We start from the raw sequence: 63233 nt of genomic DNA, 5'->3' as shown, positions 1-63233 counted from the left end.
AAATTTTCACTAATTAGAAGATATTTTATTGTAATCTTTACAATTATATAGTTTGACTATAGTTTCATAATAGTTAAATAATCTCAATTAAGGGGGGTGATCAGTTTTTAACTCATCATTTAATTGCTAACTATAAATAATTTAAGGCCATAGGATTTTAGAAAACGTGTGGTCTATAATTTGTCACGTGTAATTTTCGTTTTTATTAATAAAATAAAAAAAGATAAAAAAAAAAACAACTCCAAATTAGGGTTTTAGATGAAAATGTCAATATAGTGTTTCGAAAATATCAACACAATGCTTTGAGAATGTCAACACAATGCTTTAAGAATGTTGTTACATTGCTTATATTGACATTCTACATGTATTATATTGACATATTTTATATAATATGTTGACATTTCTGCTGTACGAAAAAATTAAAAAATTTCAATTTTTTTTTTCAAATTTTGACGTCGGAACATATGCATGTAGGATATCGTTGGAATCCTTATGAAATTATCTTTAATTTGATATATGTTATATGAATTTAAAGTTTTGGGATTTCTTTTAAAAATTAGTTATAAATAAACATGTAGTTAATTGACATTAATACCCCTATTGATATTTTTTGGAATTAATCCTATGGTCTTATTGACATTTTTCGTTGATCGTATTGACATTTAGGGATTGATGATCTAAGCCCTTAATTTGAATATCTAATGGCTATTATTTAGTTGTAGTTAACAATTAAGTTATGAGTTAGCAACATAACACTCCCCTCTCAATTAATATCTCTATCATCTTATACAATCACTATCTAGTAGTATAAGTTTTTCTATATTTACAATTTTCACTAATCGACGATACGTCGTCGTCGTCGTCATTATTATTATTATTATTATTATTATTATTATTATTATTATTATTATTATTATTATTATTATTATTATTATTTTATATACTCATAAGAAAATTTTGTATTTCTTATTGAATTTGACCTCAAGTACTCACATTATTATTAAAGATAAGCTAGAGATAGAAAAATGCAATCACCGTAAGCATTTTTATAAAAAAGTTTAACTATTCATAAGAGATATAATGATAATTATTATTATACTCATAAAGTCACTTTATTTTCTGTACGTCTCTTTATTAATTTGACCTGAGGTATTCATATTTATAAAAGTAAATTAGAGATAAAATGATACATCGTATCGTTTTTATAAAAAAGTATAACAAATCAGAAGATATATTATTATTTTACTCATAAAGTCACTCGTATAAGATTCGAACTCAAGTACTAACGTTTATTAAGGTAAATTAGAGATAAAGAGATGCGATCGTATTCATTTTTATTAAAAAGATTGACTACATTTCAATTATTCTTATAATAATCAAAGGTTCTAATTAATTTGTTCCTATCAAATTATCAAATAACTAACTGGCAGTATAAACTTTTATGTACTTACAATTTTTTCCATGACTATTGTTATTATACTCATAAAGTCACTTTATTTTTTGTGCATTTATAGAGGTATATTAAAGATAAGAAGACGCATTCACCGTAATCTTTACAATTAAAAAGTATGACTACATTTTCATAATAGTTAAATATTTTTAATTAATATCACTATCAACTTATAAAATCAATATGGTAGTATAAATATTTTTGTACTCACAACTTTCTCTATTTAGAAGATATTATTATTATTATTATTATTATTATTATTATTATTATTATTATTATTATTATTATTATTATTATTATTATTATTATTATTATTATTATTATTATTATTAAAGTCATTCTATATATTTTCTACACGTTTCTTAGTGAATTTGATATAAAGGTAAACTAGATATAAATATGCATTCACTGGAATCGTTTTTATAAAAATGTTTAACTAATCAGAAGATATATTATTATGATTATTATTGTTGTTGTTATTGTTATATATCATAAAGTCACTCTATTTTTTTAGTAGTGACATTTATAAAAGTATATTAGAGATATAAAGATGCAGGGGAGTGATCAATTGCTAACTTATCATTTAATTGCTAACTATAATTAATTTAAGGCCATAAGATTTTAGAAAACGTATGGTCTATAATTTGCCATGTTTAATTTTCGTTTTTATTAATAAAATAAAAAAAGATAAAAAAAAAAACTTTAAATTAGGGTTTTGGATGAAAATGTCAATATAGTGTTTCGAAAATATCAACACAATGCTTTGAGAATGTCAACACGATGCTTTAAGAATGTTAACCCATTGCTTATAGTGACATTCTACATGTATTATATTGACATATTTTAAATAGTATGTTGACATTTCTGCTGTACGAAAAAATAAAAACTTTTCAATTTTTTTTTCAAATTTTGACGTCGGAACATATGCATGTAGGATATCGTTGGAATCCTTATGAAATTATCTTTAATTTGATATATGTTATATGAATTTAAAGTTTTGGGATTTCTTTTAAAAGTTAGTTATAACTAAACATGTAGTTAGTTGACATTAATACCCCTATTAATATTTTTTGGAATTAATCCTGTGGCCTTATTGACGTTTTTCGTTGATCGTATTGATATTTAGGGATTAATGATTTAAGCCATTAATTTGAATATCTAATAGCTATTATTTAGTTGTAATTAGCAATTAAGTTATGAGTTAACAATATAACACTCCCCTAAAGATGCATTCATCGCAATTATTTTTATTAGAAACTTTGACTTCAATTCATAATCAAATGTTTTAATTAATTTCTTCCAATTACGATTAAAAAGTTTGACTACATTTCCATAATAGTTAATTGTTCTTGATTTTTCTCAATCAAATTATAAAATCAAGTAGTATAAATTTCTCTATACTCACACTTTTCTCTAATTAAAAGATATATTATTATTATTATTATTATTATTATTATTATTATTATTATAAAGTCACTCTATGTTATGTACGTTTCTTTTTAATTCAAAATAGTTCAATGTTCTTAATTAATATCCATATCAACTTATAAAACCATTATCTGATAGTATAAATTGTTTTCACTCACAATTTTTTTATAATCGGAAGATATATTATTATTATTATTGTTATTATTATTATTATTATTAGTCTTTCTTAGTGAAGTTGATCTTAAGTACTCACATTTTTTTAGTAAGAGAGGAGAAGATGTAAGAGATAGAAGTATAAAAAATGGACAAAGTGTGAGTTCATTTTTTAGATAAAACTACTTTTTTAGACACTAAAATAATAAAATATGACTATTTTTTATGGACGGAAGCGAATAAATAATTTCTTGTCGTTCTAACATTCTTTAATTCATGTGGGAGAAAAGTATGAAAAGCAATTATAATATTTAGCCCCTTAAAGTAAATATAAATAGCTAAGAACATGATACAAGAGTTGGGTGTGTTATTATTTAAATAAAATGTAGTAGTAAAATACGATATGGGATTAACTCATGCATGAATAACGTTATGAAAGAATGATCAAGTTTAAGGTATAAGGTCGGGATGTTCTGACGTTCTAAAATTCATGTGGGAGAAAATAGGGTAAAGTAATTAATCTCTTAAAGCAAAACGTCTTCTATTTAAAATTCTTCGAAATATATTACTCAGTGATTGTGCAGGATTCTAATAAATGGGAAAATAAAAGACCTATTTTAAGCAGAAAAGGTGGAAATCACAACTTGGAAGTGTTCAAATTACAATGGCTAACTAACATCGCACGTAGGATTTTTGGAGTTTAGTGCATGAAAACCACCTGTTTATTCCTTAATTAACTAATTTAAGCAACCTCAAAACTTACAGCCACGTATGTAGTGAAGTAGCCTTCATGCCTGGCACGTGGACTCATAATCTACTGCTTGGTTAAATTAGTGCCACGTTTCCACTAGTAATCCTTAAATTTTCGAAAACCACGTTTCCATTAATAATTACTAACATCAATATAAAATACTACAACTGCACTTAGTAATATTGCAGCAGCGATTTTATCAGACTTATTTTTCTTTATTGGGCAAAAAGTTGAAAAACCGTTGAAAGTAATGATCTTGGATCCATAATTCCTTTTGGAGTATGAATTGATACGGTAGCGGTCAGCATTCAACAATGCTTATGAATTGATTTATAATAATTTTGCATTATTTTTACGATTATTTTATACTAATATACTATACAAGTAGTATCTACAAAATATTTTTATAAATATTACTATGATGTTAATTACCACTTGCGAAACTATTTGGACACTACCAATATATTCTGAACTAGTAAGAACAAAAGCCCGAACTCTAGATTTTGTATTAACCGTGCCTCAGGCAAATTTTTTATTTACAATGGGTCACTCAGTCCTTTAAAGGTCTTATAAGAGGGGGAATATCCATACTTCTATAAATGAACTAGGATTAGTCCTTTAAAGGTCTTATAAGAGGGGGAATATCCATACTTCTATAAATGAACTAGGATTATCACTAAATCGATGTTGATAATATTTAAAAGTTTTTGACACATCCCATCATATGTGGGCTGAAATAACACATTTAAGACACCCATCACGTGGATAGACAAAAGAAGAGATAAAAAAATAAATTCCATCGTTGACTTGGGCCCCTACCCCTATCTGAGAGTGCTATGTTATTATTATTGGGCCACTCTGTTTTCGAAAAGTTTACATGGCTTATCAGGATGTCACAACGTATTTAATGGGAACTTTAGTAGTACTATTTCCTAACTACAGAAAATATTTTTTGTTCAATATACCACGACAATCTCGTGAGAGCTATGCCAATTTTCCGAAGCCGATAATTGACCGCGACACAATTGATAGTACAAAATAACTAATTTTATTTAAGAGGTGATCAATTAAACTTCAGACACCATTTTCAACTACGATAATTGTTGGTCTAGTGCAAGCAAATACCACCGATAGCGATTACGCTAGTTAATTTTTTTGTTACTTTTACTAAGTTTAAGCTTGGACAATTAGGTTTATAGGGAGGTCTTGATGACTGTAACATGTGGAATACACAACTACTAGTTTATAAAGATGCAAATAAATTGACTTATTGAAAGTGATTAACAATTAGCTAATCTGCTGATAGCTAGGCCCTTCCTTATATGTTGTACAAATAATTGTAGAGTGCATGCATAAAGTGGTGGCTTATCTACTCTGTTTCATACTCAATTCTCACCTCGGTTGTGAGAACAACTGGTGTGGTGTAGACAAACTAAATGAGCTCTCTCTCCTTACAGGCTAATCTTTTGGACTGAGTTCTCCTGTTTGGTCTGTATCATACTCGCTTGATATGAAAATGAAACATTTAAGTTAACCGATTAAGATTTAGGCAGTATGAATGTTGTCTAGCTAAGTAGTTTTAGCTAGTAGTAAGAAGTGCTATACTGGTTGTGAGTTATGTGCTGTTTTGTGATGACAATTCAATAACACTAATAAAAAAATAGATTGAAACAACACAAAAAAAATTATGTGATTCAGAGCAAATACTTCTACTATGATGTGGTCAAAACAGATAATCTATTTAACCTTAAGATTTTCTACTTGAGGGACTGTCAAATGATTGACTGGTTGTGGTCAAAACTAAACCTTATTTCAAACGACCAACACTTGATGCTTACTTGTTTCCAGAAAATCATTACAATCGCTAAAACTTCAGATATTTTACACAACTTGGCCATGTGGAAGACCTTCATGTAATCGGGTCGAGATAGCTATGTCGGACATGGCTATGTATGATGTTGCTAATTTTTGAGCTGCACACGCTACTTCTCTATTAGCATTTTTTTGTGCGATTGTGATTGTTGAATCCTTGAAGCTATGTTCTTCTAGTTTCAAACAGGTGGACAGAAAAGAGACTTTGCACCTTAACATAAGGACTTATTATGCCTATTACTATGTACAACTTATGGTTCAACATCAGCAGGATTTGGTATCAATCAAATAATACCCATTTGTTCAGGAATTCTACCAACACCAACTTAGGTGGCATGCTCTAATACCAATCTTAATTAGCTAATCCTTGAGCACATGTGTTGGAATGTTCAGAACAGTTAGGGGCTAAAAAAAAGAACAGTTAGGGGCCATACTTTGGGGTTTACATTCAATCTACCAGTTGAAGTTAATTAGAAGAAACTAATATACTATAGACTCCATCTTATGTTGTTTAGGGGAGTACATTTCAAAACCTCACACACTTACCACTTGATCTCTCATTAAAGTATGAGCGAACATGAATAGTGATCTGGCCAAATACTCCACTGCTATCACAATTACTAGGATTTTCTTCTATTGATATTGTACTAGATTCAAAATCTACCATTCCCTTTCCCCCTTACCAAGTAAAAAACGGTAAGAAATTAAAAATAAAGAGTAGATCAAATTCTATACATTTAACCATGTTTTTCAAGTTGGAAAAAAAACAAACTGATATCGTTTGTTTGGTCACAAGTCCACCCATTGTACAACGTAAATGGTTCAAGTCAAGTCATTTAGGGCTAATCACGCAACAGCTGATGCTTGCCTTTCCCAACTTATTCGTTCAACATATACACAGTTGACCAAGCTAGACGCAGAACAAGTGCAGGATAAACTTCATGGACAAGACTGTTACTATAATAAAGTCAAGGAACATCAGTAATAAGTAATCCTTTCAAGTTTCAATTCTTAAACTATTACCATAAGTCAAGGTAGGTCAAAACATGCATAGTAGCAGTAAATATTCAAGTAATGAAGTATAATTCCTTATATTGAGGCTCAACTTTCCTTTGAAATTTAGCAATGATTCCTGTGCTAGACCTCTATCATACAAAGGAAGAATAGATGAGGAAAAAGAGGGGTATCACTGAATAGGAATGGCATGTCACCCAGAATAAAATTCTGATAAGGTCCATAACAAATAAAACAATTTCCATCCTTGCGATATCCTAACAAAAGTGAAGTGATCTATCTATACATTAGAGGGGTCTGAGCTTTAACTGCAACAGCAAATTACAAATTGCAGAGGCACAAGTATGGCCGAATCTAAAAGGTAGTGGAAAGCTAGCCTTGCTATGTATCCTCTGCAAAAAGTGTCATTTATTATCTTTATCATATGTTCACGAAGAGGATCCTCTTCAAATTGATGGATCAAGTTTATGCAAATAAGACGAAAGACAACAAACTATAACTAAAATCAGCCAGATTCTGATCATGGTCGATCAGATTAAAATTCAATGATCCATTTTTCAATGCATTCAGAATCCACTGCCAAGACCAAATAAACAAAGGAGCAACCAAAAGTCACACATATCCAAGTCCCGACCACAGCTCTAAACGAACTCAAAGAACGACAAACAATGAACAACAAGATAAGTCCTTTTACACAAGAGTAACTACACACCTATATATATATATATATATATATTAAATTTCACCTAATTATGGTTTTCCCAAGAATTAAAACTATTGTCTCCAAATACACGAACTTTCAATTATTTCTCTCTTTTACAGTGACAGCCAATTTCCGGCTAATTGAAGTCATTAAAATATCTAAAGTGGCATAGACGCCCACCCCAGCATTAATCCGTGGAAAGTGACAATCATGTGAAAATGAGAACCATTCAAAGTTGGTGCATTTTGGAGGCAGAATTTTCAGTTCATGTGCAAGAAACCAGGTGGAAGTTTGTGATAAGATTACAGTATATATAAACTAGTACTATAAAGCAACAAGTAACAATAACAAGAAGCTTCTTTTCCTGAAGTGAACAAATGGCATGAACTAATGTAATAGAGCCTAGTAAGTAAGTGAAGTCCACATTCTTGGAATAACTAGCAATGTATAATGTTCATATAATTTATTCAAATGACCTTATTCTTGATATCCTTGTATAGTGAAAGCAAATAATTTTGTAAAAGAGACCTGCTCATCTCAATCTCTATATCAGTATACATATATAAAAAAGAAAACATTGCTATCAAGTATACCTACTTTCTAACCTTCCGAGATTTCCTAGGCCCCGGCACCTCCATTCGACCGAGGGAGCATCCACACCTCGCTCGGAACACCAGCACTGCCCTGCCATTAGGCGGCGCCATCTTCTTCAGCTCCGCCTCAAGCTCCCGGTGATGATCTCGAGGCAATTCAAACAGCCCCTTCTTGTATGATGATGATGATGATGATAGCTGAAGATTAGACCTGCTCACAGCGTCCTCAGTTTCCAACTGAATGTCGAATTCAGCAGCCTTCCGCAGCCCACTGCAGCCGGCTTTGCCGCATCGGTTGTCCGTGCACACGGTGATCACCACCAGCGCCGTCACCGCGAAGACTATGCTGAGCCCTAAGCATCCGAACACCAGCGGCGCGCGGAGGACTTCCTCAATCACCACCTCGGCGACTTCCTCGGAGAGCTCCGCGGTCTTCTGCCCTAGGATCTTCACGTAGGGATACAGCAGGAATCCGAAGGCGCAAATCACGGCGATCAGGATCACAACGTCGATCAAGGCGGAGCGGGATTGATCGCAGTGATGGGGGAGTTTCGGATTCTTTTGCTTCGCCTTGGAAACGGATTTGGCCATTTCTATGTGGTGGTCAACTGGAATTGAGCTTCGGAAACAGAACATTTGGATTGGAATTGCAGCGGAGGATTAACAAGATTGAATGTAATTGATCATCCCCCAATCGAGAATTGGGGGTGAAACTGAAATCAGGAAAAGGGGATAGAGCTCAAGAACATCAAACAATATGTTTGAAAATCAAGATCGGATATTTAGAGAAAATTAGAGATGTGAGCGGAATTGGCCGGCTGGAGGGGACAAAGGAAATTATATATAGAGAGGGTGCTGTCAGTTAAGTTATCTCTTTCCTTTTAAAGCTTCTTCTTTGGTAGTCAATTGAGTGGATTGGGTCTAACATGTAGAATTGTGGACTACGATGGACTGGACTTTCAACTATGATGCAGATTGATTTTCTTAAATATATTTTCATCAAATTGTTTGTTTGGACCTACTCTTAATAAAGATTAAAGTCATACTATACCAAAATCTGACACGAATATATAAAAATTTAAGAAAATGGGAGGTTGACCCTTTACGAATTCGATAATTTTGGATTGTGGTAGATTTGATTCGTCATGGGTTAGGTTGAGTTCGGGTAATCCGTTAAAAAATATTCCTAATATAATTGCGGTTTAACTATTTATTCTTTTTAAAAATATATATATATTTTTTAATTTTATTTCCTAGGTAGGTTCAAGTCATGTAGATTAGGTCCTATCATGTGCGGCAAGTCGTTCGAATTTGAAGGTAGTAGATTGAGTTTGTATTCGAATTGAGCATTTCATTTACATGGAGTACTCCGCATAGTTTAATTTAGGTTTTTAAATTATTAACAGGTGACTTGATAATGACCCGACCCGCACGATTTGCATTCTCTACTCTGCATATAATTAAGTTTTGTATAACAGTATGAAAACACATGGGTTTTGTAATGAAGCCTAATAAATATCTCATATTTCATTCATCCATCCACCAAAACTAGTCTCAATTTATTTACTAAAATTGGAAGGTTATTAACAACTACAACGTTGAGGAGGGTGAAGAACATTTTCTTCGCCGTAGAAATCAACCTCGAATTGGGGTGAATGAATGTGGAGGGTGAGAACACGATGAAAGCACCCGTTGTTAAGGGACGTCATCCCTTAACGAGCATAGAGAGCAGCAAGTGACCAAAACCGTTGATTAATCCGGCGCCCAAGTGCTTGGGTCGGCACCAGCGGTGATCTCCGGAAGAAGAGCTGAACGCGAGATTCAATCTCGTCGGCAGCGATGAATAATTAGAGTTTCGTGATACTCAAGCCAATGGACTAAACATATGATTTCATTGATTGAATGATAAAATGATAACAATCTATCATATTTATAATACTAGAATACTAATACCCTAACTTATTGAATAAGATAACAATATATGGAAAAATTTGGTGAAATAAAAGATAACAAAATAATTTGGATTTTCCTAAGATATGAGATCGTATCACTTAACACAAATTAAATTAGGTCAAACTAATACTACTATTCATGGTATCATTACTTTTTTTTTTTAATTCACTATTTATTTCAAATTTAATCACTCTTTTGAGAGTCATTTGTAAACAAGTATTTCATTTGTCCATCAAAACAAGACCAATTTGATTGAGCACATATTTTAAGAAATATAATAGAAAGTGAGTGAAAAAATTTAGTAGAAGGTGAATCCTACTTTTATATATATTAGTTTTATAGTAAAATATGAAGAAAATAAAATTAGTGGATTATGAGATCCATTATCAAATTTAGTAAAAAAACAAATGAGATATGTATTGGTGAACGAACAAAAATGATAAAATGGACACTTATCAATGGATGGAGGGAGTATACATTTGGAGTCTAGAACTGTTCTCTTACACTCAAATCTGTTCTCTTACATTTGGATGGAGGGAGTATACATTTGGAGTCTAGAACTGTTCTCTTACACTCATACTATTATTTCCAACCTTATAGTATTTCTATGGATTTTAAAATATTGAATAAAGTTTAATTGAATTAAACATGAGGGCCAATTTATCTTCCTTTTTAATATTAATTTTATTTACATGAAACTTTGTTGTTTAAAGCAAGATGCTTTCAGATCTGAGTTGAGGAAAACTGTATTTAGAATTCCAATCCTCATGTGTAAAATACAAGGAGCAAGAGACCCGACATTTAATATGTTAACATGGTGAATTCCATTGTATAATTGTCGAATAAATATATGAATGCATATAGCATATGGGTCAAGTGGGTCTAAGAAAAGTATTCATTATCTTCATTAAGTAATTAGAATAATGTTGCTGGTTCCACACGTATGGGTCTGTTTTCTTTCTCACGCTACAAAGATGGGCTCTCTTAATTTTATCCTTTATAAAACTTTCGTTGTTATCCACGTAAAAGGCAAAAAAGAGAAAAAGTAAATCGAAAAGTCTGAGAAGTTTGGCAACTTTATGAAAAGGTGGGAACTGGTTTAATAAATGGAGTGCCAGTCTAACCGATTGTCATAACTAATAATTATAATAATTATAAAATTATTCATCTCAAATTATTTTAGTTAGAGGAGAGACTATAACTAATTATTATGAGATTATCCATCTAGAATTAAGTTGATGTGGTCAATCTTATAAACCAAACATGATATATATTTAATCATGATATTTAGTCTTGCCAATCGAAGGTCCATAATACTATATATGAGTATCAGTATATATAGTAATTTTTCTTAAAAAATACTACTCCCTCCATCCCATAAAAATATGGCAATAAGAATAACATGAAAATTAAGATAAAATTAATAAAATAAAAAAATGAGAAAAATAATATAATAAAGTAAATGAGAGGAGGAGAATTGTAGTTAAAATAGTGTTAATAAATAGTTGAACGTATATAATTAATTATATATAAAATAAAAATAAAATACACATATTTTTATTGGAGGGATAGAAAATAAAAAGTTAGCACAAATGTTTTATAGGACGGAGGTTGTATATCCTACCAAAAATTTTTTTGAGGAAACCGGACCCTTTCCCAAAGTCCCAACATTAGCTTTTTATGGTTTATTTAAGCAATATACAATGTGAATTTTTAATGAAAAAGTTGGGAGGAAATTGGTGAGTCAGTAGAAGAGGGCCCACTAGAAGTGTAGACGAAGAATAAAAAACGATGAAATGTAAAAAGAGTAAAAAAAGAGAAGATCTGATGGCCACACACAAAACTTGTGGCACAGAATTCATTTTGGGTGCTGACGTGGAATCAAACCTTAAAAACGGCATCTCTCCACCCATCCCACGTTGTCCAAACGACAGCACTCAAAAATCAGAGAGAAAATAACACACACAGTCACACACCATAAAAGTGCTCTCTGAAATAGAAAAAAGAACCCCAAAAAACGTAGTTACACGTTCAGTGTGAGTGCGTGTCGGATCTCCCAAATTTATCCCAACTCAACTGGGGCTCATTTGTCTCGCTTATAAACGGCGAGAGAGAGAAAGGTAGAGGATAATGAGAGAGAAAATGTGTGAAGTGAAAGACCCCAAGATAAAGCTTTTCGGCCAAACCATTGAAGCGGCGGTTGGTGAAACAGCTCAGTCCTGTGATGGTATTGGTGTGGGAGAGGATAGTTCCATTCAAGACCCGCCTTCTTCATCTAACTCCATTATTCAAAAAGATGATTTCACCGGCGATGCAGAGGACCAAGAATCCAACACGGTACCATTTCCAACTAATTCATTTTTAGTGTTTTGATAAAGAATCCTTCAGTTCTTAGCAGCATAAGCATTAATTTTTGGTTTTATTAGTTTTTGGGTGCTTTTGTGATGTGCTCTGGCTCAATGTCTCGATTTAGGGTTTCGAAAATTCAGTTTCTTGAGTTGGTTTTAGTGTTTTGATTAAGAAAATAAAGATGTTTTGTAGGAGAAGTTGCTCTTTAGTTGAGTAAATTGGTTTTTATGTGTGTGGTTATTGATGCCAAATGGCCCTTCAGTGGTACACAGGGGTTTTGGCTAGTTGAGTTTTGTTCTCACTCAGATCATTTGATTAAGATCTAGGAGAGTATATCCAATTCTAAAACTTATCTTCAGAGACCAGTATATACATAAATGTTGAGATTGGTTAAAAGTTTTTGGCTAAAGCTTATTTTAGAGGGGTTTATATGAGCTTATAAGATGTACTGATTCAAGTGCTTATAAATAGTCAGAGTGTTTGGATGATTGAGCTTATATTTTCATAGAGAGAATTGTAAATTAGATAGAGAAAATATTGTCTTCTCATTTATTGTGACTTTGTGATTCTTTTTGGTATAAACAACTTGAATGTGTGTGTGCTATGCCTATGTAAACCTTAAATGATTTTTACTTATGCAATGATCAGCAAATGTGAACTTATAGCTCTTGTTTCCATATGATTACAGAACCAATCAGGTTTTAAACAAGAAGATAAAGACGGAGATCAAACCCAGCCTTTGGCATCCGATGGATTAAAAGATTCTAATACAACTCCTTCTATAGTTGAGAACCCCAAGGCATTGTCTGCCGATAGTGATGCTGGACCGATGCAAAGTTTGAAGACGGAAGAGGACCAGACTGAGACCAGTAACTCAGACGAGAAAACCCTGAAGAAGCCGGACAAGATACTCCCGTGCCCTCGTTGCAACAGCATGGATACAAAATTTTGCTATTTTAACAATTACAATGTGAACCAGCCGAGACATTTCTGCAAGAATTGCCAGAGGTACTGGACAGCTGGTGGGACTATGAGGAATGTGCCTGTAGGCGCTGGTCGCCGTAAGAACAAGAATTCCGTTCCCCAGTTCCGTCATATAACCGTTCCCAATGCTCAGGTGGACCTCCCAAATGGAATACACCACCCTGTGCTGAGCCCCAATGGCACCGTTATCACTTTCAATTCAGACACGCCTCTATGCGAATCTATGGTGTCCGTCTTGAATATCGCTGATAAAACCGTTAGAAACAGCATGAGGAACGGGTTTCACAGACCGGAAGAGCTAGGAATTGAGGCTTCCCATGGACTTAAAGAGAACGGAGACGATCACTCAAGTGGATCTTCCACAACTGCAACAACTTCAAAGGAAGAAGTTGGTAAAATCGAAGTAACAGCAAACAGTCATCCCCTTCCTCTCCGCGTACCTTCCTTTCCCGGAGCCCCATGGCCTTATGCGTGGCATTGCGTTCAGTGGACTGCCCCCATGTCTCCACCGAACTTTCCCCCCGGTGGCATTGCTTTGCCATTCTATTCTACGCCTCCGCCTTACTGGGGCTGTGCAGTACCTGGCCCTTGGAATGTTCCTTGGATTGTCCCCCCAACACCATCACACAACCACACACCTCCGAATTCCAGCCCCAACTCCCCAACTCTAGGGAAGCATTCGAGAGATGACAGTACTCTGAAGCCCGTCAGCCCAGAGGAAGCAGCTAGTGAAAAGGACAGTCACCTCTGGGTTCCGAAAACTTTGAGAATCGACGACCCTGGAGAGGCGGCCAAGAGTTCCATATGGGCTACTTTAGGCATAAAGAATGAGAGAGCAGACTCTGTGGGTAGTGGTGGTCTTTTTAAGGCCTTCCAAAGACAATCGAAAGGCGATGAAAAGGCTCAGGTTCCAGAAACCTCGACGGTGTTACAAGCAAATCCAGCAGCGATGTCTAGGTCGTTGAGCTTCCATGAGAGCTCTTAAGCTGACCAAAACTGTAGTTCATTGTTTATTTGTTACATGAAACTAGGCTGGAGATTGGGTAAATTCTCTTCAATCTTCTTAAACATTTAAACTGGTAAATAGTCGGTTCTTTTGTAGGTGGTAGATGGATTTGGTGACTTGTTGAGTTATTGTACATAATTATATGGTATGTATTGAGAGCAAATTAGTGTAATGCTTTTGCAACGAAAGTCTACATACGGTCGCAAATTAGAATATTGAGTTTCTTTGGTAAGTGTAATATGTAGGTCGTTTTTGGGTTCACCAAAATTAGTTTATATCTATTCAAGGTAAGTTTCATTATGATAAGATAAGTCTCATTTTCTACTATTAACACTTAAACCACTCTTTATTTCAACTCTTTCATAATTTGCCAATTTCGCTATAGTGGAACGGAGGGAGTATTAAGATTATTAACTTTGTGTTGAAACTTATGCTGTCTATTACTTCACTCTTTACTAAGATTAATTTTTTTAGTATCTCTTTGAAGCTATTCAAATATTATTATTGGTTTAGCATCTTCGCCTCTCTCTTCGTCTATGGAGTTGTCTTGTTGTAAATTTTGGCCGCATAGGATCCACATTCTACAGGCATTTGGGCAGTGGCTCAAAGGAGCTTGACGTGGGAACCATATACTTTGGGTAGCGACTCAATGGAGATGGATAGGCTTCGTGACGCTGCCATTGAATTCTTTAAATAATAATTGTTGCATTGTACTCCTTTTTTTTGTTTGACCACAGATGTACCGAACTCGTCTTTGGTGAAATCCGGCTAATCTTGCTCGACAGGACTTGCGGATTAAGGCCGAAAGTCTATCAGGTAGCGGAGTTTGAACCCTTGATCTCCTTTAGTCCCACTAAATACTCTCTCTATCCCATTAAAAAATATTAGCAGTTTAATTTTATTATTTTTATTTAGATCATAGTAAAGTTTAATAATGTTATAAAGGGTTTAATAATATTTAATATCAGAATTTAATTGTTTAATACTATCATGTTCTGGTCGATATTGTGCCGTGTCTAGCTAAATTATATAGTATCTTATTAACATTAATGGCAGGCTGACAGTTTTTTACATGACACAAACACGCATGAAGTTAATATATTAAGGCGCAATAAGAATATGATGATTGTGGGTTGGGTTAGAATTTGGCTTTATTGGGTTGGTTCGCCATCGGAGTGATTCGATAACGACTCAATCCACATGATTTGTCAGCCCTACTTATCTATCAGGAGCGGACGCAGGAATTTTTGTTTGTTGGGGCTTCCCTAATACTCTCATTATCCACGGAAAATAGTTTTATAGATGAAATAAGTTTTAATGCTTATTGATATCGTAAAAAGATGAAGAGAAGCAGTGATAAAGTACAATAGAAGGGGAGAAAAATTGGTGGAAATCTTTCTATAAATAGAAACGATATTAATTTTGGTGAATATACCAAAAAAAAAAGTATTTTTGTAAACGATGATATAGTATTTCTTTTATAATAAAAAATATAGTAAAAGTACAAGAAGTTTTTGCATAATTAGGTTCAAACGAAAAAAGTCTAAAAGTGTTTAATTTATGGATTAAAGTCACTAAAAAAATAAAAATTGAGTTTATATCGCTTATTTGGAATAAACATTAAAATAATAATTTGTAATTCTGGAAAAAGTTATAAAGGAGACGAAAAATTAGAATTCACTAATCGAAAACTAAGTTATTAAATTGAAATTTAGTTTACTCTCCCAAGTCCAAAGAAAGTTTAACTAAACACATTTTTAAAGAAATCCAAATTCAAAACAAATAGACTTTTAAGAGTTGTTGTACTTTTAATTTAATTTAGTAGCGAATAAAAGAATCGGCAATTTTTAGAAAAGCACACCAGCGTGACACATTTTACTCGAAAGTTTATAATATTAATTGTAATCAAGTCATCTTCTTCCTCAAACTCATCTAAGTAAACCATTGTTCTTCATTTTATTCTCTTTTATTTTTTACCTCTTGATTCATTTCAGCCCCTATTATCATTCAATTTTTGATGGTTTAGTCTCCAATATCGTTAATTTGGTGAGGGCTAGAGAGAAATTTTTAAAACTCTAATAATTTTTTAACTAGAAAAAATCCCAAATTTTTTTTTGGGTAGGGGCTTAAGCCTCCTCCCTCCCAAAAAAAAAAATAAAAATAAAATTTGTAGTGTGTCCGCTAGTGTTATCTATTACTCTATATGTTTCATCATGAGCAACCCGTATTCATTTTTTGGAATGTCTCACCTAAAATAAGTCATTTTTGTTTTTGGCAAAATATAACACAATTATTCTAGCTTAGTTTATTATATTTCATACTTTCATTTTTTTTTTACTTATCTACTTTATCCTCTCTCATATTTTATTATTTTTTTACTTATTTATTTTATTCTCTCTAATATTTTATTATTTTTTGACTTGATTTCTCTAAACATCATTTTTTTTAAAATTTCATATCAAAAAAACATCATACTCCACTTATGACGAGACGAATGGAATATCTATCTTTTTAATTTTGAACATTTAATATACTATCTAGTACTTAGAAATATTTTCTCGTGCACTTTTCCAAGTTCTCTCATCTTTTTGGGAAGAAAGAACCATTTCCTATTTGGGGTCGAGTTCGTTTATGGTGTCGTGGGAGTGAAGAAACACTTGTAATCTTTATCTCTTATGTCTAGGGAGTAGTTTTGACTCTTGCATGTGTGAACTATTTTCTTGTATTTATTGCTTTGAAATATTTGAGGCCTTTGTATTTATTTTGTTAGAGAGATGGTTATTTTCGCATTTATTAGTTTTTGTTGCTATTTTTGATGTGTTACTTGTGTTTGTTTAAATTTAATGCATGTTCTTCTTATTTATTAGCACTAGTAAAGTTCATGTTGTAGGTGAGAAAGAAGTTTGTTGATGTTGAGTGTTAAAATTACTATTCTTCCGTACTATAGAAATAAGTCATATTTCATTTTTCGTCCGTTACATACAAATAGTCCATATCCATTTATGACAACATTTTTCTCCTTCTCTACTTTTTTATTTATGGACTCACTATCTACTACACAATTTCAACTATTTTTTTCCCTTCTCTTTTACTTTACTAATTATGCATTAAAACTCGTGCTCATACCAAATGACTTATTTCTATGGGATGGAGGGAATATTAAAATTCATGAGTGTTTTTGGAACGACACGGAAACCGCTTCAACATAAATAGTAGAGAATTGTGCGCGAGAAGTGGATAATGAGATAAATAATCAGAGGATGAGTAGTAGAAATTTAGATAAAAGAGCATAGTATTTAAACTGATTTTACTTGCAATATACTAATTTATGTATTTATGGAATTAAATATTTATTTTTTTATAACAAAAAACATTTAATTGAAATTGATTTTAAATAATATTATATAAAATAATTATATATTTATGGAATTAAAAAAATAATTTACATTTTTAAAATATACTTACAAATTATTTTTGATGATTACATAATAAAATTATTTATATAAAATTAATAGCTATAAGATTATACTCCCCCCGTCCCGCTTTAGCAGTCCCATTGACTTTTCTGCCATCTTTTTGTAAAAATGATAAAAAATTGTTAAAGTGGAGAAATGGTAAAGTAAGAGAGACAGTAATGTAGATAAGACTCTTCTCTATATTATTTTCTCTCTTAATTTATCATTTCTCCTTTTTAACTATTTTTTATCATTTTTACAAAAAGAGAGCAGAAAAGTCAATAGGACTGCTAAAGCGGGACGGAGGGAGTATAAAATTACAAGAGAGAATTAGCATTAAAAATTCTTTATGATTATAACATAATATTATTAGCTATTAAGTTATACTATAGAATTACTTGAGAAATTAAAATCTAAAGAGGCATTGCAAAATTCTAGTAAAAATGCAAACAAAGGGAGTCAAGCTCGGTTCAATTGGATTTGTGCCTGGGTTAAGTAGGTAGTTTATCTCTTGTTTATAAAATTCTACAGTTCACGCTTCCCATGCCTGTAGATTACTTCCACTCCTCTATTTAAGTCTTTTTATTTTGTCTCATCTCCTTTTTCCCATCTTTTCAGTTTACTCTATGTCCATCATGTATGAAGTCAACTAATAAAACTTAATTCTTTCATCAACTAGTTAGTTGAATTTACACTTTTTGTCCTTAGACTTTTTATTTCATACTTTAATCCTATTATACAAAAATAATTATTTAGGAAGTAAACATTTTAGTTTATTTTATTTTTAAAATTTTTCATTCATAGTTATTATATTGTTTCAGTGTCTATACCCTGCCTAATTTGTTTTACCTTGCCCAATTTATAAGCGTTATTTCCGTGTTTGTTGTTCTTCGGACTTAGTTTGATATCAATAGTATCCCATACTAGTTTTCGCTTCGTTTATAATATGCATATCCTTTTTTCTCTGAATTTAAGGCATGACGACATCGCTAAACCCTAAATGTAGTACTAATACGTAATGGATTCTCCCATATCTTGTGGATTCAACATCCCGTACGGCCGTACTTATACTAGTATTTTGGCGATTCGACATTCCGTACGGTCGTACTTATACTAGTAATTTGGCGATTCAACATTCCGTACGGTCGTATTTATACTAGTATTTTGGCGAGTGAGAAACATACAAATAACCTGATAGGGCGCGAGTCTGGAAACACATGCAAAAACTTTCTTTCACAAGTTCATTCATACCTACCCATTTTTATCATTTTAATTTTACAAAAAATTGACTACTTTCATATTTTTAACTCATTTTAGTCCACATACTCCATGATACACATGAAGTGAACTGAATTACTGAAATGAGTAAATCAGAGTTAAAAGTTTTCTTTAAACCGAAAAGAAAATACTCAAATTAGAAATAAAGTTGCCATTATAGGGATTCAATGTGCATGAAGAATTGGCAAATAGTAATCAATGAAACTAGGCAAATATAACCACAATTTATCATTTATTGCTGACTTATCATCAATTAATGAAATAAATAATACTCATATAATTGCATGAATCAAAATTTATGAAAAGTAAACAATCTACTCCTACTTTATATCCCCAGAACTATTTTTTAGATGGTAAACACAATGAGAGATAATACCGAAATAAAAACGCAGTTCAATGCGATTGTCAGTATGGCAATTGTAACTGCAATTTTACACTCCACTCTCTATATATATAACACTGAAACACTGATTTTGATCACATCTCCTCATCTCAACTCTCATCCCAACTCATCCCCATTTCCATTTCCATTTCCATTTCCATTTCCTTCCATCCTTCTAAATGGAGAGTAAGCTACTTTCAACCGCCTCCGCCTCCGCCGCCGCCCTACGCCACCCTAGTTTCAATGTTTCTAAGCAAACATCTTCCCGCCTTCAATTTCCACCTTCAAGATTTCTCAGTAATGGCATCCTCACAAATCAACCCTCTTCCGCTACTGCGCTTCGGTATAATCTGCTCATCCTTAAATTTTTTTATTTTATTTTAAAGAATTCCATTTTATCTTTATTAATTAAATGGAATCATTTCGTTCATCAAGTTTTTATTTGGGGATTCAATTTTCAATCTTACATGTGCATTAGCTATTTAGTAAAACTAGACTTAATCATAAAGCAAACATACATATAAATTGCTTTTATTGCATCGTATAAGGAAATAGATAGAGATCCATTTTTATATATTGAGGACTACTCGAATATTCTACATGCAGCTCATAGATTTCTAATTGTTTTTGTGTTTTTGTTAGCTGTAGATGATCTTGTTTGATTTTCAGCAATGTGCATCACCAAATACATTCATCATTCTTCTATTCTGCATACATGTTATGTTGCCTTTTATTGTCTCTTCTCTTTAAACTTCACTTAATTTAGTTCCAATATTAGATAATGATCATAAACAAGATTTTCATGGTTATTCTTGATTATTGGTCCCGATTGGTCAGTCTTACCATTTTTAAGAAAAGACATATTTGTAAGCATTTGAATGCCTTTGGATTTATTCGCAGCAAAGATCTGCGATACGTCATGTTAGGAACCGGTACTTAGGTCATTCTTACGATTTCTAAGAATAGAGATATTTGTAAGCACTTGGATGCCTTTGGATGTATTTGTAGTAAAGATGTTCGATACGTCATGTTAGGGACAGCCGGACAGGTACTAATTAAGTCATGTCAATCCGTGTCAGGTGTATGCAGAAAAAAAGGGTGGACGAGTCACAGATGTACACTCTTGAAGGCATTAGGGAGTCCTTGGTCTGGCAAGAAGAGCGCATTATATTCTGTATGGTAGATAGAACTCAATTTTGTTATAATGCGCCAACATATGATCCTCATGGTTTCACCAAGGATGGTTTCCGTGGCTCTATAGTCGAGTACGTGGTCAAAGAAACAGAAAAGATTCAAGCAAAGGTATGTTGAAACTAATTTTTTTGAATCTTTGGTTAATTAGCAAAAAATACGCATTCAAACAATTATTCATTGATCCAGGCTGGAAGATACGCGAGCCCTTACGAGCGTCCCTTCTTCCCTGACATCTTACCCAAGCCCCTCTTTGCCCCGTTGGAGTATCCACAGGTAAGACATAGATGCCTTGACTTCATAGTTCTCCGTCTCTTGTTTAAGTCAATACTTTGTAGCAATCATTCACCAATCTTTCCACATTAATATGTTAACCATCATATTTATTGCTTTGGAGTTAACAAAAACTATTCATAACATATCAATAAACCAACCTTCACTTTTACTAATGATATGTGGCAAAACTAAGAATTTTTGGTTGCATTGCAAATGACACATGCATGTATAAGGATATGCTTCTTGTTATAGCTTTCTTTCATTTTGTGTGTGTGAGCATCGTCCTATTTGGAATGTTTTCGTTCTAAGAGATGATGGTGATACAAGTACTTCATCCAGTAGCGGACGTGATAAATGTTAATTTCCAAGTGTGGAATATGTACTTTAGGTATCTCCTTCGAGGATTGGTTAAAAAAGGCGATGACGGTAATTATGGTTCAGCTGCATTGTTGGATGCTTCATGCTTGCAGGTATACGTTTTCAAACCTACTATATTAAAAAAAAATCATAAAACAACGAAAGGGATTGTAACAAACAACTCATGCATTGAATGCAATCCTCGTTGATATGGGACAGATAAGACTTTAACTTGTAAAATTGCTTTAATCACCCCCTTGAAAGGCCTTATAAGGCGATAGTAGTCTTTAACCAAGTCGGCGTGGGTTAAATGTATGTTCAACATAAATTGAACTTATTTTTCCTAGATGGACCAATATATTACTCCTAATTATCATGGTTGAGCATGTACTTATAGTTTAGATTGGGTTTATATCCTGCTTCTCACCAAATTAGAACTATTGGCAAGTGCACAGTGTTTCGAGATATCAAAGATTTTGCTAGTGTGACAAGCATATCTTAGTTCCATTTATAGTTTTAATTAGAGTTTTGAATAGGTAAGAGTGGCTAACTGGTCATTATGGTAAATTTGTCAACTTGTAGACTCTTTCCAAGAGGATTCATTATGGTAAATTTGTAGCTGAAGCTAAATTTCAAGCCTCCCCTGACGTGTACAAAGCTGCAATCATAGCAAAAGTAAGTTGAGCTGGCTCCGATCCTCTTGGAAATGTATATGTACATGTGAAGCCGAGTGTATTGACTCTTGTTTGAATCAGGATGAAGGTCAACTGAAGGATTTGCTGACGTACGAAACTGTGGATGATACCATTACAAAGCGTGTGGAGCTAAGGACTCGGAAGCATGGGCAAGAAGAAACACTATGTGAGTGTTCAGATGAAGTTAGCATGGAACCTGTTTATAAGATAAACCCAAGCATTGTGGGGGAGCTGTACCGCCAATGGATCATGTCGTTAACTAAGCAAGTTCAGGTTGAGTATCTGTTGAGAAGGCTTGATTAGGTGTTAGGGTGAAAGATAATGTTTCCATGAAATTTGTCTACTTTCGTCTGTTAATCTGAAGCTTAGCAGCGTATAAACTCTCTGCTGCATATTATGAAATAAATAAGACATTGAGTTTCTCTTTATATAAATATATATATTGCTAAAACTCTGGGTTATGATTGTTGTTGCATATTCTTAATGAAGTAGTACGGATGTGGATTCTAATCTAGGGAGTAGTTTTGACTTTTGAGTCTTGCGTGAATTATTTTCTTATATTTATTACTTTGAAATATTTGAGGTCTTTGTGTTTACAATGTTAGATAGATGGTTATTTTCGCATTTATTAGTTTTTGTTGCTATTTTTGATTTGTTACTTGTGTTTGTTAGAATTTAATGCTTGTTCTTCTTATTTATTAGCACTAGTTAAGTTCATGTTGTAGGTGAGAAAGAAGCTTGTTGAGTGTTAAAATTACCGTTCCCTCCGTCTCATAGAAATAAACCATATTTTCTTTATCGTCCGATTCACATATATAGTCCATATCAATTTATGACAACTTTTTTCTTCTTCTCTTTTATTTTATTTATGGACCTCACTACACAATTTCAACTGCTCCCTCCGTCCCAAGAAAGATGATCCATTTCTTGGGCGGCACATGATTTTATGCAGTTATATTTTGTGTGTTAAGAGGAGAGAGTAAAATAAGAGAGAGAATAAAATAGAGATAAAGGTGTTTCCATTTTAAGTAATGGGTCATCTTAGTTGGGACAAACCAAAAAGGAAAGTGGGTCATCTTCAATGGGACGGAGGGAATACTTTTTCTCTCTCTCTCTCTTACTTTATCAATTATGCATTAAAATTCGTATCCATACCAAATGACCTATTTCTATGGGATGGAGGGAGTATTAAAATTCATCGAGTGTTTTCGGAACGACACGAAAACAGCTTCAACATAAATAGTAGAGAATTGTGCGCGAGAAATGGATAATGAAATAAATAATCAGAGGATGAGTAATACTCCCTCCGTCCCCAAAGAGTATGAACTATTTCTTTTTTCGTCCGTCCCTAAAGAATATGAACTTTCTAATTTTGAAAAATTCAAACAACTACTACCCCTATACATTATTTTATTTATAACTTATACTATTACCATTAATACTTATATCATTATAATAATGTGGACCCCACTCTCCACTAACATTATTTCTACTACCCTTTCTCTCCCTATATCTTACTTTTCCTCTTATTTTTTAAAATCCGTGCTGAGCCTGAAGTTCATACTCTTTGGAGACGGGGGGAATAAAAATTTAATTAAAGAGCGAAACTGATTTTACTAGTAATATAGTACTGCTTCCGTTCCACAAAAGATGTCACACTTGTGGAACGGCACGTGATTGCATGGGGTTTTGTTTTGTGTGTTAAATAGAGAGAGAAAATATAATTTTATATTCACGTGAGAGAGAACTTTTTCCAAAAAGAGAAATGTGACATCTTTTGTGGGACAAACTAAAAAGGAAAGTGTGACATCTTTTGTGGGACGGAGGGAGTACTAATTTATGTATTTATGGAATTAAATAATTATTTTTTATAATAAAAAGCATATAATTGAAATTGGTTTTAAATAATACTTGTATAAAATATTTATATATTTATGGAATTAAAGAAATAATTTACATTCTTAAAATATATCCTTCCGTTCAAAAAAATAGGGCAATTGGTGTATGATACGGGTTTTAATGTAGAATGAGTAAAGTATGAGAGAATCGAAAAAAGTAAGAGATATAGAATTGGTAAAATAAGAGAGAAGAGAAAAAAGTAAGAGAGATGTAGTGTTAGTGTAAGAGAGAAGTTTAAATTCTAATGGCATAAGGGGTAAATAAAATGATGTGTAGGGTTATTATTTTGTTGAAAACTTTCCACAAATGAATATGCTCTATTTTCTTTGGACGGCCAAAAATGGTAAATGTGCCCTATTTTTTGTGGACGGAGGGAGTACTAAAAATTATTCTTTATGATTACATAATAAAATTATTTATTCAAAATTAATTAATAGGTATAAGATTATATAAAATTACAAGAGAGAATTAGCATTAAAAATTCTTTATGATTATAAAATAATATTATTAGCTATAAGTTATACTACTATAAAATTACTTGAGAAATTAAAATCTAAAGAGTCATTGAAAATTTCTAGTAAAAATGCAAACAAAGGTACTTTATCTCTTGTTTATAAAATTCTATTAGTCCACGCTTCCCATGCCAGTAGATTACTTCCACTCCTCTATTTAAGTCTTTTTCTTTTGTCTGATCTCCTTTTTCCATCTTTTCATTTACTCTTTGAAGTCAACTAATAAAACTTAATTCTTTCACCAACTAGTTAGTTGCTATTTAGTTGAATTTACACCTTCTGTCATTAGATATTTTATTTCATACTTTATATCCTATTATACAAAAATAATTATTTAGGAAGTAAACTTTTAGTTTATTTTATTTTTAATTTTTTTTTCATTCATAGTACTTTATTATTTCGTGTCTATACCCTGCCTAATTTGTTTTACCTTGCCCAATTTATAAGCGTTATTTCTGTGTTTGTTGTTCTTCGGATTTAGTTTGACATCAATAGTATCCCGTACTAGTTTCCGCTTCGTTTATAATATTCATATCCTTCTTTCTCTGAATTTAAGGCATGTCGACACCGCTAAACCCTAAATGCAGTACTAATATGTAATAGATTCTCCCATATCTTGTCGATTCAACATCCCGTACGGCCGTACTTATACTAGTATTTTGGCGATACAACATTCCGTACAGTCGTACTTATACTAGTATTTTAGCGAGTGAGAAACATACAAATAACCTGATAGAACATGAGTGTGGAAATACATGCAAAAACTTTCTTTCACAAAGGCTTCTTTAAATATCTCACACAAGTTCATTCATACCGCTTTATTTTCGTACATTTTAATTTTACAAAATTAATTACTATCATATTTTGAACTCATATTTTTAATCGACAATACATGATACACATGAAGTCACTGAAAAGTTTATTTTAAACCAAAAAGAAAACAGTCAAATTAGAAATAAAGTTGCCATGAAGAATTGGCAAATACTACTAAATGAAACTTGCCGAATATAATCACATTTTATCATTTGTGGCTGATTTATTATGAATTAGTGAAATAAATAATACTCATATAATTCCATGAAGCAAAATTTATGAAAAGTAAACAATCTGGCGTACTTTAAGAGCATCTCCAATGGCTTTAGGACAGCCACAGGCTAGCCACTCTCTCCCCCTGCCATGTCATCAGCACTAAAAGACATATTTGTAAGCACTTGAATGCCTTTGGATTTATTCGCAGCAAAGATCTGCGATACGTCATGTTAGGAACTGGTACTTAGGTCATTCTTACGATTTTTAAGAAAAGAGGTATTTGTAAGCACTTGGATGCCTTTGGATGTATTTGTAGTAAAGATGTTCGATACGTCATGTTAGGGACATGTACTAATTAGGTCATGTCAATCCGTGTCAGGTGTATGCCGAAAAGAAGGGTGGACAAGTCACAGATGTACACTCTTGAAGGCATTAGGGAGTCCTTGGTCTGGCAAGAAGAGCGCATTATATTCTGTCTGGTTGATAGAACTCAATTTTGTTATAATGCGCCAACATATTATCCTCATGGTTTCACCAAGGATGGTTTCCGTGGCTCTATAGTCGAGTACGTGGTCAAAGAAACAGAAAAGATTCAAGCAAAGGTATGTTGAAACTAACTTTTTTTGAAGCTTTGGTTAATTAGCAAGAAATACGCATTCAAACAATTATTCATTGATCCAGGCTGGAAGATACGCGAGCCCTTACGAGCGTCCCTTCTTCCCCGACATCTTACCCAAGCCCCTCTTTGCCCCGTTGGAGTATCCACAGGTAAGACACAAATGCCTTGACTTCATAGTTCTCCGTCTCCTGTTTAAGTCAAAACTTTGTAGCATTCATTCACCAATATTTCCACATTAATATGTTAACCATCATATTTATTGCTTTGGAGTTAACAAAAACTATTCATAACATATCAATAAACCAACCTTCCCTTTTACTAATGATATGTGGCAAAATTAAGAATATTTGGTTGCATTGCAAATGACACATGCATGTATAAGGATATGCTTCTTGTTATAGCTTTCTCTCATTTTTTGAGCATCATCCTATTTGGAATATTTTCGTTCTAAGAGATGATGGTGATACATGTTCTTCATTCAGCAGCAGACGCGATAAATATTAATGCCCAAGTATGGAATATGTACTTTAACAATCTCCTTCTAGGATTGGTTAAAGAAGGCGATGGCGGTAATTATGGCTCAGCTGCATTGTTGTATGCTTTATGCTTGCAGGTATACATTACAAACCTACTGTATTTAAAAATAAAATCATAAAACGGTCGCATAAGAGAAGAGCGAATGGGATTTTAACACACAACTTACGTATTGAATGCAATCCTCGTTGATACGGGACAAATGGGACTTTAACTTGTATGAAAATTGCTTTAATCAAAGGCCTTATAAGGCGATAGTAGTCTTTAACCAAGTCGACGTGGGATAAATGTAAGTTCAACATAAATTGAACTTATTTTTCCTAGATGGACCTGTATATTACGCCTAATTATCATGGTTGACTTGTACTCATAATTTGGATTGGGTTTATATGATGCTTCTCACCAAATTTGAAGTATTGGTAAGTACATAGTCCGTGTTTCGAGATATCAAAGATTTTGCTTGTTTGATAAGCATATCTTAGCTCCATTTATAGTTTTATTTAGATTTTTGAATGATAAGAGTGGCTAACTAGTCATCTGTCAACTTGTAGACTCTTTCCAAGAGGATTCATTGTGGTAAATTTATAGCTGAAGCAAAATTTCAAGCCGCCCCTGACGTGTACAAAGCTGCAATCATAGCAAAAGTAAGTTGAGTTGGCTCCGATCCTTTTGGAAATGTATACGTACATGTGAAGCCGAGTGTATTGACTCTTCTTTGAATCAGGATGAAGGTCAACTGATGGATTTGCTGACGTACGAAACTGTGGAAGATACCATTACTAAGCGCGTGGAGCTAAGGACTCGGAAGCATGGGCAAGAAGAAATACTATGTGAATGTACAGGTGAAGTTAGCATGGAACCTGTTTATAAGATAAACCCAAGCATTATGGGGGAGCTGTACCGCCAATGGATCATTTCGTTAACCAAGCAAGTTCAGGTTGAGTATCTGTTGAAAAGGCTTGATTAGGTGTTAGGGTGAAGGATAATGTTTCCATGAAACTTGTCTACTTTCTACTTTAATCTGGAGCTTAACAGCGTATAACTCTCTGCTGCATATTATGAAATAAATAAGACTTTGAGTTTCTCTTTATATATATATATATTGCTTAAAACTCTGGGTTATGATTGTTGTTGCATATTCTTAATGAAGTAGTAGTATTATTGGGACGCATTTAGGGTCCATTCGGTACACGGAATTGGAATTAGAATTCTACGGAATTGAATTTGAAAGATTATAATTCAATTCCTAATCCCTTGTTCGGTAAAATGATAATTGACAAGAAATTTAATTCAAAAAAATTATGTAGTGTGTGTGTGTGTATATGGGGGGTGTGTGACTGTGTGCGCAGGAATGTGTAATTGCGTGTGAATATGTGAGGGGTGTGTGTGTGTATGTGCAGGTGTGTGTGTGTGTGCGCGCGCGTGCCTGCATGAATGTGTAGGTGTGTGTCGTGTGTATGTGCATATGTGCAGGTGTGTGTGTGTGCAGGAATGTGTAGGTGTGTGTGTGTATGTGCATATGTGCAGAGGTGTATGTGTGTGTGTGCGCAAGAATGTTTAGGTGTGTGTGTGTGCAGGGGTGTGTTTGTGTGTGCGCAAGGCTTGCGTGTGTGTGTGTGTGCAGGAATATGTAGGTGTGTGTATGTGCAGGGGGGTGTGTGTGTATGTGCAGGGGTTTCTGTGTGTGTGTGCAGGAATGTGTAGGTGTGTGTATGTGCAGGTGTGTGTGTGTGCGTGCAGGAATGTGTGTGTGTATGTGCATGGGTGTGTGTGTGTGTGCAGGAATGTGTAGGTGTGTGTATGTGCATGTGTGTGTGTGTGCGTGCATGAGTGTGTAGGTGTGTGTGTGTATGTGCATATGTGCAGAGCTCTGTGTGTGTGTGTGTGTGTGTGCAAGAATGTTTAGGTGTGTGTCGTGCGTGTGTGTGTGTATGTGCAGGGGTGTGTTTGTGTGTGCAGGGGTGTGTGTGTGTGTATGTGCAGGTGTGTGTGTGTGCGTGTAGGAATGTGTAGGTGTGTCTCGTGTGTCGTGTGTGTGTGCAGCTGTGTGTGTAGGTGCATGTATGTGTGGGTGTGGGTGTGTGTGTGCGCGCGCACTGATAGGGACGTTATCATGTTTCTGAGTCTTACAATGGGGCAGCTCAAGGAGTTTGGGGTGGATGATATTGACGCTATTTTGTTCCCTACCCTCCTCCCTTTTAGTTTTAACCATATTTTATTCTTTCACAATAATGAATAATCTCTCTTTTTATTGGAAAACTACATGAACAAATGAATTAGCAGCTTTCAAAGTTAGACATACATATTTCACGATTTTCAATTTTTTGATGAATTAAAATTTGTATATTTCAAAGTTCATACATGTGCTTTTTATAAAACATTATAAGTTCTCCTTATAAACAACATCTTTTAAGAGAATAGCCGGTTAAATGACATAGACACCCCAAAAATGGTAAAAAGTGAAGTATGCCAAACTTTCAGGGACGGACCGAATTATAAATTGTGTCAAACTTTCAGGGACGGAGGTAGTATTAAGATTATTAGCTTTGTGCTGAAACTTATGTTGTCTATTACTTCACTATTTACTAAGATTAATTTTTATGGACGGAGGGAGTGCCTCTTTGAATCTATTCAAATATTATTATTGATTTAGCGTCTTCGCCTCTCTTTTCATCTATGGAGTTGTCTTGTTGAAAACCTTCGCAGCATAGGATCCACATTCTACAGGTATTTGGGCAATGGCTTAAAGGAGCTGGACGTGGGAACCATATACTTTGGGTAGCGACTCAATGGAGATGGATAGGCTTCGTAACGCTGCCATCGAATTTAAAAAAAATAATTGTTGCATTGTACTCTTTTTTTTTTGCTTAACTATAGATGTACTGAACCAGTCTTTGGTGAAATCCGGCTAATCTTGCTCTACCGGATTTGAAGCCGAAAGTCTATCAAGTAGCGGAGTTTGAACCCTTGACCTCCTTTAATCCCACTAAATACTCCATCTGTCCCATTAAAAAATATTACTACTAGTTTAATTTTATTATTTAAATTTAAATCATAATAAAGTTTTAATAATGTTATTACATGTTTAATAATATTAAATATCAAAATTTAATTGTTTAATATCATCATCTGGATGTTACTGTGTTGTGTCTAGCTAAATTATATAGTAACTTATTAACGTTAATGGTAGACTGACAATTTTTTACATGACACGAACACGCATGAAGTTAATATATTGAGGCGCAATAAGAATATGATGATTGCGGGTTGTGTTAGGATTTGGCATTATTGTGTTGGGTCGCCATCGAGGTGATTCGATAACGACTCAATCCACATGATTTGTCAAGAGTGGATTTACTATATACTCTCATTATCTACGGAAAATAGTCTTATGGACGAAACAAGTTTAGTGCTTATTGGTATCGTAAAATGATGTAGAAAAGCGGTGATAAAGTACAATAGGAGGGGAGAAAAATTGGTGGAAATCTTTCTATAAGTAGAAACGATACAAATTTTGGTGATTATACCAAAAAAAAAGTATTTCTGGAAACGATTGTAGAGTATTTTTTATAATAAAAAAATATAATAAAAATACAAGAAGTTTTTGTATAATTAGGTTGAAAAGAAAAAAAGTCTAAAAGTTTAATTTATGGATTAAAGTCACTAAGAAAATAAAAATTGAGTTTACATCGATTATTTGGAAAGAAAATTAAAATAAGTATTCCCTCCGTTTCACTATAGTTGAGGTGAAACTTTTTGGCACGGAGTTTTAGAAAGTAATATTGAGTGCGTCCAATAAATAGGTAAAAAAGTAAGAGAGATGAAAAGGTAGAGAGAATAAAGTATAAAGTGAATAAAGTAGAGAGAATAAAGTAAGAGAGAGTAAAGAAAGAGAAAAAAGTTACCATATAAGGAAATGACTCAACTATGAAGAAACTTCCTGAAATGGTAAAATGACTCAACTATAGTGAAACGGAGGGAGTAATACTTTGTAAATTACTCATTCCGTTCCGCTTAAGATTACATGTTTTCCTTTTTAGTTTGTTCCTACTAAGATGACACATTTCTTTTTTTGGAAACTTTCTCTCACCAATTAATACACTCAACTACTTTTTTTCACTTCTATTAAAATATTCATCTTTCTTTATCTCTCTACTTTTATACTTACACTCACATTTTCTCTCTGCAATTAAATACTTTAACCAATAATTCCTAAAATCTCGTGCCAGCTAAGAAATGTGTCATCCTAGCCGGGACGGAAGAAATATATGCTTCTGGAAAAAGTTATAAAGGGGATGATAAATTAGAATTAACTAATTGAACACTAAGTTATTAAATTGAAATTTAGTTTACTCTCCCAAGTCCAAAGAAAGTTTAACTACCATATTTTTTTAAAAATCCAAATATTTCCATCAAAACGAATAGGCTTTTAAGAGCTGTTGTACTTTTAATTTAATTTAGTAGCCAATAGAGAATAAGAAATTTTTAGAAAAGCTAGCACACCATCTTGACACATTTTACTAGAAGTTTATAATATTAATTGTTATCAAGTCATCGTCTTTCTCAAACTCATCTAAGTAAACCATTGTTCTTCATTTTATTCTCCGTAATGTTTGCCATCTTGATTCATTTCAGTCCAATCTTATTATTCAATTTTGTTGATTTAGTTTCCAATATAATTAATTTGGTGAGGGCAAGAGATAAATTTCAAAAAATTTAATCATTTCCAAAATTGAAAAAATCCCGAAAAATATTTTGGGTAGGGGCTAAGCCCTCCCCCATTTGTACGTGTGTTTGCCAGTGTTATCTACTCCCTCCATCCGCCATTAGGAGTCTCATTCCTTGGCGGCACAGATTTTAAGAAATGTTAAGAAAAGTGGGTGGAAAAGAGTTAGTGGGACATGAGTCCCACTTGTATATATTAGTTTTAAATGAAATGCGAGTGAAATGAGTTGGTGGAATGTGGAACCCTATTACCATTTATGGTATAAGTGAATCGGGACTCTTATTCGCGGACAGACTAAAATGAAAAAATGAGACTCTTATTCGCGGACGGAGGGAGTATTACTCTATATGTCCCATCATAAGCGACCCGTATTCTTTTTTTGGAATATCTCACCTAAAATAAGTCACTTTTATTTTTGGCAAAATAGTACAATTATTCTAGCTTAGTTTATTATATTTCCTACTTTGAATTTTTTTAATTATCTACTTTATTCGCTCTCATATTCTATCTTTTTACTCTTTTACTTTATTCTCTCGTATTCTATTATTTTATTTGATTTCTCTAAACATCATTTTTTAAATTCCATGTTACAAAAAACAACATACTCCACTTATGATGAGACAAATGGACTATCTATTTTTTCTAATTTTGAACATTCAATATACCATCTAGCACTTATATATATTTTCTCGTGCACTTTTCCAAGTTCTCTCATCTTTTTGGCAAGAGAGAACCATTTTCTATTTGGAGTCGAGTTCGTTTATGGTGTCGTAGGAGTGAAGAAACACTTGTAATCTTTAGTCATTCTTATGTCTAGGGAGTAGTTTAGACTCTTGTGTGAATTGCTTTCTTGTATTTATGCTTTGAAATATTTGTGTGTTTATTGTGTTAGATAGATGGTTATTTTCGCATTTATTAGTTTTTGTTATTAGTTTTGATTTGTTACTTGTATTTGTTAGAATTTAATGCTTGTTTTTCTTATTTATTAGCACTAGTTAAGTTTATGTTGTAGGTGAGAAAGAAGTTGGTTGTGTGTTTTTGGAATGAATAGTAGAGAATTGTGCGCGAGAAATGGATAATGAGATAAATAATCAGATGACGAGTAATAGGAATTTAGATAAAGAGCATAGTATTTAAACTGATTTTACTTGCAATATACTAATTTATGTATTTATGGAGTTAAATAATTATTTTTTTATAACAAAAAACATTTAATTGAAATTGATTTTAAATAATATTATATAAAATATTTATATATTTATGGAATTAAAGAAATAATTTACATTTTTAAAATATACTTACAAATTATTTTTTATGATTACATAATAAAATTATTTATATAAAATTAATTGCTATAAGATTATATAAAATTACAAGAGAGAATTAGCATTAAAAATTCTTTATGATTATAACATAATATTCTTAGCTATAAGTTATACTATAGAATTACTTGAGAAATTAAAATCTAAAGAGGCATTGAAAAATTCTAGTAAAAATGCAAACAAAGGGACTCAAGCTCGGTTCAATTGGATTTGTGCCTGGGTTAAGTAGGTAGTTTATCTCTTGTTTATAAAATTCTATTAGTTCACGCTTCCCATGCCTGTAGATTATTTCCACTCCTCTCCCATGCCTGTAGATTATTTCCACTCCTCTATTTAAGTCTTTTTATTTTGTCTCATCTCCTTTTCCCATCTTTTCAGTTTACTTTATGTACATAATGTATGAAGTCAACTAATAAAACTTAATTCTTTCACCAACTAGTTAGTTGAATTTACACTTTCTGTCCTTAGACTTTTTATTTCATTTTATATCCTATCATACAAAATAATTATTTAGGAAATAAACTTTTAGTTTATTTTATTTTTAAAATTTTTCATTCATAGTACTTTATTGTTTTGTGTCTATAGCCTGCCTAATTTGTTTTACCTTGCCCAATTTATAAGCGTTATTTTCGTGTTTGTTGTTCTTCAGACTTAGTTTGATATCAATAGTACCCCATACTAGTTTTCGTTTCGTTTATAATATGCATATCCTTTTTTCTCTGAATTTAAGGCATGACGACATCGCTAAACTCTAAGTGTAGTACTAATACGTAATGGATTCTCCCATATCTTGTGGATTCAACATCCCGTATGGCCGTACTTATACTAGTATTTTGGCGATTCAATATTCTGTACGGTCGTACTTATACTAGTATTTTGGCGAGTGAGAAACATACAAATAACCTAATAGAGTGCCGAGTCTGGAAACACATGCAAAAACTTTCTTTCACAAAGACTTCTTTTAATATCTCACACAATTTCATTCAAACCTACCCGGCCATTTTCATCATTTTAATTTTACAAAAAAATTACTACTATCATAATATAAACTCATTTTAATCCACAATACATGATACACATGAAGTGATCTGAAATAAGTTAAATAGCGTTAAAAGTTTTCTTTAAATCAAAAAGAAAATACTCAAATTAGAAATAAAGTTGCCATTATAGGGATTCAATTAATGTGCATGAAAAATTGGCAAATAGTACTAAATGAAACTTGGTAAATATAACCACAATTTATCATTTTTTGCTGATTTTATTTCGAATTAATAATAAAACTATTCATATAATTGCATGAATCAAAATTTATGAAAAGTAAACAATCTACTCCACTTTATATCTCCAGAACTATTTTTTAGATGGTAAAGACAATGAGAGATAATATCGAAATAAAAACGCAGTTCAATGCGATTGTCAGCATGGCAATTGTAACTGCAATTTTACACTCCACTCACTATATATATAACACTGAAACACTGATTTTGATCACATCCCCTCATCTCAACTCATCCCCATTTCCATTTCCATCCTTCTAAATGGAGAGTAAGCTACTTTCAACCACCTCCGCCGCCTCCCTCCGCCACCCTCGTTCCAATGTTTCAAAGCAAACATTTTCCCGCCTTCAATTTCCCCCTTCAAGATTTCTCAGTAATGGCATCCTCACAAATCAACCCTCTTCCGCTACTGCGCTACGGTATAATCTGCTCATCCTTAATTTTTTTTATTTTATTTTTAAGAATTCCATTTTATCTTCATTAATTAAATGGAATTTTATTTGGGGGAAATGTTTTCAATCTTACATGTGCATTAGCTATTTAGTAAAACTAGACTTAATCATAAAGCAAACATACATATAAATCAGGGACTACTCGAATATTCTACATGCAACTCATAAATTTCTAATTGTTTTTGTGTTTGATTTTCAGCAATGTGCATCACCAAATACATTCATCATTCTTCTATTCTGCATATATGTTATGTTGCCTTTTATTGTCTCTTCTCTTTAAACTTCACTTATAATTTAGTTCCAATATTAGATAATGATCATCTCGTGTTTCTGATAAACAAGATTTTCATGGTTATTCTTGATTATTGGTCATTCTTACCATTTTTGAGAAAGGACATATTTGTAAGCACTTGAATGCCTTTGGATTTATTCGCAGCAATGATCTGTGATACGTTATGTTAGGAACCGATACTTCGGTCATTCTTACGATTTTTAAGAAAAGAGATATTTGTAAGCAGCACTTGGATGCCTTTGGATTTATTTGTAGTAAAGATGTTCGATATGTCGTGTTAGGGACCGGTACTAATTAGGTCATGTCAATCCGTGTCAGGTGTATGCCGAAAAGAAGGGTGGACAAGTCACAGATGTACACTCTTGAAGGCATTAGGGAGTCCTTGGTCTGGCAAGAAGAGCGCATTATATTCTGTCTGGTTGATAGAACTCAATTTTGTTATAATGCACCAACATATTATCCTCATGGTTTCACCAAGGATGGTTTCCGTGGCTCTATAGTCGAGTACGTGGTCAAAGAAACAGAAAAGATTCAAGCAAAGGTATGTTGAAACTAACTTTTTTTGAAGCTTTGGTTAATTAGCAAGAAATACGCATTCAAACAATTATTCATTGATCCAGGCTGGAAGATACGCGAGCCCTTACGAGCGTCCCTTCTTCCCCGACATCTTACCCAAGCCCCTCTTTGCCCCGTTGGAGTATCCACAGGTAAGACACATATGCCTTGACTTCATAGTTCACCATCTCCTGTTTAAGTCCACACTTTGAAGCAATCATTTTCCAATCTTTCCACATTAATATGTTAACCATCATATTTATTGCTTTGGAGTTAACAAAAACTATTCATAACATATGAATAAACCAACCTTCACTTTTACAAATGATATGTGACAAAACTAAGAATCTTTGTTTGCATTGCAAATGACAACATGCATGTATAAGGATATGCTTCTTGTTATAGCTTTCTTTCGTTTTGTGACATCACCCTATATGGAATGTTTTCATTCTAAGAGATGATGGTGATACAGGTTCTTCATCCAGCAGAAGACGTGATAAATATAAATTTCCAAGTGTGGAATATGTACTTTAGGAATCTCCTTCCAGGATTGGTTAAAGAAGGCGATGATGGTAATTATGGCTCAGCTGCATGGTTGGATGCTTTATGCTTGCAGGTATAAGTTCTCAAACTTACTATATTAAAAAAAATCATAAAAGGGTCGCATAAGAGAAGAGCGAATGAGATTTTAACACACAACTTATGTATTGAATGCAATCCTCGTTGATATGGAACAAATAAGACTTTAACTTGTAAAATTGCTTTAATCACCCCCTTGAAAGGCCTTATAAGGCGATAGTAGTCTTTAACTGCGTGGGTTAAATGTATGTTCAACATAAATTGAACTTATTTTTCCTAGATGGACCAGTATATTACTCCTAATTATCATGGTTGAGCATGTACTCATAGTTTAGATTGGGTTTATATCCTGCTTCTCACCAAATTAGAACTATTGGCAAGTGCACAGTGTTTCGAGATATCAAAGATTTTGCTAGTGTGACAAGCATATCTTAGTTCCATTTATAGTTTTAATTAGATTTTTGAATAGGTAAGAGTGGCTAATTACTGGTCATCTGTCAACTTGTAGACTCTTTACAAGAGGATTCATTATGGTAAATTTGTAGCTGAAGCAAAATTTCAAGCCTCCCCTGACGTGTACAAAGCTGCAATCATAGAAAAAGTAAGTTGAGCTGGCTCCGATCCTCTTGGAAATGTATACGTACATGTGAAGCCGAGTGTATTGACTCTTGTTTGAATTAGGATGGAGGTCAACTGATGGATTTGCTGACGTACGAAACTGTGGAAGATACCATTGCTAAGCGCGTGGAGCAAAGGACTCGGAAGCATGGGCAAGAAGAAATACTATGTGAATGTACAGGTGAAGTTAGCATGGAACTATAAGATAAACCCAAGCATTGTGGGGGAGCTGTACTGCCGATGGATCATGCTGTTAACCAAGCAAGTTCAGGTTGAGTATCTGTTGAGAAGGCTTGATTAGGTGTTAGGGTGAAAGAGATTGTTTCCATGAAACTTCTTTACTTTCATCTGTTGATCTGAATCTTAGCAGCATATAAACTCTCTGCTGCATATTATGAAATAAATAAGACTTTGAGTTTTTACATATATATATATATATATATATGGGTTATGATTGTTGTTGTATATTCTTAATGAAGTAAGTATTATTGGCAAGCACTGGTATTTCAGTGTGTTTTCTGGCAATTATTAGTGCTGGACTATTTAAATTTATGTAATGATTGATCAGTTTAAAATCTGATTATACAGTCTGTCAATGTCTAGATTTCTTTTAATTATCAACCATCTAACTTATGCTTTGTTATTTTGTCTTAGTCGATCCTAGTTGGAAATCTAAAATCCTTACATATAATCTTGCATCTTGTGATTTACTCTCAGTAGCTAATGCATGAATTGCTATCATTAAACACAAAATGTGATGTGATGTGTTATTCTCCTATATTGTCATTCTGTAACAAAGATTTATCATATGTATATGGGACTGTGATATTTTAGTTCATCTTAATCTATTACTATTACTATTCCTATGACTATTACTATTACTATTGCTATTACTATAGCTTTTTGTCGTTAATATTGGTAAATATATTTTCATGGATAATATTTTTTTTAACACACATCTTACCCAAGTGGCAAACTATTTATCACATCTATTGTTCTATAGTACCAATATAGTTTACTGGTCGGTGTGAAATTTTTAATGTAAATAAGCCATAAGAATGAATAAAATCATAAAAATAACTATACTGATATAAAAAAAATACATAAATCCTAATTTGTTGAATGTGAAATATTAACAATGATTAAAATTGATTGTAAAATATTGAAAGTCACTATTTACAATTTGAAATGTTTTAATAATGAAAAAATTGTTGTAAAATATCGAAACCATTATTTATAAGTTGTTTGGTAATAATATTAGAACTCAAAAGTAAATAAAATGAATTAAAAAAATTAAAAACAAATTTTGAAATTCAATAAAATAAAAATTTTACATTTTTAATTTAAATAGACTCAGCAACCCAACACATTTAGGGCTCGTTCGGTACACGGAATTGGAATTGAATTGGAGAGAGAGAGAGAGAGCGAGAGCGAGAGAGAGCGAGCGAGAGAGAGAGAAAGAGAGAGAGAGAGAGAGAGAGAGATAATATTCAAATGTCGATGGAAAAAATCATGTTTTAAATCAAATGTCAACAATTATCATCATTTATAATTCAAGAGTAAAAGGGTTCAAAACATAGGTGTGAAAAATAGTATTATCTCAGCGGAAGCATTCAAGGCCGTGTATGAAGACACGACGACCCTCAGAGTTCAAAATAAAATCCAACAATAATTCAGGTTCGGCTCAACACCACCCCAAGCTCGTCGCCGCTCAACCTGCACATAGGGAAAACACATGCAAAGCTGAGTACTATAAAATACTCAGTGGACTCATGCCGAAAACATTTTATCAAAATATTTATATTTATCATGCCATTGTTAGGCCACCATCGGGGTTTTAGCTTTTGAAAGGCCCGAGGCACCAAAATATTTCATTGTTCAAAATCACGACTACACAGTCAATTTTCCATAGACGTTTACCATATCTGCTCATACATGACTTGGAATGTGGCTACAAACCAAGTCGCTAGACCGGCCAACCCGTACGCTGACACATGATCTACCGTAGGTGTACACTAATCCAAGTAGGGTTTGCGGCCCTACAAGGACCCGAATTCGATTTAAATAATAAATGGCAAAGCCATTTCAGATAGGCACGTTAAAACAAAAATTATGGCATGATAAACAATTTGCATTTCATTCCCATTGATAAAATAGTTAGGACATTGTCCTTATTTATAACGAGAGCCCACCTCGATCGTTTAATCTGTAATATATTCTTTCCCTTGCGATCACAATTCACTTGCAAGATATCATCTTTGTAATATAAAATAACACATAGATCAACACAAGGAATCAAACAATTAAATAAGATGCATGCATCCTTAGACTTCGATTATTTTATCAATAAGATTATAATTTTTCTATTTAAAAACTTGGTTTATTTTGATAATTTCAGCTGCCCAAATAATTAAAACATCGGCCCAACTCAAAAGTCATAAACTCCCATTTCCAAAACACAAGCATGTACTCCCATTTTATTTTAAAACAAACACCAAAAGTTTGGCCCATTATCTAATTAAATACTCAAAATCCAAGGAGATTAAAAGAATTTAAAAAGGACACAATTTTCTCCTATTTCACATACAAACACAGATACGCCCTTTTCACTTTAAAATATTGAAATAAAAAGAAAAGAAATTTAAAGATGAAGAATTTGGGACTCAATCATACACCTCCAGAAAGAAATTTCTGCTGGCTCTCTCTCAAAATTAACACACCAAAAGTTACGGAAATTAAAGCTCCGTCGCCCAGCACCAAATCGAAGGGTCACCGCCGCTGTGGTGTTCGCACTGTCCAGATCGGCAGGTCCCCCAAAGCAGCCCCGATTAACCCCGCCGATAAGTTCTAAAATTGATTTCGTGAATTAAAGTTTGATTCTTTAATTCAGTTTGCCTCGATTCATTGGATTAGTGGATTGATTACAGATTGTGGTATCCGGTGATGTATGCAGTATGAAATCGGATTGGGTAGAAGAATTGTATACCTTTAGCAACAAATCGGCTTAGGCAAAAAGATCGAAGCTTCTGGTTTTTCCCCTTCCGAATTTGATCCAAATTTCTGTCAGAAAAGGGTTTCGGTGTAAACATGAATTCATCTTATTAGGAAGAACATGGAAGGGACATGGAGGGATGATTACCGTGGTGAAATTAGGATTTGGAACATAGAAAGATGAACTCCTTCCTACTGCATGGGAGTATAATTGAGAGTTGATTGTGGTTTAATTTTGGAACAGATTGTAGAGTGGTTGATACGGTAAGGAGAGGGTGTAAAAAGAGTAATTTATTTCACAATTAAATTGTGTTTGACTGATTTTTAATTGGAAATATTTTTTGCGAGAGGAGAAAGGCGTGATGATGAAAGAGGAGAAATCTTTGTAGATTTTTATTTATTTAATTTATTGTACCTAACTTGGAATTGAGTCAAATAAATATTCTTCATGGAAATGAATTATATATATTAAAAAATTAATTCCATCAACGTACCTTCAAACCCTAAATCAAATTAGGTCACAAGAATAGCAAATAACCAAAATTTACTCGCCAATTAATTCACAGACGCCATGGCGTTCAAAGCATTAAATGCAAAAAAATTTAGGATTCGAAAATTAGGGTTCAAAAAGTGGGGCGTTACATCCTACCAACCTTAACAAAAATTTCGTCCCGAAATTTGCTACCCCAAGTGAAAAAGTTCAGGGTACAATTCCGTCATCTTATCCTCATTCTCCCACGTGGTTTCTTCGTGCTCATGATTCCTCCAAAGTACTTTCAGCAAGCTATAGATTTATTCCTCATATGTATTTGCAGAGATCAAGCCATTGCCTTTCCTGAGAGTCTTGTATCAAGAACTCGGAAATTAATCAAACAGTCTTACATGGATAGAAGCGGATTTCCAAATGAAGAAACACTTTGAAAACGTCTTTAATTTAGGAGATCTCCAAAATGACTCAAGAAAATAAGAATGAGCTACTACTTTCGTAAGAAAAGGAGACAGTGATGCATCACTCGCAAAATGCGATTTAATGAAAAAAAGGAGGTTCATCGAAAGGTATTTTTGAGAATCCAAGTAAGTATTGTTGATTAAATTCATTCATTCTACCTATAGAGGTGGCACTCCATCGTTTGTCTCTCAAGCCCGAACATGGTAGAAGCGTTATAGGAATTCTTAGATTCCAAGTTGAGATTCCTCGTGTCGTTACAACTAATAACTTTTTCTTTTTATGGTCGTATCTTCCAAGTGTTCTTGGCATGTCGTATCATCATTTTCGAAATACATTGCAATTATCCTCGTGGTCTTATTGCGTCATAAGAGTCGTCGTATTTGTGCCCGCGTCGCCGATCTGGCATGTTATGCAATCGCATAATTTTATTAGATCATAGGTACGATCTCTCTCCGTTGTAGGGATACATAAGGTCCTATTACCCCCTAAGTGTCTTTCCTCTTCTTAATATCAACCATTAGATTGATGGAATGGATGGAGTAGATTAAAAGTGACAATTTGATCCCGTATTGCATTATTTGTCCATTTTCGTGCATTAAAAGGGTAAAGAAGTAAAACAACATAATACATAATCGGTTTCAAAACGGCAGGTCCGAAATTAACGCGGCATTTTCATCGACCTCTCAACTCCCCTCTCTCTCACTCCATCCCATCAACACTATTTCTGAAATATTCTCTCCTAAATCCACAAAACCCTAGCCGCCGATCGGTGAATTAGAATCAAGTTCTACGAACGCCGGCCGCCTCGGACGCTCCGTTGGTGCACCATTCCCGCCGTGGAATCTACGTCGCTGGACGATTCCCTACTTGAAATCACTACTCGCTCTTCTTCGTCGGAAGTCGAAACATCTCCTCCCAAAATCGAGGTTTGGTTCTGTTTTTTTTTTGTTTGGTAGGCACAAACAGTCCTAAACATCGATTGAAGTCACAAACACTCTGAAACATCGATTCTTAGTTTATAAACGAAATAATGCACAAAATTCTTTGGCTCGATCTTGTTGGGAAAGTTGAAATTGCGGTTGGTAGGGATAGGGTTTTGTTCATCCTTGATATAACAATTACTTCTCTGCTTTGGATCTGGGTTTTGCCGTAGGTGTAATGCAAAAAAGACGTTGTTGTTTTGTTGGAGACGTTGGTATTGTGAGCATTCCATTTATTGTATTCTTGTTTTTTCGGGCATTTTTTACACTTTTCAGCATTTTTTGGGTGAAACCGCACGGAGTTAAGGGTGAAAACTCACCGATTTTTTCCCTATCGTCGCGCAGATATACAATGACTAAAAGACAACGCCTTTACAAAAGCCAGCCAGAACAGAATGAAGGTTATGCATCATTCCATCATTTTTGTGGATTATTATTCATGTTTGTGCATTACATCTTGAGTTCTGTTAATTACAAAATAAAAGGCTTGCATTACTTACTTAAACGCATAGAGTAGATGCAATTTATGTTCTGGGGTGATGTGGCATGTAGTTGTTGGATGCATCCCTTTTGCAAGTGATGTATTGGAATGCTTGGGTTTATGCATTATAACTTCAGTTATGTGCATTGGTAAAAAGATGACATGCATTACTTACTTAATCGCATAGGGTATTTTGGCAATTTTGTTATGTGGCAGCTTGGCATGAATTTGTGGGATCCATCCCTTTAGCAAATCATATGCTGGAATGTTTGTGTTTTGTGAATTACAGCTTCATTTCTGTGCATTGACAAATACATGGCGTGCATTACTTACTTCAACGCATAGATTTTTTGATCTAAAACATGTTTTCACCTGTTCTGGGCAGGTTCCAAGCACCGTCGGACTGAGTTTGACCAAGCCGTAGAGGATGTTATTCCCATAGGATTCGCTGGAAACTGCGGAAAAGGTTAGCCGAGGAAGAGGCTGCAACAAGTTCACGCAATGAAGAATTGGAGAAAAAGAAACCCAGGGGGAAGAAAGCCGACCACCTTTACTGTCGTCAAAACCCAACCGAGTTCATATCGTGTATACAAAACCTGACTCCCCGTCAGAAGGAAGCCGTGATCGAGCTGGGATTCGGCGCTGTCCTAGAGTTCAACATCAGGGAGTACCCAGGTTACCTAGCTTACCGGGTGTTGAAGTCGTTAAATCTGGCTCGGTGCGAGATTCCATTATCTGGTGGCGACCGCCTAACACTAGATGAGGAGGATGTCCACCTTACATTGGGCTTCCCGAGAGGGCGGATTCAGATTGCACGCAAAGAAGAATATCAATCAAACTTCGAGTTCAACGATATGGTTGCTGCGCGGTGTAAAAAGACTCGGTACAAGCTGAACGCGACAGATGTTGCAAATATGAGTACGGAAGAAACTGATGGTGGTCCGGTCTTCAAGCGTCTATTCATGTTCTTACTTGAGAATGCCTTGATGGAGACTCCGTCAGATGGCAATTGCAAGCCAAAAATACTACACTTTATCGACGATGTGGAGGCTATCAGTGACATGAATTGGTGCGGTTACGTCTTATCCGTGCTGGAAGTCACTTATCCGGGCTGGGACAGGGGGGATACTGCGTACTTCACCGGGCCAATCCATTTTCTTTTGGTAGGTAATTGTGGCATTGCATTATATGTTACAGTACATGCATTACTTTTTGCTGCATTAATGAACCCAATATGTTGCATTAAAATATCCTTTTCTGTGAATTGTTTTTGTGTCAGTGTGCGTACGTGGACCGTGTAGTTCACATACGGAGGCGAGTCGAGCGTGCTTGGCCCACAATAAAAGGTTGGACAGCGGAGACCCTCAAGCAAAGGGAAGATGCAGAGCTTGATCAGTTCGGAACGGGGAGGTTAGAGGGCCGCATTGACAAACATCAGTATCTTACCGATGAGGAAGCAAGGAGGCTGGACGCTATGGAAAGGGGAGTGAGTGGAACCCCCAGCAGGAACAAGGCGAAGAGACTCAGAGATCGTTTTGTCGCTTCGAGTTCTTTGATGGGACACGCTATTTCGAGGTGGGTCGACGATTTTAAGCAGATACCTATTGAACTGCTTGAAGATGGGTGCTTCCGATTGGGGAGTCAGATTGGGTTGAAGTTGTCAGGGATGGAAGATGAAAAGCCTGTGGAAGATGAGGACATCACGACAACACTAACACAAGCGAGGGAAGACGAGGAAGAGTACAGTCCCGAGTGGATTGCTGAAATGGAGAAGATGATGCAGGCATACGACAAAAAGAAAACAATAAGCCGAGGATTTGATAGGCCATCGTTCGTCTTGGATGGATTTGATTTTCCGGACCCTTTTGCTAAGCAGAAAGAACAACGGGCAGGGGGTTATTCTAGGGAAGAAGAAAACACTAATGCCGAGTAGACCAGAGCTGATGGTGTTGGAGGTGAGCATGATGGTGTTGCTGTTTTTTGTAAAGTTTACAACGCTTTGTAAACAGAGGTTTTTGCTTTATTAAATCATAATTCACGCATTATTTACTTCTGTCAGGAGACAAGCCTAATTTGGATGTTGGATCTGGAGCGGCATCTGGGACAGCCGCAGGTGGTGTTGAAATCAGCCATGGGGTTAGAGGTGATAGTGAAGGAGGCTGCGGAGATAAAGGCAAAACAAAGAAGGCGAAGGGAAAACAAATCCTGGAACGCAGTGAGATTCCATCTGATAAGGCTGTAGGTCGTAAGGAGTTGAAGGGAAAACGGGCTGCCAATACAAAAGTAATTCCTTTAATAAATATTATAAAAATAATGTTGTGCATTATTTGATAGGTTGCGTGCATTGAATTCAACTGTTCATTCATTAAAAGTATGCATTGGTTGCATTATATAGGCTGTATCAACCATAACAACATGGTGTGTATAATGCATTACATGGTGTTGTTAGTGCGCATTATTTAGGTTTTTTGTTGAAGTATACAGTACTTATTATGCATTAAATGCTGCAAAGGGTATTGAGATTGGTGTGGGGAAAAAACCCAAAGAGCCTGAAGTTCTTGCTGGAAAGGAGGCTGCTGGAAAGGTGGGTGGCGGTAAGGGAAAGGGTGTTGCTCCACAGGTTGTGGCTGGAAAGGGAAAGGGTGTTGCTGTGTCGGGCTTGGACACTCCAGATGGTGATTTTGAGGTATGTTGTATTTAAAAAGTGGGGTTGCGGATGAACTGTATTAACCCTGTCACCTATTATTGCAGGATCCCGGGAAGCTGGCATCATCCCGTTTCAAGACAGCCAGTCTGGCTGCCCGTTCTCCATTCCACAACCGGGCGATTACACTAACGGCAAAGCCAAACTATCCGGACAAGTCGCTATACTATTGGGTGCTGAGCACAGCCGAAGTGAATAAGTAAGTTTTTTAGTTTTGCTCGACTATTTCGTGTGAAATGGGTTACTTATGCACACTTTATTAATGTGTAGGGAGACGGTTGTCTACGTAGACGACTGTATCACGACAATGCATATTGAATTCGCGTCGCTGGCGCCGTTCAAGCGCATTAGCCCAGCCATTGTAGACACTTGGAGCGCCCACCTGAATAACATGGAGAAGCTCAAAGCTCCGGAAACAGTTGCTAGGGTCTTCTTCTCGACAAAACCATGCGTTAGTGAAATACCTTGTGGCCTGGTTGGTAATTGGTATTGCAATTATAAATAATTAACTTGTTTACCACATTACACTGTAGAGACACACCGTGATTGATACTCCGGCTGAATGGTCAGAGGACCAGTTGAGGGAGACATTCTGGACTCGGTTGTTCGATGATGTACTTGGAACGGGAATCTTCAAATGGGAGAACTTTGACATGGTAAATTCTATTACGCTTAAGCCATCTGATGTACATACGTTAACCTAATTTCATTTGTACAGTTTTTCTTCCCGGTTTGGGGTTCTACACATCAGTATGTGGTGTGTTTTGATATGCCGGATGGCAACATGAACATCATCGACCACACATTGGCTGACACCCACAAATCTGTCAAGGCAAAATATGGGAAAACACCCTCCCTTCTGGTGCGTGTTTGAGGGTATTCCATTAAGTTGCATTACATTCGGATAACTGTGCATTATTTGTGTTTCTAACGCATTTTTTTGTGGGAATTTGTTGCAGAAACAATTTTTCGCAGAAGCGCTGGTGAAGTTGAAGGCTAATCAAAAGGCAGCCGAGGTCCGAAAATCTAAGACACATGTGGTGGCTATGACTTGGAGGAGGAAGGAGCCATCTGTGGAGATGGGGGTGTACATCATGCGGCACATGGAGACTTATTTCGGCGGAAAGGACAAAGATTGGCACTGTGGATTCACCGGCAACGGGACACAAAATCTGGAAATGTACCGAATTAAGGTAGCAAACGCACTGCTGTCTTCTACACACAATTCTGAGCGCGACACCAACATCTCTTATGCCGCCAAGTTCTGGAAAGAGAAGCCGCCAAAGTTCAATTTCGATAAGTGGGTCGACGAGTTTGGGCTGGATTGATTGCAAGAGTACTGATTAGAAACGATGTGGATTTTAAGTTGAAGACATATAGTTTGGGGTAACTTATTTTGATTTGGTCAGATGACGAATGCTTTGAACCATACACTTGTTTTGATAACTGATGCATATTTTGGTACTATAGTGTGATGTAGTGCAGTGATATAGGATTAACTTAATCAGCAACGGATGAAATAACCGAGAGTAATGCACAACATAGCACTATTAATGTAATGCTATGAAACGATAATGCATATTAACAGATTAATGGAGTAATGAAATAAATAAACGAGAGTGCTGCGCAATATGGCGTGTTTAATGCAAGTATAAAAAACGATAACGCACAAAAACGGAGTAATGCATAGAACATACAAATTAATGCAAGGATATCTATCATGAATGCACATTATCATCGAACTAGACTAATGGAACAAAACGACGGAGTGATGCATAGAACATCCTTACTAATGCAAGCCTATAACTGCGCTTATGCACAAAACCGAGAAAATCAACTAATGGAATGAATTGAGGGAGTGATGGATATAATATCCTTATTAATGCAAGGTTGTAAGCCGATAACGAACAGTAGTCATCGCAACTCCACGGAGTTGTTACGAAAAAATTGACGACAACGCTACAAATAATAAGAACAAAATCGAGGCGAAACAATATTTTATTCGTTACAAAACACATCAAGCTTTCCGCTTGCCTTTACTGAGCGCTTTCTCCTTCTCCATCTCTTTAAGCATTGGACAGTTTCTAGAGTCGTGATGGCCCAACTCATCACACGCCTTACAACGTCTAAGAAGTCTAGCTGCCTCCTTTATAGCCTTTTCTCTCTTTGAAACCAGTCGGCTCGCGGAGCTGCTAGCATGACCCTTCGTCTTTACAACATCCGGAGGATGGACCTCTACAACTTCAGGCCTTGGCATTCCGTAAAATTCTTCAATCATGCGCCTCTTTTCAAACGCCGAGGTTGGAGGAGTTCCAGCTTGAAGAGAATTACCAAGTTCTTCCAAACCACTTACGAAACCACGAAGCACTTCAATGTCACTCTCAAAACGTCGAATAAAGCCGTAGAACAGGGATATTCCTTGATTGGTAACAGTCTGCCTATCGTCAACGGTGGACCTTGTATCTACGGTGGACATTGTATCTACGGTGACATCAAGTCCATGTACGGCCTTGGCTAAGGGAGTCTTCATCCATCGGCTGTTGCAGTACATCTCTGGAATTTTTGACACTTCATTGTTCCTGAATAGGAAAAAAATGTGGCAACACAAATAGCCCTGCCTACCGAACAATTTGCATTCGCACGAGTATGATTCGTCAGTCTTGTCGTGTGTCACGGAATACGAATTCCGTCGGCTATCCCCAAGCTTGTAAGTGTCAATCGTATCTGTTGATGAAAAACCAAGCACACGGCATCTGTCATTCCCATCAACAATTTCTTCTTGTATCTTCCTGAACATACTGTCTGTGTAAATCGTCGCAGCATGTTTCTCGAAACCCAACTTAGTGGCCAGTATGGGCACGGAAGTAGCATCGTTGTAGTCCAGCTTTGTTCTAGCATTCCGCTGAAAGTCCAGAGCATTGTTGAAATACAAGTATAATTCGGCAAGGTTCGCTCGGGGCTTCATAAAATTTTTGTAGAAACTTTTTTCAGATTCTGATATGGACGTAGTCCTAATCATCGAACCGAGTGGGAAATCTCTGAAGTATGCCGGTATCCACATCTGTCTATACTCGTACAATGTGTTCAACCAATCAACGTCTTCCAGCTCATAACGCTCAATCACTCCATTCCACTCCTCTTCAAATTCATCGGGTTCAAGCAAGTCCGACCAAACGCATGCATTGAATTCCTTCTTGAAATCTTTGTCCCTAAGCAACCTGCCTGGAACCTTGGAAGCCAACTTGTGCATTATATGCCACATGCACCAGCGGTGTCGAGTTCCTACAAGAACCTCTTGAATAGCTGATCTCATGCCCAAGTCTTGATCGGTCACAATCATTTTGGGGGCTACACCCATGCATTCGACGAAATGTTTGAACAACCAGGCAAATGCCCTTGTTTTCTCGTTGCAGACCAATCCAACAGCAAATGTTACGGGTTTACCATGATTGTCCTTCCGCGTGAAAGGTGTGAAGATCATGCAATACCTGCGATGCACACGGGAATGCAGCATTAGCATAATTAATTCGGAATAATGCATAACGATAAAGTTGTAATGCACCTTTTTGGCTTTATAATGCACTCAGTAAAGTACAAATAAACAGAATATAATGTATACCTGTTTGTGTTGTAGGTGGAGTCAAACGCCACTATGTCACCAAACATATGGTAGTTCATCTTCATCAAACCATCACACCAAAAAAGGGCAACCAACTGGTTAGCAGCATTAACTTTGTAGTGATATGTGAAGGCATCCGACAACTCCTTCTTCGCCATGTCGTCCAACACCATCTGCACGTCACAACCGTGTGCGAATGCTTTGATGTCGCAAGATGTATTCCTGATATCCCCAAGATTGCAACCGACTAGATCAAACCCACCGAGGATTTCCTTCAACACCTTAAAGGTAAGGGTGGGGCCTATATTAGCCTTGGAACAGTCAAGAATGAATTTGTGATGTACGTAATCCAACTTCCGGTTAAGTGTCATAAACTGCTGATGCTCCGACTCCACCATACAATGGTTGTGAACCTCGTTGAACTCGTGAATAATATATCTCGGAATTCCTGCTTCGGAAAAGTACTTGAAGGATATAGAAGCTTTACAACCACATCGCTTGGAAAGGCGCCTGCGTTTAAGAGTAAAAACCAGAGCGTGCATTCACATCGTCTTCCTCGTTTGACCTCTTGCAGCCCTCCCTATTGCATACCACATAATACCAAGTAGTAACACCATCCGTCGCCTTCCTCATACCTTTTTCTCGCGTATCAAACCCAACAGCGCGGGCATACACATCATAAAACGCAAACGCAAAATCTAGGGATTGGAACTTCTGACCAATCACAGGCTTCAATTGTGGAGAACATTCAGGTATAACAAACACTGTACATAAAACGAAAGAAAAAAAAATAAGAATTTATTATCATTACATGATACAAATCGTACATTACAACTTAAAAATAGTGCATTAGAATACAATATTTGAACATTACATACGACGATTATTACCACACTGTAGCCGAGACAATAACTAAACCCTAGACAAAACAATGAAACGCGTCGACTCCTAAAATGTCAACGAGATGAACGAACTCAAAACCAGATAAAAAAAACAAGCATTCGTGAATTAGGTTTCATTACATGATATAAATCGTACATTACTGATAAGAAATAGTGCATTACAGTTTAATATTTGTACATTACATACGTCGATAAACACCATACAGTAGCCGAGAAAATAACTAAACCCTAGACAGAAAACTGAAACTCGTCGGCTCAACAACATACTACACCATGACCACCCATTACTGCTAAACCCTAGAAGATTATATTAAACTCGACCAATACATTCACACACGACAGAAAATAAACAAAACCCTGCGAATGATTAAACGCAAAACTCCTAAAATATGAATGAGATGAACGAACTCAGATTCATAATAGACATGTGAAGACCTTAAATTACCTTCTTCCATTGTTGGAGAATAAGAAAAAAATCACAAACGATGGAACTTTTTCAATTCTTTTGATTCACGAATTTCTCTTTCAATTCTTTTGATTCACGAATTTCTCCAGATTTACGATGCATCCAATCTTATTAATTCCTCAGTGATGTATTGATACAGAAAGATTTTTTGGAGAGAGAAGAAAGATTCTGCTAATTCCATGAAAAAAATCGATGAAGTATATTGTGAAGAAAAAATCAAGCAAGTTTCCATAACTAACTCCATTGTGAATTCCTAAAACACCCTACACGTTTTTTTTAAGCATTTTAATTAATTACATGTGGCATTATTTATGGCCATAAGATCTTTAAATTGAAAGGCCAAGATTAAAAAGGAGAATAGAACATAAAACCAAAGAAGGATATGAATACATCCCTATATATATATATATAGAGTTGTGATCAATGTCGAACCAATTTTAAAGACCGAACTAGAGACCAAATCTGGGCCATTAGATCTAGTTTTTTTGATGAGATGTGCTGCTGTGAAAATTTTTTCGGCTTCATTACAAGCCCATTTTACTTCATTATATAGGTTTATTACTTCATTCTGTACTTCAAATGCTTCTACACATCCTTCATTCCAATAATTTATTACATTATTCCATGTGTTTATTAAACCATATTAGCGCCATGGCGTTGGTGATAGATATTGTAGAGAGAAAGAACGGCACGCGACAGCGAAACCACATTTACGTACTGGAATGAAGTAAAAACCTACTAGAATGAAGTAATAACCTACTAGAATGAAGTAATATATTCTGGAACGAAGTTAAATCTTCGTAACATGTTAGTATGACTTATTTACCTTCAGATGAATTAAAATAGGCTCGTGATGAAGGCGAAAATAATTTATAAATTTCTGTATCTTATCCATAAAAAACTAGATCTAAAAGCCCTAATTTGGTAGGGTTCGGTGGTTCGGTCTTTAAGAGTGGATTTGTGGATAATGGGACTCTCTCTCTCTCTCTCTATATATATATATATATAGGGGTGCGTTAGGCTCCTTTGCACCCTAAGTGTCCTATTTTCTTCTTAATCTCAGCCCTTGGATCCTTGAATTGGATGGTTGTGATCAATGCATTATTAGTCTATAATGTTGCATTATTAGCCGTTGTGCATTATTAGAATGAAAATGTGCATTATTAGTCTATAATGTTGCATTATTAGTCGCTGTGCATTATTAGAATGAAAATGTGCATTATTAAATGACACGTCGCATTAATCTAACCGTCAGATGACGAAATCGTGGGGCTAGGATTAAGAAGGAAAAAGGACAAAAGATACGAAAAGGATTTGAATACATCCCTATATAGGGGTGCGTATATATATATATATATATATATATATATATATATATATATATATAGAGAGAGAGAGAGAGAGAGAGAGAGAGAGAGAAGTGATCAAGGTCTAACTAATTTTAAGTGTAAAACTAGAGAACAAATCTCAGCCACACATCTTAATACTCCAAATTAATCCTATGGTTTAAACAAACTTTCAAATTTTTATGAGAAAATACTTGTCTAAGGGCATTTTGGGAATTCAATATTTCAACATGAATTAATCAAATTTATAATCATCCATCGTGAGTTTATCGTCAAAATCTTCCCAAATCATTCTCCAATCTGAACCAAATTTAGCTTAGGATTTCTTCCAAAAATATGAAATTCCCGATCTGAATCAAATTCAAGCTCGATTTCTCAGATCTGAACCAAATTCAGCTTCGTTCTGATTGAATTCAAGCGCGATTTTCTCAAATCTGATTGGATCGATCAGCGCGAATTAGTTTGGATCGATCAGCGTGATTTGATTCTGATTGAATTCATCACAACTGATCAAATTCGCTCCGGATTAACCAACGCAATTTGATTCCTTCATCGCGACTTCTGGACTCCTTCAAATGGATTCAATTCCGATACATTCATCGGAAGATTATTTCGATTCTGATTCCTCTTCATCGGGAGAGGAAGGAGAAACTGAATCTAAAGGTAATTATCAATTATTATCAATTAAGTGTTGTTGCTCAGCATGATTAGATCGTGTATGATGTGAAAAAACGTTAGAGTGAACTATATGTGACGAACAGTGAAGTAAATATGCTCTATATTGAAGTAAATATTATTTGTATTGAAGTATATTATTCATTACAGTGAAGTATAACATAATTAAAGTGAAGTATTCCAGTGTTAGCGTAAAATGTTTGTGATTCTTGGTTAAAGTGAAGTAAAACATGGTTAGAGTGAAGTATTCATGTGTTATAGTGAAGTGTCTGTCATCTATGATTGTAGTGCTCTGTTTTTCCATTCAGTGAAGTAAAACATGGTTAGAGTGAAGTAAAAGATGGTTAGAGTGAAGTAAAACATGGTTAGAGTGAAGTGTCTGTCATCTATTCTTGCAGTGCTCTGTAATTCCATTTCAGTGAAGTAAAACATGGTTAGAGTGAAGTAAAAAATGGTTAGAGTGAAGTGTCTGTCATCTATTCTTGCAGTGCTTTGTTTTTCCATTTCAGTGAAGTAAAACATGGTTAGAGTGAAGTATTCTAGTGTTATAGTGAAGTTTCTGTCATCTATGATTGTAGTGCTCTGTTTTTCCATTCAGTGAAGTAAAACATGGTTAGAGTGAAGTAGTCCATGGTTAGAGTGAAGTAAAACATGGTTAGAGTGAAGTAAAACATGGTTAGAGTGAAGTGTCTGTGTAGTGCTTTGTTTTTCCATTTCATTGATGTAAAACAAGGCTAGAGTGAAGTATTTGTCATCTATGCTTGTAGTGCTTTGTTTTTCCATTTCAGTGATGTAAAACATGGTTAGAGTGAAGTATATTTTTGCTCACAGTGAAGTATATTTTTCTTACAGTGGTTTATGTACCAAAATGCCCCGATGATTTGAAACCAAAAATTGGACAAAGTTTCATAACCCTTGATCGTGCATTGGACTTCTACAATAATTATGCTAGATATGTTGGGTTTGACACTCGTAAAAAGGGATCGAAAAAGGAAAAAGATGTCATTACTTGGATTTATGTGGTGTGCAGCCGAGAAGGTACAAAGCAAAGAAAGAATGAACAACATCAGGTGAAACGCAAGCGTTCTTCTATTAAGTGCTTTTGTAATGCTAAAGTGTCTTGGAAGTTTTTTATGGGTGTTGGTTATGTTATACAAAGTTTTGTTGAAGAACATAATCACGAGATGGTTGAGGAACACCATAAGCGTTTTATGAAGTTGAACCGCAATTTGGATTTAGTCCATCAGAAATTCATACTTGATTGCGCTAATGCAAATATCGGTCCAACTTTAAGTTTTAGCTTACTCAAGGAAGTACTTGGTGGATTAGATTATGTAGGGTGTACTGTTTTAGAAGTACGCAACTACAGACGTGACCTTAGAGCATACGTGGATGGAGCTGATGCACAAATGCTATTAAATGAGATGCGCAGGAAAAAGGAACTTTGTGGAGCATTTACATATGAATTTGAGGTCAACTCAAAGGATAGACTGACACGTTTGTTTTGGTGTGATCCAACTGCCAAGAGAAATTATCATATGTATGGTGATATTGTTTCTTTTGATACGACATACTCAACAAATAGGTACGTGCACACTAATTACATTCACATGCCTTGTTCTTTATTGAGCATTTAGTGAACTACAATAAGCTTACAGTGAAGTATATTGAGCATGGCTTATATTGTACTGTTTTTATTCATTTTAGTGAAGTATAATGAGCATTTAGTGAACTACAATATTTGCTTACAGTGAAGTGTATTGTGCATGCTTGTATTGCTTTGTTTTTCCAGTTCAGTGATGTAAAACATGCTTGTAGTGAAGTATTCCAGTGTTAGAGTGAAGTGTCTGTCATCTATGATTGTAGTGCTTTGATTTTCGATTGCAGTGAAGTAAAACAAGGCTAGAGTGAAGTATTCCAGTGTTAGAGTGATGTGTCTGTCATCTATGATTGTAGTGCTCCGTAATTACATTTCAGTGAAGTAAAACATGGTTAAAGTGAAGTAAAACATGGTTAGAGTGAAGTGTCTGTCATCTATGATTGTAGTGCTTTGTTTTTCCATTTCAGTGAAGTAAAACATGGTAAGAATGAAGTAAAACAAGGCTAGAGTGAAGTATTCCAGTGTTAGAGTGAAGTGTCTGTCATCTATGATTGTAGTGCTCTGTAATTCCATTTCAGTGAAGTAAAACATGGTTAGAGTGAAGTAAAACAAGGCTAGAGTGAAGTGTCTGTCATCTATGATTGTAGTGCTTTGTTTTTCCATTTCAGTGAAGTATTCCAGTGTTAGAGTGAAGTATTCCAGTGTTAGAGTGAAGTGATTATTATTTATGTCTTATAGTGATTTTAACATGTAGGTACTGCATGATATTTGCTCCATTTACGGGCAAGGATAATCATGGTCGCCCTGTGACATTTGCTGCTGGCCTTTTATCCAAGGAAAGTGCCGACTCCTTTTCATGGTTATTTAAACAATTTGTGAAATGTATGGGTGTGGCTCCAAAGCTAATCGTAACCGACCAAGATTTAGGAATGAAAGTTGCTATTGCAGAGGTTCTTCTTAGTACGAGACACAGGTGGTGCATGTGGCATATAATGAATAAAGTTGCTGACAAATTGCCAAAGAACATGCTTGGTAGTGAAGAACTAAAGAAGGAATTGAATGCATGTGTTTGGTCGGAGTTGATAGAGCCTGATGCATTTGAAGAATCTTGGCATGCTATAATGGAAAGATATGGGCTGGCCAATAATGACTGGTTTTCATCAATGTTTGCATCTAGAAAGTTTTGGGTTCCAGCCTTTTTCCGTGATTTTCCGATGAGCTCGTTTATAAAGACAACATCTTTGTCTGAATCACAGAATAGCTTCTTTAAAAGGTACTCAAAGTGTCGGGCTAACCTTATGCTATTTTATACGAACTATAACCATGCTTTGGAGGCTCAGAGAAGTAATAGCGCAAAGCTTGAATACTATGATTCAACAAAAGTGCCTATATTGCGAATAGAATTGGAAATTGAGAAACATGCGTCAACAATATATAGTGGTAGTGCTTTTAATGCAATTCAAGAGGAGATAGTTTATGCATGTTTCTCTTTGTCTTGTTCAACTCTAGGAATGTCTACCAATAGAGAGAATGAAGTATATAACATAAATGACAAGGATTCAAACTCATGGACAGTGACTTACTCCTTTGGCGATGACACCTATTTGTGTGGATGTAAAAAGTTTGAGAGACTTGGTCTATTGTGCAGCCATATACTTTGTGTGTTGAAATATAAGTTTGTTAAGTTGATACCCGAGAATTTGCGTGGATGGAGATGGTTGAAGTCACAGTTTGTGAAGCCAATACATGGAGGCTTTTGTGATGATGAAGAAATACTCTCTGTTGTGGACGAGAAGAAGATTGCATATAAATAATTCACTATAGTGAACATATAGTGAAGTAAACATGCTTTATAATGAACATATACCATCAGTTCATTTTTCAAAATTTATACTATTCTTACACATAGGTATGTTGTAAAAAACAGGCGCCTCGATGAAGATAGAGCCCTGTATTCTTCCATGTTATTCAAATAAGATGCCCACGCGTTGATCACACCCACTTCTACTAGCTCATGCGGCAACAGTGAACAAAATTCTCTTTTTGTTACAATTACAACATCATCATCATACAATATGTTGTCCCTGTTCAAACATGTATGTGTGTTAAGATTTCTTTTGTATATTTTTTCTTCTAAATAAGAACTATAATATAAATCTTACTCATTTAATTTAGGTGTTGTCATAATCCAAAAAAATATTTGTGACTCTTGCAAGGTAAACTTTGTTTTTGCCTGAACCATTCTTTCATAGAATGGAGATCGCAGAGCAGCGGCTTTTCTCTTCTCAGCTTTTGAACGTACTGCCATTTGTTCAATCCTAGCACTTGCCTGTCAGGGCAAGAATGAGATGAAAACTTCACTATATTGTTTATATACTTCACTTTATAAGACATATAGTTCACTGGATGTGTATTTTTACATTACTGAAATAGAAAAATAGAGCAAGTTTTACTTCACAATAACCATGTTTTACTGAAATGGAAAAAAAAACACTACAAGCATGGATAAACAGACACTTCACTCTATAACTGGAATACTTCACTCTAACCATGTTTTATTTCGCTGAAATGGAAAAACAGAGCACTACAAGCATAGATGACAGACACTTCACTCTAACACTGGACTACTTCACTCTAACACTGGAATACTTCACTACAAGCATGTTTTACATCACTGAAATGGAAAAACAAAGCACTACAATCATAGATGACAGACACTTCACTCTAACACTAGAATACTTCACTCTAGCCATGTTTTACTTCACTGAAATGGAAAAACAAAGCACTTTAAGCATGGATGACAGAGACTTCACTCTAACACTAGAATACTTCACTTTAACCATGTTTTACTTCACTGCAATCGAAAATCAAAGCACTACAAGCATAGATGACAAACACTTCACTCTAACCCTTGAATACTTCACTCTAGTCATGTTTTACTTCACAATAAGCATTTTATCAATTCTTACAATATCCGGATCGTAAACTACTAATTCGGCTGTACGATTTTGTTCAGCTTCTTTCAATTCTGACTGAATGCATTCATCATCACCACCTATCCCCATGAACGCTTCTAATGCAGACGCAATTTGGGCATCCACATTGTCGTCCTATTTTCATAACAAGAAAAGAATATCAAATATAAATACCACAATACAAATGTACTAGATATCTGTATTACCTTCGATTGTGTGTTTTGTAATCCTCCTTTAGTTAGATCAGCACAAAATTCTTTTGTCACCTGCAAATAGTGATATGTATTTAATCATAAATACAAAAACTTAAAAGGTAGACATAAACAAGAAGTAAAAAAGTATTATAAATTAAAATAAAGCATCATAGAAATTTTTTTAGTTCACCCTGAATCATATGTCAAGTTTTAAAACACAACAGACCAAAATCAAAATCAAATTGTTTGCATCATTCCAACACTTCAACTTACATCTTTCTTTTCCAAGTTAATATCAGGAAAAATTGATGTGCCTTCAGCCACTAGTTTGCTCTTTTCATCATAGATTTCCATCATCTTTTCCATGAGATCAATCCACTCTGGATTATCCTCTTGATCGACTTCCATAGCATGTGTCATATTATCAATTGGATTTGACACAGCTTGTTCGACTCGAGCAACCTCGACACCCACCATTCTAAGGGCAGTTACTGCTACAACCTTGAAGCAATTGATGTCTTTGCTAGTTGCCGGAGCATTCTTTATACAGTTCATCATTTTTTTAATAGAAGCTGTAGCTTCCCTTATTGAACTTTTTATTTCATCATTTGAAGAAGCTTCCTCAGTTGTTGGCAAAGTATTCCCAGGAGCTTCATTAGTTGAAGGAGCTTCGGTTGTTGGAAGAGTTTTCACAGGAGCTTCATCATTTGGTGGGAGAGTATTCTCAGTGGTAGAAGGGACAGGGGCAGTGACAATGATTGAATCATTATTGACATATAAAGCTTCAATGGAGACCGGGTCAATAATGCTTTCTATGCTTCCTCGGCCTATAACACCACCATTTTTGAATTCCAACTGACCTCTTTCCCTAAGAAGGGTGGTTGTCCAGTTCCGGACAGTGGGAAATCTTCGAACCACCATCCTCGTCCTGTAGACAACCCTATCAACATAGCATGCCTGCAAAAAGGTTCAAACATGGATTATAAGCTGGGACGACAAACACTTCACTCTAACACTGGAATACTTCACTCTAACCATGTTTTACTTCACTGAAATGGAAAAACAAAGCACTACAATCATAGATGACAGACACTTCACTCTAATACTGGAATACTTCACTCTAACCATGTTTTACTTAACTATAAGTTGTGCTTAAATTAGAAAACTCACCAATAAGAAAGTGATGGGTCCAGTGAATGGAGTGGATTTGTTCTTTTTTTTCCAGCTATCATGTGCTGTGATTAGCACATTCAAAACATAGTTGCACCAGTTGTACTTTCTCACATTGGAAATGTTGTCTATATAGTCCAATATTCTTCCATCACAAATCCTGTGTCTCGTACTAAGAAGAACCTCTGCAATAGCAACTTTCATTCCTAAATCTTGGTCGGTTACGATTAGCTTTGGAGCCACACCCATACATTTCACAAATTGTTTAAATAACCATGAAAAGGAGTCGGCACTTTCCTTGGATAAAAGGCCAGCAGCAAATGTCACAGGGCGACCATGATTAACCTTGCCCGTAAATGGAGCAAATATCATGCAGTACCTACATGTTAAAATCACTATAAGACATAAATAATAATCACTTCACTCTAACACTGGAATACTTCACTCTAACACTGGAATACTTCACTGAAATGGAAAAACAAAGCACTACAATCATAGATGACAGACACTTCACTCTAGCCTTGTTTTACTTCACTCTAACCATGTTTTACTTTACTGAATGGAAAAACAGAGCACTACAATCATAGATGACAGACACTTCACCATAACACTAGAATACTTCACTCTAACACTGGAATACTTCACTGAAATGGAAAAACAAAGCACTGCAAGCATAGATGACAGACACTTAACTCTAATTTGTGCCATATACATAATATATTTCATTAAGATACTAAATAATTAAATAACTCACATTGAGGTCTATCATGAATATACTTCGACCTCTTTTCAGAATAATCAGTAGTATTTTGTTTGGAAGGTTTATCCTCCCTATTCTTCATCCTTTTCTCTGCAACATCTGCTTCATTTGTAGTAGAAGCTGTAGTTTTTTGTTTGGAAGGTCTATCCTCCCGATTTTTCATCCTTTTCTCGGCAGTAAGTGCTTCATCCTCCCGATTCTTCATTCTTTTCTCGACAACAATTGCTTCATTTGCTGAATCTTTATGACCTTTCATTTGTTCTATAGAAATACATAAAATTAGAATATTCTTTCTTTTCATATGCATATAGAATCAAAAGACTGAAATTATTTCATGAAACATTTAAGTATGTCGATTGGTACAATCTCAGCCGCAATTTCTGCCAACCTTTTTTCCACTGAAATATCAAGCATAATACAAAAAATTTTACTTCATTGTAGATAACAAACACTTCACTCTAACCATGGACTACTTCACTCTAACCATGTTTTACTTCACTGAAATGGAAAAACAAAGCACTAGAAGCATAGATGATAGAAACTTCACTATAACACTAAAATACTTCACTCTAACCATGTTTTACTTCACTGAATTGATAAAACAGAGCACTACAAGCATAGATGACAGACACTTCACTCTAACACTGGACTACTTCACTCTAACCATGTTTTACTTCACTCTAACCATGTTTTACTTCACTGAAATGGAAAAACAAAGCACTACAAGAATAGATGACAACCACTTCACTATAGCACTAGAATAGTGTAATACTTCACAAACACTTCACTCTAATAATGTAATACTTCACTAAATGAAAAACAGAGTATGTATTTGTTAATGTAATACTTCACTAATAATGTAATACCCACGATCGGAGTCTACGGTTGTTGTTTTTCTTTTTTTCTCTCGATCAAAACCTACACAAAAAAATAGAAGTAGTTAACTGTAGTGATTAACTGTAAGCAGATGTTCATATGTTTGAATTTGCAGAATTCTCAAAACTAACTTTTATTCTAAAACTAAATCTAAATTAGAATGAGAAATCTAAATCATAAACTAGTAGAACAACTTGCATTTTGAAAAATCTTTCTGATTTGGATTCATTGTTCGACTATGGATGAAGGCGACGGCGATTGCAGACGCGATGGATGGAAACGGCGGCGATTGCAGGAACGAGAAGACGGCGACGATGGATGGAGACGACGGGAAGAACAGTGAAGGCGGGATCGATTGATTTGCGTAATTAAAATTGTTAACCTAATTTTATTAGAGAAATGTCCATTATACCCCCGCCTTGTATAGTGAAGTAAATTTGTGTTAGAGTGAACTGATTTCTCCTTTAAATTCGAAAATCACATGCGTTAAAACTAGCCCTTGATTTTCTTAATCTTGTGGCTGTGATTTGTTCTCTAGTTATATACTTAAGGGGCATTTGCCACATATCACTACTCTATATATATATATATATATATATATATATAGGGGTGTGTTAGGGTCCTTACAGCGTCTTAGTGTAAAACACAGCACAAATCACAGCCCTTGGATCATTAGATTGGATGGCTGTGATTTGTTACATTATGATACTAAAAATCTACATTATTAGGCGAGGTACATTATTAGACTAGAAATGTACATTGTAAGACTAAAACTGTACATTTCTAAACTAAAATGCTACATTATTAAACTAAAATGCTACATTATTATCCGAGCTACATTATTAGTCTAAAATTCTACATTATTAGATGACACGTGGCATTAATCTAACCATTAGATCATATGATCCAATGGACTGCAAGTGTTTTGAGTTTTACTCATACTTAGCGTTCTGACCTGAATACATCCCTATATATATATATATATATATATATATATATATTATATATATATATATATATATATATTTCTTTTTCGTTTGTTCTATCACTCGGGAAAGTGATATTGCAGTTGTCAACTTACAACTGAGTTTTTGCACCTTCGGTCTAGCCTACTTCTTAGGCACTCTATATTTTCAAGCATAGCTTAAAGTCTCGTACTTCAACGTATATTCGATCATTACTTAAATGTTATTCAAGCTTCATGACTTCTATGTTTGCAGCAAGGTTCAAAAAAATTTCACGTTTTCACTTTCATAGTGATTATATGCGATACCTCATATTTTATCATTCATGAACTATCACCACATAAAACGACATTCATATATTACGCAATCAAACATGTTTATCTACACAAACCATTTTGGTGTTCCATAGCATAACATCGCTCGCGTATTAATATATGTAAATAGTAACACCAGTCAATTAATCGTCCATAGAAATGCATTTAATAAATCATGCAGTTCATGTCCATATCTGTATCACAATTACAAAATTGCAACTACACACGCATCATACTTAGCGTTTCACAGTTTCATAATCATATAATTTCAACAACATATGCATAAGAATTTTTCACCGTTCAAGTAATCAACATGTATGTTTCTTCAAGTTAAATTCTCAATTTGAACATGTAATAACAAGTCTCCACCTCAAGCAATACGATTCACATTCACACTTCAATACCCATCACATTCACCTCCAATTACATACTCCCATAGTGTCTCACGATTCATATGATTACAACCTGTGTGTGTGCAGAGGTGTGTGCAGGTGTGAGTGTGAGTGTGAGTGTGAGTGTGAGTGTGTGTGTGAGCGCGCGCAATGGCAGATCCAGAAATTAAATATCGTGGGGTCGAACCACATTATAAATATTTTAATTATATTATTTATTTTTAAAAAATATATTTTAATAATAATTCTTACGAGTATGGATATTCTCAAAACAACATGCTACCTTCATCGCATCTTTTGGGTACAGAATTTAAGGAAATAATGTTTAGAGAATTAAGTGAATTAAGAGTAAAATAAATAGGAGATGAAATAAAACACCGAAGCAAAAAGATACGTAAAAGAATAATTATGTTAGTGTATATTTTACCAAAGAAAAAAATGACTTACCTTAGTTGGGACGTAAAAAAAGAATATGAGTAGCTTATGATGGGATAATATGAGTATACTTTTTTGGTAAAATTCCAAATTTTTTAAAAATAAAAATAATTAAATATGAATAATTAGGTTGAAATTTTAAATTAAAAAACTAAAATTAGAAGGAATTAAGAAATATTGACTTTGGGCGCATCTGGTAGCCACCACTAATGTTAACATGATCCCATTGATAATGGACTTTCCTAATTTGGCTGATAGACTTATACATTGTTTGGTTCAGCCCATGTAAACTAATTGGGCTTTTATGTAGTGTTTGGTTCAAGCAGTGGGTGTAGGAAACAAAATCCATTGTGACTAAATTACCTTCTCCATCGTGAGCAAGTACATTAGCGGCGATCAACCAAAATTTGGAGCCAAAATAGGCGGTAAATTGCGATTAATTCCCGCTAAATCACACTGAAACTTCATTATGCAGCATAACTAGGTTACTTAAATGTTGGATATTAGTCACCAGAAGCTCAAATTCGAACTAAAACGGCAGCACAGAACGACAACTAAGCTATCCTAAAATTGATTAACAATGGAGGATGCAGGACAAAATAAACTCTGCAACCCAGACTTATCGAAGAAAAATTCGTGAAATTGGCACAAATTCATAAAGAATGCAACAACAAAAATCCACACAATTCGCATATTCAAAACATTCCCCAACAGATCAAGCTTCAAAACAAAGCAATTCGGTTGTGCAAATTGTAAAGCTACAAATGCAGAGACAAATTTGTTCAAATCGAACTCAAATTCAAACATCAACACCAAACTCATATTCACTGCCAACAGATCGAACCCAAAAATCGACAATTCGACATACCCGGACGAAGGTAGTGCGAAAGAACCGGAATTGAAAAGAATCCGACACCGGAATTGAAAAGAGTCCGACACCGGCGAGTGTAGACTTTTGCACACCAGCGACGACCAAATTTCTCCTGCAACGGTTCACAAAACGCAAGTACTCCCTCATGTTGATAGAGTTGACACACATGCGCTGATAGTAGTATGTGAAAGCCTGAAACCCGGCTGTTGTGTTCCGGGTCGGCCGATTGGTGTGAGGGCTACCAAACGACTGATTAGGCGTGATGGAAGGAGTGTTTCACAGCAAATGAGGGCTACTAGACGAGCCCTTCATATAAGTACTATATGTATTAAGTAGATAAGTTTAATTAGTGATATACGAAGTATAAAAAACACATATGTATCATTAATTGAAATTATTAGATGAGAATATACATTTTATGGACTATAAAGGAAGAAAAATTCAAAGGTCATTTTCCCATTAGATGTAGTAATATTTTAAAATTAGCAAATTAAGGGTGCATTTTAATTCTAGGTCCCTATGTAAATATTGGGAAGAACAAACAATAATGACAACTCCCTTCTCTCTCCTCACTCACATCATGAAACTCATTTCCTTTTCTCTCTCTTCGGCAAAAAAAACCTGAAAGCCTCTTCTGTACATTTCTTCATCCGCCTCAGCTATGATGCCGCCGCCGCTAGTCCGGAGTTCGTCCTGCCTCAATTCCTTTCTTTCTCTCTCTCTGCTCGGTCTTATCTCACACTGCATGAGGTGGGGGCGGAGACACGAACGCCGTAGGGTCGTAGGTCGAAGAAAGGAACTTTTGATGCACTATTTATTACTCCCTCCGTCCCCGATTAAGAGTCACACTTGCATTTCTGCACTCGTTTTGTAAAAATGATAATAAATAGTTAAAGGGAAAAAATGGTAAAGTAAGAGAGAGAATAATGTAAAGAAAACTCTTCTCTATCTTATTCTCTATCTTATTTTATTATTTATCGACTTTAACTATTTATTATTATTTTTACAAAACGAGTGTAGAAATGCAAGTGTGACTCTTAATCGGGGATGGAGGGAGTAGCACTAAAAAATACCTGCAAGTTTACAGGGTAGATCTAGTATAGCTAAAGGTCAATACCGGGATATCGAACACAGGGAATAAGATTGCAACTAACTGGTTATCATATACTAAGCGTCATATACTATTTAGAGACACGGAGTTTTGGGTTTTGATTTTATAAACTTGACATAAATAAACAAGTACAAAAAAAATAATAATACAAAG

At 34.8% G+C, this 63233-nt stretch overlaps 8 protein-coding genes, 1 long non-coding RNA gene and 1 pseudogene across 10 annotated transcripts; 6 read left to right on the top strand and 4 right to left on the bottom strand.

Annotated features, from left to right (window-relative positions):
• Positions 1-7805: 7805 nt before the first annotated feature.
• On the bottom strand, positions 7806-8856 carry LOC125192753 (uncharacterized protein At5g19025-like). Its single transcript, XM_048090387.2, has one exon. It carries the CDS (start codon positions 8598-8600, stop codon positions 7965-7967), a length of 636 nt encoding a protein of 211 aa, XP_047946344.1. The 5' UTR covers positions 8601-8856; the 3' UTR covers positions 7806-7964.
• A 2997-nt stretch (positions 8857-11853) lies between these two features.
• LOC125191910 (cyclic dof factor 2-like) lies at positions 11854-14469 on the top strand. Its single transcript, XM_048089343.2, has 2 exons — positions 11854-12254; positions 12955-14469. Exons 1-2 carry the CDS (start codon positions 12048-12050, stop codon positions 14233-14235), a joined length of 1488 nt encoding a protein of 495 aa, XP_047945300.1. The 5' UTR covers positions 11854-12047; the 3' UTR covers positions 14236-14469.
• A 5964-nt stretch (positions 14470-20433) lies between these two features.
• Positions 20434-22196, top strand: LOC148928649 (chorismate mutase 1, chloroplastic-like). The gene is made up of 5 exons (XM_089056739.1): positions 20434-20673; positions 20752-20838; positions 21150-21308; positions 21778-21870; positions 21951-22196. The coding sequence occupies exons 1-5, from the start codon at positions 20434-20436 to the stop codon at positions 22191-22193; spliced, it is 822 nt and encodes a 273-aa protein (XP_088912865.1). The 3' UTR covers positions 22194-22196.
• A 3496-nt stretch (positions 22197-25692) lies between these two features.
• Positions 25693-27450, top strand: LOC148928648 (chorismate mutase 1, chloroplastic-like). Its single transcript, XM_089056738.1, has 5 exons — positions 25693-25932; positions 26012-26098; positions 26404-26562; positions 27035-27127; positions 27208-27450. The coding sequence occupies exons 1-5, from the start codon at positions 25693-25695 to the stop codon at positions 27448-27450; spliced, it is 822 nt and encodes a 273-aa protein (XP_088912864.1).
• Positions 27451-34039: 6589 nt separating this feature from the next.
• Positions 34040-36874, top strand: LOC125191626 (chorismate mutase 1, chloroplastic-like; annotated as a pseudogene). Its single transcript, XR_016129086.1, has 6 exons — positions 34040-34227; positions 34871-35093; positions 35173-35259; positions 35580-35723; positions 36195-36287; positions 36368-36874. The product of XR_016129086.1 is annotated as a chorismate mutase 1, chloroplastic-like (transcript).
• A 925-nt stretch (positions 36875-37799) lies between these two features.
• Positions 37800-39652, bottom strand: LOC148928647 (uncharacterized). Its single transcript, XR_016128802.1, has 3 exons — positions 39444-39652; positions 39291-39364; positions 37800-38020 (listed from the first exon to the last, which is right to left on the bottom strand). It is a non-coding gene; the product is annotated as an uncharacterized LOC148928647 (long non-coding RNA).
• Positions 39653-42067: 2415 nt separating this feature from the next.
• On the top strand, positions 42068-45737 carry LOC148928646 (uncharacterized). Its single transcript, XM_089056737.1, has 11 exons — positions 42068-42090; positions 42148-42868; positions 42985-43600; positions 43765-43988; positions 44101-44123; positions 44169-44391; positions 44457-44608; positions 44680-44860; positions 44943-45065; positions 45128-45271; positions 45369-45737. The coding sequence occupies exons 1-11, from the start codon at positions 42068-42070 to the stop codon at positions 45735-45737; spliced, it is 2799 nt and encodes a 932-aa protein (XP_088912863.1).
• A 689-nt stretch (positions 45738-46426) lies between these two features.
• On the bottom strand, positions 46427-48570 carry LOC148928645 (protein FAR1-RELATED SEQUENCE 5-like). The gene is made up of 3 exons (XM_089056736.1): positions 48029-48570; positions 46534-47897; positions 46427-46473 (listed from the first exon to the last, which is right to left on the bottom strand). Exons 1-3 carry the CDS (start codon positions 48568-48570, stop codon positions 46427-46429), a joined length of 1953 nt encoding a protein of 650 aa, XP_088912862.1.
• Positions 48571-53778: 5208 nt separating this feature from the next.
• Positions 53779-54831, top strand: LOC148928644 (protein FAR1-RELATED SEQUENCE 5-like). The gene has a single exon (XM_089056735.1). The coding sequence runs from the start codon at positions 53779-53781 to the stop codon at positions 54829-54831; it is 1053 nt and encodes a 350-aa protein (XP_088912861.1).
• Positions 54832-54905: 74 nt separating this feature from the next.
• Positions 54906-58372, bottom strand: LOC148928643 (uncharacterized). The gene is made up of 7 exons (XM_089056734.1): positions 58134-58372; positions 57357-57735; positions 56460-57143; positions 56199-56258; positions 55987-56127; positions 55180-55346; positions 54906-55101 (listed from the first exon to the last, which is right to left on the bottom strand). Exons 1-7 carry the CDS (start codon positions 58370-58372, stop codon positions 54906-54908), a joined length of 1866 nt encoding a protein of 621 aa, XP_088912860.1.
• Positions 58373-63233: the final 4861 nt, after the last annotated feature.

The sequence above is a fragment of the Salvia hispanica genome, chromosome 4 (assembly GCF_029641045.1).
Source record: "Salvia hispanica isolate PSC_SH4W2 chromosome 4, Shi_PSC_v1, whole genome shotgun sequence".
NCBI lineage: Eukaryota > Viridiplantae > Streptophyta > Magnoliopsida > Lamiales > Lamiaceae > Salvia > Salvia hispanica.
Note: the sequence above shows the minus strand (reverse complement) of the source record. Positions and strands in the feature narration are given on the sequence as shown.

Bases quoted from the DNA above. Each gene is read 5' to 3' on its own strand.
- LOC148928643 (XM_089056734.1), bottom strand. From the start codon at position 58,372: ATGAAAGGTCATAAAGATTCAGCAAATGAAGCAATTGTTGTCGAGAAA. The intron at 56,259-56,459 runs GTAAGTTGAAGT...CACTATTTGCAG, and splicing joins TTAACTTGGAAAAGAAAGAT to GTGACAAAAGAATTTTGTGC. The intron at 56,128-56,198 runs GTAATACAGATA...TTATGAAAATAG, and splicing joins TACAAAACACACAATCGAAG to GACGACAATGTGGATGCCCA.
- LOC125192753 (XM_048090387.2), bottom strand. From the start codon at position 8,600: ATGTTCTGTTTCCGAAGCTCAATTCCAGTTGACCACCACATAGAAATG.
- LOC148928646 (XM_089056737.1), top strand. From the start codon at position 42,068: ATGTTTTCACCTGTTCTGGGCAG. The intron at 42,869-42,984 runs GTAGGTAATTGT...TTTTTGTGTCAG, and splicing joins GGCCAATCCATTTTCTTTTG to TGTGCGTACGTGGACCGTGT. The intron at 44,861-44,942 runs GTTAGTGAAATA...ATTACACTGTAG, and splicing joins TCTTCTCGACAAAACCATGC to AGACACACCGTGATTGATAC.
- LOC148928645 (XM_089056736.1), bottom strand. From the start codon at position 48,570: ATGCACGCTCTGGTTTTTACTCTTAAACGCAGGCGCCTTTCCAAGCGA. The intron at 47,898-48,028 runs GTATACATTATA...TGTGCATCGCAG, and splicing joins TCCACCTACAACACAAACAG to GTATTGCATGATCTTCACAC. The intron at 46,474-46,533 runs GTTGTAAGGCGT...CAATGCTTAAAG, and splicing joins GGCAGCTAGACTTCTTAGAC to AGATGGAGAAGGAGAAAGCG.
- LOC148928649 (XM_089056739.1), top strand. From the start codon at position 20,434: ATGTCAATCCGTGTCAGGTGTATGCAGAAAAAAAGGGTGGACGAGTCA. The intron at 21,309-21,777 runs GTATACGTTTTC...GTCAACTTGTAG, and splicing joins TGGATGCTTCATGCTTGCAG to ACTCTTTCCAAGAGGATTCA. The intron at 21,871-21,950 runs GTAAGTTGAGCT...TGTTTGAATCAG, and splicing joins AAGCTGCAATCATAGCAAAA to GATGAAGGTCAACTGAAGGA.
- LOC125191910 (XM_048089343.2), top strand. From the start codon at position 12,048: ATGAGAGAGAAAATGTGTGAAGTGAAAGACCCCAAGATAAAGCTTTTC. The intron at 12,255-12,954 runs GTACCATTTCCA...ATATGATTACAG, and splicing joins AGGACCAAGAATCCAACACG to AACCAATCAGGTTTTAAACA.
- LOC148928648 (XM_089056738.1), top strand. From the start codon at position 25,693: ATGTCAATCCGTGTCAGGTGTATGCCGAAAAGAAGGGTGGACAAGTCA. The intron at 25,933-26,011 runs GTATGTTGAAAC...TCATTGATCCAG, and splicing joins CAGAAAAGATTCAAGCAAAG to GCTGGAAGATACGCGAGCCC. The intron at 26,563-27,034 runs GTATACATTACA...GTCAACTTGTAG, and splicing joins TGTATGCTTTATGCTTGCAG to ACTCTTTCCAAGAGGATTCA.
- LOC148928644 (XM_089056735.1), top strand. From the start codon at position 53,779: ATGATATTTGCTCCATTTACGGGCAAGGATAATCATGGTCGCCCTGTG.